The sequence below is a fragment of the Dendropsophus ebraccatus genome, chromosome 10 (genome assembly GCF_027789765.1).
Source record: "Dendropsophus ebraccatus isolate aDenEbr1 chromosome 10, aDenEbr1.pat, whole genome shotgun sequence".
In the NCBI taxonomy this organism is placed as follows: Eukaryota; Metazoa; Chordata; class Amphibia; order Anura; family Hylidae; genus Dendropsophus; species Dendropsophus ebraccatus.
Genome location: NC_091463.1, coordinates 11,218,947 through 11,271,004, shown reverse-complemented (window position 1 = coordinate 11,271,004; position 52,058 = coordinate 11,218,947). Strand labels below are relative to the sequence as shown.

The following is a 52,058-nucleotide window of genomic DNA, read 5'->3' as shown; positions in this document are numbered from 1 at the left end:
TTACTGCAGTATACTGTAATATACCATAAGGATTAGTATACACTACTTACATTATTACTGCAGTGTACTGTAATATATACCATAAGGATTAGTATACACTACTTACATTATTACTGCAGTGTAATAATACCATAAGGATTAGTATATACTACTTACATTATTACTGCAGTGTAATATATACCATAAGGATTAGTATACACTACTTACATTATTACTGCAGTGTACTGTAATACCATAAGGATTAGTATACACTACTTACATTATTACTGCACTGTAATATATACCATAAGGATTAGTATACACTACTTACATTATTACTGCAGTGTAATATATACCATAAGGATTAGTATACACTACTTACATTATTACTGCAGTGTAATATATACCATAGGGATTAGTATACACTACTTACATTATTACTGCAGTGTAATATATACCATAAGGATTAGTATATACTACTTACATTATTACTGCAGTGTAATATATACCATAAGGATTAGTATACACTACTTACATTATTACTGCAGTGTACTGTAATATATACCATAAGGATTAGTATACACTACTTACATTATTACTGCAGTGTACTGTAATATATACCATAAGGATCAGTATACACTACTTACATTATTACTGCAGTGTAATATATACCATAGGGATTAGTATATACTACTTACATTATTACTGCACTGTACTGTAATACCATAAGGATTAGTATACACTACTTACATTATTACTGCAGTGTAATATATACCATAAGGATTAGTATACACTACTTACATTATTACTGCAGTATACTGTAATATATACCATAAGGATTAGTATACACTACTTACATTATTACTGCAGTGTAATATATACCATAAGGATTAGTATACACTACTTACATTATTACTGCAGTGTAATATATACCATAAGGATTAGTATACACTACTTACATTATTACTGCAGTGTAATATATACCATAAGGATTAGTATACACTACTTACATTATTACTGCAGTGTAATATATACCATAAGGATTAGTATACACTACTTACATTATTACTGCAGTGTAATATATACCATAAGGATTAGTATACACTACTTACATTATTACTGCAGTGTAATATATACCATAAGGATTAGTATACACTACTTACATTATTACTGCAGTGTACTGTAATATATACCATAAGGATTAGTATACACTACTTACATTATTACTGCAGTGTACTGTAATATACCATAAGGATTAGTATACACTACTTACATTATTACTGCAGTGTACTGTAATATATACCATAAGGATTAGTATACACTACTTACATTATTACTGCAGTGTAATATATACCATAAGGATTAGTATACACTACTTACATTATTACTGCAGTGTAATATATACCATAAGGATTAGTATACACTACTTACATTATTACTGCAGTGTAATATATACCATAAGGATTAGTATACACTACTTACATTATTACTGCAGTGTAATATATACCATAAGGATTAGTATACACTACTTACATTATTACTGCAGTGTAATATATACCATAAGGATTAGTATACACTACTTACATTATTACTGCAGTGTAATATATACCATAAGGATTAGTATATACTACTTACATTATTACTGCAGTGTACTGTAATATATACCATAAGGATTAGTATACACTACTTACATTATTACTGCTGTGTAATATATACCATAAGGATTAGTATACACTACTTACATTATTACTGCAGTGTAATAATACCATAAGGATTAGTATATACTACTTACATTATTACTGCAGTGTAATATATACCATAAGGATTAGTATACACTACTTACATTATTACTGCAGTGTAATATATACCATAAGGATTAGTATACACTACTTACATTATTACTGCAGTGTAATATATACCATAGGGATTAGTATACACTACTGACATTATTACTGCAGTGTAATATATACCATAGGGATTAGTATACACTACTTACATTATTACTGCAGTGTAATATATACCATAGGGATTAGTATATACTACTTACATTATTACTGCAGTGTACTGTAATACCATAAGGATTAGTATACACTACTTACATTATTACTGCAGTGTACTGTAATATATACCATAAGGATTAGTATACACTACTTACATTATTACTGCAGTGTACTGTAATACCATAAGGATTAGTATATACACTACTTACATTATTAGTGCAGTGTAATATATACCATAAGGATTAGTATACACTACTTACATTATTACTGCAGTGTAATATATACCATAAGGATTAGTATACACTACTTACATTATTACTGCAGTGTACTGTAATATATACCATAAGGATTAGTATACACTACTTACATTATTACTGCTGTGTAATATATACCATAAGGATTAGTATACACTACTTACATTATTACTGCAGTGTACTGTAATACCATAAGGATTAGTATATACACTACTTACATTATTAGTGCAGTGTAATATATACCATAAGGATTAGTATATACTACTGACATTATTACTGCAGTGTAATATATACCATAAGGATTAGTATACACTACTTACATTATTACTGCAGTGTAATATATACCATAAGGATTAGTATACACTACTTACATTATTACTGCAGTGTAATATATACCATAAGGATTAGTATACACTACTTACATTATTACTGCAGTGTAATATATACCATAAGGATTAGTATACACTACTTACATTATTACTGCAGTGTAATATATACCATAAGGATTAGTATATACACTACTTACATTATTACTGCAGTGTACTGTAATATATACCATAAGGATTAGTATATACACTACTTACATTATTACTGCAGTGTAATATATACCATAAGGATTAGTATACACTACTTACATTATTACTGCAGTGTAATATATACCATAAGGATTAGTATACACTACTTACATTATTACTGCAGTGTAATATATACCATAAGGATTAGTATATACTACTTACATTATTACTGCAGTGTACTGTAATATATACCATAAGGATTAGTATACACTACTTACATTATTACTGCAGTGTACTGTAATATATACCATAAGGATTAGTATACACTACTTACATTATTACTGCTGTGTAATATATACCATAAGGATTAGTATACACTACTTACATTATTACTGCAGTGTACTGTAATATATACCATAAGGATTAGTATATACTACTTACATTATTACTGCAGTGTAATATATACCATAAGGATTAGTATACACTACTTACATTATTACTGCAGTGTAATATATACCATAAGGATTAGTATACACTACTTACATTATTACTGCAGTGTAATATATACCATAGGGATTAGTATACACTACTTACATTATTACTGCAGTGTACTGTAATATATACCATAAGGATTAGTATACACTACTTACATTATTACTGCAGTGTAATATATACCATAGGGATTAGTATATACTACTTACATTATTACTGCAGTGTACTGTAATACCATAAGGATTAGTATACACTACTTACATTATTAGTGCAGTGTAATATATACCATAAGGATTAGTATATACTACTGACATTATTACTGCAGTGTAATATATACCATAAGGATTAGTATACACTACTTACATTATTACTGCAGTGTACTGTAATATATACCATAAGGATTAGTATACACTACTTACATTATTACTGCAGTGTAATATATACCATAGGGATTAGTATACACTACTTACATTATTACTGCAGTGTACTGTAATACCATAAGGATTAGTATACACTACTTACATTATTACTGCAGTGTACTGTAATATATACCATAAGGATTAGTATACACTACTTACATTATTACTGCAGTGTACTGTAATACCATAAGGATTAGTATACACTACTTACATTATTACTGCAGTGTAATATATACCATAAGGATTAGTATATACTACTTACATTATTACTGCAGTGTAATATATACCATAGGGATTAGTATACACTACTTACATTATTAGTGCAGTGTAATATATACCATAAGGATTAGTATATACTACTGACATTATTACTGCAGTGTAATATATACCATAAGGATTAGTATACACTACTTACATTATTACTGCAGTGTACTGTAATATATACCATAAGGATTAGTATACACTACTTACATTATTACTGCAGTGTACTGTAATATATACCATAAGGATTAGTATACACTACTTACATTATTACTGCAGTGTAATATATACCATAAGGATTAGTATATACTACTTACATTATTACTGCAGTGTAATATATACCATAAGGATTAGTATACACTACTTACATTATTACTGCAGTGTACTGTAATATATACCATAAGGATTAGTATACACTACTTACCTTATTACTGCAGTGTAATATATACCATAAGGATTAGTATACACTACTTACATTATTACTGCAGTGTAATATATACCATAGGGATTAGTATACACTACTTACATTATTACTGCAGTGTACTGTAATACCATAAGGATTAGTATACACTACTTACGTTATTACTGCAGTGTAATAATACCATAAGGATTAGTATACACTACTTACATTATTACTGCAGTGTAATATATACCATAAGGATTAGTATACACTACTTACATTATTACTGCAGTGTACTGTAATACCATAAGGATTAGTATACACTACTTACATTATTACTGCAGTGTAATATATACCATAAGGATTAGTATACACTACTTACATTATTACTGCAGTGTAATATATACCATAGGGATTAGTATACACTACTTACATTATTACTGCAGTGTACTGTAATAATACCATAAGGATTAGTATACACTACTTACATTATTACTGCAGTGTACTGTAATACCATAAGGATTAGTATACACTACTTACATTATTACTGCAGTGTACTGTAATATATACCATAAGGATTAGTATACACTACTTACATTATTACTGCAGTGTAATATATACCATAAGGATTAGTATATACTACTTACATTATTACTGCAGTGTACTGTAAAAATAAAATGTCAAAAAAATTAAGAAATCCACTGTATAAAAAATGAAAATCACTACTTTTCCCTATTTAAAAAAAATAAAAAATAAATAAATAAATATATATATATATATATATATATATATATATATATATATATATATATATATAACTATGAGTGTATGTTCACACTATGGAATATGTTCGGAAACTTCACGCGGAAACTGTGCGGCAGACTCCATCTGTCCCATTGACTCAATGATATTCTCCAGCTTAATCCTTTGAGCTTGAGAATATCATTGAGTCAATGGGACAGGTGGAACTTCAGGCAGAGTCCGCCACACGGCCTCCACTTGAAATTTTTGAGCGTATTCCATAGTGTGAACATACCCTGAGACTATAGAAACTATATATATATCTATAGAAATATCTGAACTAAACAAAAACGGCATTACTTCTCTGCACGGTGAACGCCATAAAAAGAATATATCTGTGCAATGTATTCCTTATTAGTATATATGTGCTGTATATTGCTGCTAGTATATATCTATATATATATCTGTCAAACACAAGTTCCGCAGCACTCAATTGAAAGCTTTGCCCGGTGCCGTGGTTCACACCCCGATCCACAGGTGTCTATATAAATATCCAAAAAGTAACTGCAGCACACAGGACTTAGTGAAAAAAGTTCAATCTGTATTGGTGATTATTCCATACAAAACACACGGTAAATAGAAAGCGACGTTTCGACGTCTCAATGACGTCTTTCTCAAGCCAGTGAATACATTTCAAAGGAAACGTGATTTATATATCCTGTGCAAAGCAATTAATGACGTGTTCATTCCACACCTGATATCGCAATCAGCTAACGTGAGTATATACATGTGCAATAACATAAATAATCAGGGAGCTTCTAGCTCCGAAGTGACAGTGTAAGTCCATATTTTTCAATAATTCATGATGATCAGAAAAGATATATATACATATATACAAAATGGGAACATATCGGAGCAGTTGTGATTCACTCACACGCTGTGATCAGCAGCATCAACCAGGAAGTAGAGTCCTGGACCGCACGCCATCAGTGAAACGCACGGCCATCTTTGATTATACCACCGGAGATGTAGCGTCCTGTTGCTGTAGTAACCAGTGACGTCAGAGGTAAAGGTAAATAAGTCACTGTTCCACATATTTAGCACCGTGAGACCAACCTAGTAACACAGTCTTCCGTTCTCCCGTATTGTACGGCGGACAGAGCCCACTTGGACAGAATCCTCCATCCTTGATGACCCTCTTGCGGGATGTCCACGGTAGTCTGTGGGGGCTCAACGGTGTAGGTAGTTATTCAGATCATTGCGGTTTTGTGAATTACTTGCCAGGGTCTATGACATCCCAGGGTGTAGGTAAGTATCAGTTGGCGATGCTGCCATTTCACTGCTAGTGAGTTATCACTGATTCTGCTCCGAGAGATAGGCTTTTAAATAACGTTATCTGAAATATTAGAAAGAAATATCAGTATCATTGTAGGTATTAACAAAAACAATAGTAATTATATCAATTGTAATGTATTCACCATACTCGGCATAAACGCTATTGGACACAATAGCATAGTACACATAGCAAAGATCATTTAATGTAACAATATTTCGGTAGGATTTTGAACTCCACATTCAATCCATGGGGTTTTAAAGATTTAAGCCGGAAAATCCATTCCAGTTCTCTTCGTTTTAACATAGATACACGGTCCCCACCTCTCGATGGTGGGGAATGTGATCAATGTACATCAATTTCAAGTCACTTTCTTTATGTTGTGCATCAACAAAATGCTTGGAGACTGGGAGATCGTGTTTTCCTTTACGTATAGTGTATCTATGTTGTGTGATTCTGGTTTTGGCATCATAGGTAGTTTCACCCACGTATATCAAGTTGCATGGGCACCATAGGACATAGATGATATATTCTGTGTTGCAATTGATGAACTTATTGATTCTATATGTCTTTCCAGTGCCTGGATGTACGAACACTTGTCCTCTTTGAACATGTTTGCAGTTGACGCAATTACCACAAGGAAAACTGCCGACGGTGCGAGGACCGAAAAAGGTAAGTATAGAACTATTTATTGTCACATCAGTTTTGACAATTGTGTCTCTGATATTTCTGGCTCTCTTGTATGACATCAATGGTTTGTTTCTCAGAGTGGAAATGTGGGGATAGCTCTGTTCCATGATGTGCCAGTGTCTATTAGTGATTTGGGAAATCTGAGGACTTAGTGAATTATCGGTGGATACATAAGGAATGCGTTGATCATTTTGTCTTTGTCTCTGTGTGGTCAATAATCTGGTTCTGTCAATAGGTTTAACTGCATCGATATGTTGTTGTATTAAATTTTTAGGGTATCCCCTTTTCTGAAAGTTCCGGGCCAACATCTCTACTGCTCGATCCAACTTATTGTCATCTGATACTATGCGTTTTGCTCTTAAAAACTGACTCTTAGGTAGACCTCGAATCATCTTTGGTGGATGATTTGATTCATATCTCAACAATGTGTTTTTGTCTGTACTCTTTACAAATAAATCAGTCCCCAATCTATTCCCCATTTTGTAAACTCGTGTATCTAGAAAGGAGACTTCAGATGATGAGTGTGACATGGTGAATTGTATGTCTCTGTCAATGGTATTTAAATATTTCCAGAAATCTATCAGTTGTGATTCCGTGCCATTCCAGATGATGAAGACGTCATCTATAAATCTGAACCAGCAAATGCCGGGCATGGTCAGAGTCATAGATGCACGTCTCCTCTAGCTGAGCCACAAATAGATTAGCATAAGTTGGTGCTACTGGACTACCCATCGCGGTACCTCTTTGCTGTAAATAATATTGTTTGTTAAAAAGAAAAAAATTGTTGGTCAAAATCATGTGTAAAAGTTCCAGCAGAAAGTTTTGACAAGGATGTGTGAGTGTGGTTTTGTTCAATACATGTCTGATGGCATCTAGACCGTTTTCAGTAGAAATTGATGAGTATAAGCTTGCTATATCCAAGGATGCAAGTATAACACCTTCCCTGATTTCAATGTCCTTGATTTTGAGAATAAAATCTGAAGTGTCTCGTACATAAGATTTCATATCAACAACATGATTTTGTAAAATTTTTTCTAAGAAAATAGATGCTTTACTCAGTAAAGAACCCCTGCCTGAGACAATTGGTCTCCCTGGTGGATTAAGTAGATCTTTATGGATCTTCGGTAGAAGATACAATCTCGGGGTCTGAGGATATTCAACCCAGAGAAATTGGCTAAGTTTTTTATCAATGATGTTCTCCCTGAGTGCTTCATCAATTTTAATTCTCAGTCTTTGTTTTACAGAGTTTGTCGGATCTCCAGTCAGCGGTAAGTATGTATTTATGTCGGATAATTGTCGTTCAGCCTCAGTTATGTATGCTGTCGTGTCCATCACCACTATCCCTCCCCCCTTATCTGCGGGTTTGGGGACTGATTGTAAAGAGTACAGACAAAAACACATTGTTGAGATATGAATCAAATCATCCACCAAAGATGATTCGAGGTCTACCTAAGAGTCAGTTTTTAAGAGCAAAACGCATAGTATCAGATGACAATAAGTTGGATCGAGCAGTAGAGATGTTGGCCCGGAACGTTCAGAAAAGGGGATACCCTAAAAATTTAATACAACAACATATTGATGCAGTTAAACCTATTGACAGAACCAGATTATTGACCACACAGAGACAAAGACAAAATGATCAACGCATTCCTTATGTATCCACCGATAATTCACTAAGTCCTCAGGTTTCCCAAATCACTAATAGACACTGGCACATCATGGAACAGAGCTATCCCCACATTTCCACTCTGAGAAACAAACCATTGATGTCATACAAGAGAGCCAGAAATATCAGAGACACAGTGGTCAAAACTGATGTGACAATAAACAGTTCTATACTTACCTTTTTCGGTCCTCGCACCGTCGGCAGTTTTCCTTGTGGTAATTGCGTCAACTGCAAACATGTTCAAAGAGGACAAGTGTTCGTACATCCAGGCACTGGAAAGACATATAGAATCAATAAGTTCATCAATTGCAACACAGAATATATCATCTATGTCCTATGGTGCCCATGCAACTTGATATACGTGGGTGAAACTACCTATGATGCCAAAACCAGAATCACACAGCATAGATACACTATACGTAAAGGAAAACACGATCTCCCAGTCTCCAAGCATTTTGTTGATGCACAACATAAAGAAAGTGACTTGAAATTGATGTACATTGATCACATTCCCCACCATCGAGAGGTGGGGACCGTGTATCTATGTTAAAACGAAGAGAACTGGAATGGATTTTCCGGCTTAACTCTTTAAAACCCCATGGATTGAATGTGGAGTTCAAAATCCTACCGAAATATTGTTACATTAAATGATCTTTGCTATGTGTACTATGCTATTGTGTCCAATAGCGTTTATGCCGAGTATGGTGAATACATTACAATTGATATAATTACTATTGTTTTTGTTAATACCTACAATGATACTGATATTTCTTTCTAATATTTCAGATAACGTTATTTAAAAGCCTATCTCTCGGAGCAGAATCAGTGATAACTCACTAGCAGTGAAATGGCAGCATCGCCAACTGATACCTACCTACACCCTGGGATGTCATAGACCCTGGCAAGTAATTCACAAAACCGCAATGATCTGAATAACTACCTACACCGTTGAGCCCCCACAGACTACCGTGGACATCCCGCAAGAGGGTCATCAAGGATGGAGGATTCTGTCTAAGTGGGCTCTGTCCGCCGTACAATACGGGAGAACGGAAGACTGTGTTACTAGGTTGGTCTCACGGTGCTAAATATGTGGAACAGTGACTTATTTACCTTTACCTCTGACGTCACTGGTTACTACAGCAACAGGACGCTACATCTCTGGTGGTATAATCAAAGATGGCCGTGCGTTTCACTGATGGCGTGCGGTCCAAGACTCTACTTCCTGGTTGATGCTGCTGATCACAGCGTGTGAGTGAATCACAACTGCTCCGATATGTTCCCATTTTGTATATATGTATATATATCTTTTCTGATCATCATGAATTATTGAAAAATATGGACTTACACTGTCACTTCGGAGCTAGAAGCTCCCTGATTATTTATGTTATTGCACATGTATATACTCACGTTAGCTGATTGCGATATCAGGTGTGGAATGAACACGTCATTAATTGCTTTGCACATGATATATAAATCACGTTTCCTTTGAAATGTATTCACTGGCTTGAAAAAGACGTCATTGAGACGTCGAAACGTCGCTTTCTATTTACCGTGTGTTTTGTATGGAATAATCACCAATACAGATTGAACTTTTTTCACTAAGTCCTGTGTGCTGCAGTTACTTTTTGGATATTTATATATATATATATATATATATATATATATCTGTTTATGCAGTTGGCTACATAGATTTCTTCACTACAATTCGTTAATTGGGGGGGGGGGGCAGCAGAAAACCTAGAATCGGCCCTGACTAAATGCACTCCTCAAATAATCCTCTCCTATGAGGATCCCTTTGGATCTGACACTGGCCTCCTCTTGCATCGTCTTCTCCTTCACCTCCAACATGGTGCTGTGTCTATTTATCAGGTGTCGTAATTCTGCAATGGTGAAAGCCAACAACCGTAACCTCAGCTGTGTCCTCCTGCTGTCCTTGCTGTGCCGCTTTCTTTGCTCCTTGGTGTTCATCGGACTCCTGGGCAGGCAGGTTGGCATAATCAGAAAATCTCTCTTCGGAATTACATTCTCTCTATACGTCTCCTACATCCTGGCCAGAACCATCATACTGGTCATTGCCTTCAAAGCCACCAGACCTGGTGGTAACCTGAGGTTATGGGCTAGTTCCAGGACAACCATCTTAGTTGTTACCACCACCACCATCACCTCTGTTCTGGTGCGTATTATCTTGGTATGGCTCGTCACCTTTCCTCCTTCTCTTCTCTTCGTGATTACCAAGATATCGTTGGGAGAAGCATCCTGCAATGTGACCAAAGTCCAGTCTTTATGTTCTACTGCACCATAGGATACTTGGCTCTCTTAGCTTCACTAAGGGGCCTATTCCTCTGAGCAATTATCGCTCCATGGATTAGAGAGAACGATCAGCCGATGATCGTGTCATCAGATGATCGTTCATTTAGGTTCAAACTAAAATCATTGGTCGCCACCCGCGCATCGCTACGTGGAATAGCTGACAATACTGACAATTTAAAAATATCATACTTTACCTGTCCAGGCTGCACGGCTTCTCCTTCTCCCGCTCCCGGGTGCAGCATCAGCTTCGGAGCGGCCTGTCTGAGCTGACTGACCGCTCAGCCAATCACTGTCCGGGACCGCCGCGGCCAGTGATTGGCTGAGCGGTCTGTAAGTACAGACAGGCCGCTCCGAAGCTTCTGCGGGAGAAGGAGAAGACCTGCAGCCTGGACAGGTAATGTATGAAACAAGGGCTGCAAGGAAATCAGTAACGATGTTCCTGCAGCCCTCGCTAAACGATTGTTGGGCTGTGGAATAGGCCTAGTAAACGAGCGCCGATCTAGCAGATCTCGTTTACATCGTTGATCGGGCCCTGCCCGGCCCGTGGAATAGGACCCAAAGCTTCATTGTTGCCTTTTTGGCCAGGAACTTACCGGACAGCTTCAATGAGGCCAAGTACATTACCTTCAGCATGTTGACCTTCCTTAGTGTCTGGTCGACCTTCATCCCCGCCTATCTCAGTACTAAGGGCAAATACATTGTAGCTGTTGAGATTTTTGCTATATTATTGTCTAGTTTTGGGCTTTTGTGTTTTTTCTATTTGCCCATAATGTTATATAATACTTATGACACCATCAAAGAAGACAAAGGCACATTTCATGGTCAAGTTCAGCGGCTGTATGTCATGCAGGAAGTGGCGTACTATTTCTGGTCTGACACAGTGCTCTCTGCTGCCACCTCTGTCCATGTCAGGGACTGTCCAGAACAGCAACAAATCCCCATAGAAAACCCCTAAAAAATTAACAATTTATTTTAAACAAAGCTGACATTTTGCAGAGACTCCATTTAGCTTGTGCCCAGATGGTTCCCGGCAGTGGATCTGGCCCTGGTCTGATACTACACAGTATAGATTGGCATCGGGGAGATTCCATCTGTGTTTCTGTCCTATAGACATAATAATGAATCAGAACTTTTCTTCTACCCCCTGTTGTGCTTCCTTCCTATCGGACAAAGATAGAGTCAACCAGAATAAAAACACTGAAGTCTTATATAACTATCACAACCGATTGAATTAGTTTTGTGTTGAAAAAAAATATCTAATCAGGGAAAGCAAAACCATTATATATATACTATATATATATATATATATATATATATATATATGAATAAAGACATAACTGTAGAAAACCTTAGAGGGGTACTCTTTTAGGGGAATTTTTTTATTCAACTGTCAGAAAGTAATCAATATAGAAATCAATATAGATTTGTAATTGACTTCTGTTCAAATATATCAAATTTTCTAGTACTTATCAGCTGCTGTATGTCCCGCAGGAAGTGGTGTATTTGCAGTCTGGCACATTGCTCTCTTCTGCCACCTCTATCCATTTCAGGAACTGTCCAGAGCAGCAGCAAATACCCCCCAAAAACCTCTCCTGCTCTGGAATGAGGTGGCAGCAGAGAGCAGAGAGACTGGAAAGAATATATCACATCCTGCAGGACATACAGCAACTGATAAGAACTGGAAGGCTTGAGATTTTTCAATAGAAGTAAATTACAAGTCTATACAAGTAACTGACGCCAGTTCATTTGAAAGGTAAAAAGTTTCACTGGAGTTCCCCTCTAAAAAAAATATACATATAAGTCTATTCATATTGCTTCATTATTGGCCTTAGCGATAAACCATTTTATAGCAAATGAAAATGATACGGAACACATATATAAATATTTAGTTTGTTTTCTATTCATTAAAGGACAACTCCGGCCAAAAGCATTTTTTAATATGTTATTAGTTATGGAAAGTTAGACAAATTCCTAATATACATTAATTATGGGAAATGCACATTTACTGCTATTTCCCTTAATTTCGTAGATCATGGAGGCTTCAAATTCTCAGAAATTTGGTGACATCACGAATCAGGGTGTAATTCCAATGGAGTGTCCAGCAGGGGGCGCACTATATATAGAATTCAATGAGTACCATTGACTTCTATATATAGTGCTCCCCTGCTGGACACTCCATTGGAATCAATGGCTGTCTATGGAACAGGTCAGTTTGCACATATATACACTGTACTACTCCCCCATCATCTGCTCATAGTATGAGCAGATGATGGGGGAGTTGTACCAGAGCCATCCCCAATCCAGGGCCCCCCACTGACACCACATATGCCCTGGTACTACTTCCCCATCATCTGCTCATACTATGTCACTCGTAAGTCCGGCGAGTCCGCTGTTGTAATTAAGGCCCCGGTCTCAGGCCTATTTCCCCCCTGAGACCGGGGCCTTAATTACAGCAGGGGACCCAGGTGACAGCAAGGGCAGGCATCAGCGGCAGCGACAGGGGGTCCGGGCGGGTCCGCTGCTCTAATTGAGGCCCTGTTCTCAGGGGGAAGTAGGCCTGAGACTGGGGCCTACTTCCCCGCTGAGACCGGGGCCTCAATTACAGCAGCGGACCTGCCGGACGTACGAGTGAAAGCAGGGGCAGCATCGGCGGGGTGTTGTGGGGATAGTATGAGCAGATGATGGGGAAGTAGTACCAGGGCATATGTGGCATCAGCGGGGGGGCCGGATTGGGGATGGCTCTGGTACTACTTCCCCATCATCTGCTCATACTATGAGCAGATGATGGGTGAGTAGTACAGTGTATATATGTGCAGACTGACCTGTTCCATAGACAGCCATTGATTCCAATGGAGTGTCCAGCAGGGGCGCACTATATATAGAAGTCAATGGTACTCATTGAATTCTATATATAGTGCGCCCCCTGCTGGACACTCCATTGGAATTACACCCTGATTCGTGATGTCACCAAATTTCTGAGAATTTGAAGTCTCCATGATCTACTAAATTAAGGGAAATAGCAGTAAATGTGCATTTCCCTTAATTAATGTACATTACGAATTTGTCTTGCTTTCCATAAGTAATAACATATTAAAAAATCTTTTGGGCCGAACTTCTCCTTTAACTCTATAAATATAATATGACGGCCGTTATCAGAGCTGTCCAATCACACAATTAGTCCCATTATTGGCTATATACAGAGGCTCCTGATGATTGCAGGTACAAGAAACACATCGAGCCTAGACACTAGTGTGGGGATGAGCTGGTGAGGAGGAGAAATGGACAGAACAGAAACAGCACCAGATTTATTATACAATAACGGCTGTAATTTATTAAGAAAAAAAAAAGGAGCCATTTTTTAAAAACAACAGCCATTATTTAGCCTAAAAGATTAAAAGTTATAAAATCAGGTTTTCCTTCCAAGCTCAAGTGTCATACCGGCGGGGCTGAGCTGCATAAATGATACTAAACCATATTAAATTTTGATCAATTTTCTTTTATTGGTTACAAAGTAGCTGTTAAAAATAAGTTTTCAATTTTTGTTCAGATTTTTTTTGTGTGCTTTTTAATTATTTAAAAACATTAATTTGAAACAAAATAATAATAATAAATTCAGGCAATTTAATATGTCTCCAGGCAGCAGCTCAGCATCCGGGATAATTATATTTATTATGTGCATCAAGTTCTACACAATCACTCTGGATGAGATAATTATATGTTCCACATTATGATAAATATTAAGTATATGGTGGAAAATTCCTTGAGGACAAAGATTTTTCCCTATATAAATCCCATTGTAAGAGAAGCCGGGGACGCTTACATGGAGAGACAGCGCACGGCTGGTTATATAGGGTGAGTGCTGTCTGTCTGTCTGGGAGTTTCTGGGCTGGGAGAGACTCTGTGCCAATAAATCAATTTACACACAGACACACACTCATATATATGTTATTATTCATGTTTTATTAAGTATTATATTATTATTATTATTATTATTATTATTGTTTGTTTAATACTATATGTGTCCAGGAGAAATACCAGGGATAGTCGGGATATTGACAGGTTGTACTGAGAGGTTGATCCAGGCTGTGCCCCAATCCCAGGATCCAGGGCTCCTCCGCTACCCGGGGTCCGTGTCCTATAGGAAGAGTCAGAAATAATCTATGATGGGCACTCGCTTACTAACCCTTGGTAACACAGCTCGGTAATCCTATAGCCAGGGCTAGTTCATTGGCTGATCAATGGTCACTAAGGATGGTCCAAACCTGCCGAGGTCCAAACGCTCGGCATCAGATTCCCGCTGTCTGCCCGCTCCGTGCAGCGGGTGGATACAGCGGGAGGACCGCCTGGAAAACTGGGATACAGCCTATGGCTATGGTTGTATCCCAGTTTTCCAGGCGTTCCTCCTGCTGTATCCACCTTCTCCACGGAGCGGGCAGACAGCGGGAGTCATTACCGAGACTTCGGGTTCATACAAACCCGAACCTCGGCAGGTTTGGACCATCCCTAATGGTCACGTATAATACAACCTTAAAAAGACAGATGTTCTGTAGTTGGCAGATGGGCCTAAGGGGCCCCAATATAGTGTCGTGCTGGGAGCCTCAATCCACAATGAGGAAGAAGAGGTTAAAAAAGATACACAAGGGCTAAATGGACCCTGACACATACCTGTCTATTTTCTTATTTCTTTTAATTCCTTAACTAGACCCTAATCCGGCACAATGGAAAATTTGATAACCAAGTAATGTTGGTGGGCCTCTTCATAAACTAATTGACAATCCATGACGATAGGGTACGGGGATTGGAGGGTGTTGTCTACTAGTTGTCCAATTCAGCTGTGTTGGATTTTCAGCCATCTTTCTTCTCATATGTGGATTTTTAAGGGCGGAAAAACGACCGGTTGAGGGAACTGAGCATGACCATAAGGTTTAAGGAAGACTTAGCAAAACTGGTGGCCACAATAATTGTTACGAGCCATTGTTCCCCGTCAAAAGGTATAATGTGCAGTAGCCTTCATTTTCTTGATATCTGTGAATGTTGACCCTGTTTGTCTTGCCAGGTCCACAATGCGTCTCTGTTTTCACCTCTATGTTATGACTTTGACGTTCCGCTCTGTTGGGACATCCACGTCCGGCTGTTCTCTCTCCATCCGAGCTATGGCCGATTACACTGAGAACGGAGATATCACACTAGGATTCATCAACCCTATGAGTGCATCATTTACTCCACCCGTGGCCACTTTCATGAAACAGCCACCTCTGCGTCCATGTGACTGGTGAGTAAGATTCTGCCACTTAATGAATTGGGTAGACAGAAGAGAAAGGGTGCCGAAACAAATATCAGAATAGGCTGTGAGGCCCATTCACCTTTACCTGGTCTGCTATTCTTGTCCCTGCTTTTGCTCTGTGTTTATCTTAGCTCCATTTATATTTCTCCCGGAGGGTTTATCTTCTGTGCTCAACCAATCAGTGACTGCAGTGTTATCCCGTCCCAGTCATTGACTGGCTGAGCGGGCTGTCAATTGACCAGGCCATGACGTCCACTCCGCAGGAGATCCCGGAGCTAATGGGGGTCGCGGAGAAACAATCCAGCGTTGGAAAGGCACGGGTAAGGTGAGTTAAAATAGTGGGCTATGTTATCGCCGTCCCTACTGTTTGAAAAATTTTTCATAAGGCCAGCCCTCTCCTTTAAAGGGAACCTGTCACCCCCCATGCAGGGGTGACAGGCTTCCGACCCCCCGTCAGAGCCCCCTATACTCACCTAATCCCGCCGGGTCCCGCTTCTGGAGATGGTCGGGTGATGGAAATATCAGCCGCTGCAGCCCGGTGCGCGCTCCTCAGATGAGTCCAACACCCATAGAGAATGACGGAGCGCTGGACTCTCCTGTCATTCTCTATGGGTGTTGGACTCATCTCTCAGCGTGTGCGTCGGGCTGCAGTGGCTGATATTTCCATCACCCGACCATCTCCAGAAGCGGGACCCGGCGGGATTAGGTGAGTATAGGGGGCTCTAACGGGGGGTCGGGAGCCTGTCACCCCGGCACGGGAGGACAAGGTTATCCACCCTTTGGCCACAGTAGGATTCAGAGGCATAATTGTAGGACCAAGGGTCCCAGTGCAAGATCTTGGTTATACTGGCATCTTCTGTTTTGGAGACTGCACTATTGTGCTCAAACCCTGGGGCATGGATGCAGTTGATACCTTTACACAGGTAGGCAGTGTGCCTATATTATGCGGTGTGCCTATACTATGTGGTGGGTCTATAATGATTCCTACAGTAGATATATATTTGGTCTCACATACTTATTGTATATCCAGGAATATAATACATATGTGATAACCAAAAATGGATACTTTATTTAGGTTCAACTCTGCTTCATACAAGTCCATCCTAGGTTTAATTTTTGCTGTCAAAGAAGTGAATGAGAACCCAGATCTCCTACCCAACATAACGCTGGGGTTCCAGATGTTTGACTCTTGCTTCACCGAATCAGCTGCTCTTCAGGCAACTTTCCAGACTATGTCATTTGATGAAAACCAAACCCCAAATTACAAGTGTGGATCCGAGCCCATTGCACCCGCGATCATTGGAGACGTTTCATCAAGTTCATCAATGGCAATGGCGAGGTTGCTCGGTCTATGGAGGTTTCCTCAAGTAGGTGGACATTATTTTTTTTCCCCAAATGTTTTTATTTATTCAGTATAATATTCATACAACATAAGTAGTGTTCCACAGCAGCACAAGATAGCAGGTATGCCATCAGCTATAATCTACAAGTCATTTCTTTAAACTTAAATACGTCCATCCCAAAAACTAACAAAACACAATAAGCAGCTGCCCATGATAATTGACTATCCATAATCATGTGGTATCATCAACTAGGACATATGCCCAATGGGACTTCGACATAACAGTTTGGCCCAGTACATCACCATGTAGCTCTAAAACTACCTGATCAATATGAAGCTTATTATAAAGCTTGGTGCACGACCCATTGATCCATTCCTTTCATGTTACCATTAATAATGACTAATGGTATCATAAAGTCAGGACTTTGTTTAACACTGAAGGATTGGTAGGTGCAGAACATCTTTATCGGGATCAGCATAGATCATTTTACACGAATGGTCTCTGCCAATATTTAGGGTTGCCCAATGCTCACACCAACTTTCATGTCTCACCCACATCAGGGGTCGGACCGTCTCTGTCCATGGATCTATAAGTAACACACTATAATATTTTTTTCTTCCTACAAAAATTCTCAGGTCAGTTACGTGGCCGCTTTACCATCCTTAAGTAACAAATTTGAGTTCCCGTCATTTACACGGACTACTGTTAGTACCAGGAGCCAGCCTCAAGCTTTGATTGAACTGTGCAAGGAATTCAATTGGACGTGGATAGGAGTGATTGCGTCTTCAGCAGATTACTTTGTACAAGGAGTTGTGGAGTTCAGGAGAGAAGCCATCAAGAACGGAATCTGCTTTGCCTTTTTTGAAACAGTCAATTATAATCCCATCAACAACAGAATCCCAAAGATGCTAGAAATTGTCAGCCAATCGACGGCCAAAGTGGTCATCCTCTACTGTAGTAGTGCAGAAATTTTATTAATATTTAAAAAAATTCTTCAACAAAATCTCAACGGAAAAGTCTGGGTAGGCACAGAAGCTTGGTACACTACAAGTGCTACCGAGAAACAGTTTTGGACCATTCTTAATGGCACCATTGGAATAATAAGTAGTAGAAAGATTCCCCCAAATTTTTCCAATTTCTTGCAGACTTTCCACCCCAGTAAATACCCAAGGATGCCATTCATCAAAACTTTTTGGGAGGTGCTGTTTCCCTGCAGGTGGCCCGAGGCTGAGGTCAATATCCACGCCTTAAATTTAGGTCAAGTCAATGAGACCTGTACAGGACTGGAGAAGGTGGTGACCAATGACGAAGCCGAATTCAACGACCCAACAGCAACATGCGTGAATATGGCCCACAATGCTGTATACGCCATTGCTCACGCTCTCCACAGCTTACTGTACTGCAGGCCTGGTGAAGGACCCTTCCATGAAAGATCTTGCGCCAACAAACAGGATTTACAACCATGGCAGGTACATTTTCCTTCTAATATTATTTTATTTTTTCTCCTCATGTTGTCCTAGGTACTGAGAAAGAATGTGCCCAAATGTTAATTCCGACCCTACAAAAATAATTCAGAGGCCATACCCAAATACCCAGAGTAAATAGACTCTTGATGTAGACCTTTTTGTCAAATAAATATTAAAATCAGATCCCAGACACAGATGCTTAATGTAATGCAGACCCCCAATGTAATATAAACCCAATACAGACCCCTGTGACAGATGGCAGCATGGTGCCACGCCAGTAGCTGTATATGGGGGCCATACTGTACCTATCTATGCCACTATATCATGGTATCACAACCAAGCTTTACAAGTTTTTTTAGACTTTATAGTGACATTTGTTAAAACAAAAAAATATATCCATTTATTCCAATACCAGCTTCTTCATTACTTGAGAAGGGTTCACTTTGTGAATACGGCTGGAGAAGACGTGTCATTTGACAATAATGGAGACATTTACGCAGACTTTGACATAATGAATTGGCATTTTAGGGACAACAGGCTTCAATATTTGAAAGTTGGGATCTTTAATGATTACTTAGATAAAAAGCTCTCGATCAATGACAGCGCCATCTTCTGGGCTGGAGGACAGGTAACCTTAAATCTTCTAGAATTCTTCACACTGTAAAGTACTAAGAACATTTTTTAAAACCTTTAAAGATAACATAATATGTTATTCCAGTCACCAGTATCGGTCTGCAGTGACGTTTGTCCTCCAGGACACTGGAAAATGCCCCGGAGAGGTCAACCCGTCTGCTGTTATGACTGCGTTCTGTGCCCAGAGTCAATGATTTCCACTGAGACAAGTGAGTCCATTATTGTATGTTCGTAAGTTATCTGTGGGACGTGTCTATGGGGGAAAAACACGGAGTCAATGTAAAAATGGCTGTATGTTAACCCCATAAAGAAGACCTCTGCTTTAAACCACAGAGCTCTCCAAAAATAACCTGAATGCCCCTTTGTTTGGTACCATAGTGATCAGATTGCTTCCCAGCTCTTTCCACCCTGTTTGCCAGGAGGTGGCAGGAAATCTGAAAGCAGCCGAATCGGCTTGTTTCTTGCAGGACCCATAACACTTTGTATTGACTGCCGGCATCATACAATAATATGTGCTATGGGGAAAAAAATGTGGGCTTTGATTGGTTGTGGCGGCCCATGATCAGCACACTGCGGCTGAAATGGTTTGCAACTGCATTCAACCACCAAGATGTGTCAGTCACTAAAAACTCCATTTAGGGGGCTAAATGACCATCAAATATAAGCCCTATGCCGGTTAATAATGTGGAGTGTAGCAGCCAGTGCCTGCCATGTATGGTGCAAGCCTAGCTCCTGAACTTACTCCATACCTTGAGCATGTGTCCGCTGTACTCAAATGTCACCAAGGGGGTCAAGATTTATAGGCCCATGGTTGTCTTTTTCCAGTTGCTGACCACTATGGCTAGGAGATGAAGTAGTGATTGAGAAACTTCCCTCTATACATGCTATTTTTCCTTTCTATCAATTCTGAATGTTCCTAAATTATTTCTTATTTTTCAGATTCTGCTCGATGTTTCAGTTGTCCACAAGATTTCTGGCCAAACAGCAAAAGGACCAAATGTGTCCCGAAAGTTGTGGAGTTCCTCTCCTATGAGGAGCCTTTGGGACTAGTACTGGCATCATTATCCATAACGTTCTCCATCACCACCATGATGGTGCTTATTGTATTCATCAGGTTTCGGAATACCACAGTGGTGAAAGCCAACAACCGTAACCTCAGCTACGTCCTCCTGCTGTCCCTAATATTCTGCTTCCTCTGCTCCTTGGTATTCATTGGCTGCCCAGTCAAGCTGACCTGCTCAGTTAGACAATCTCTCTTTGGGATTATATTCTCTCTATGTATCTCCTGTATTTTAGCCAAAACCATCATAGTAGTCATTGCTTTCAAGGCCACCAAACCTGGTAGTAACCTGAGGATGTGGGTTGGGTCCAAGACGGCCATGCTCGTTGTGTCTATGTCCACCAGTGTCCAAGTGCTTATTATCCTGGTGTGGCAGATAGAGTTCCCTCCATTTCTGGAACAGAATTATGAAGTCCTTATTGGGGTTATCCTCTTAGAGTGCAATGAGGGATCAGTTGTCATGTTCTACTGCACTATAGGATACTTGGCCTTCTTGGCTACAATAAGTTTTGTTGTTGCCTTTTTGGCCAGGAACTTACCAGACAGCTTCAACGAGGCCAAGTACATTACCTTCAGCATGTTGACCTTCCTTAGTGTCTGGTCGACCTTCATCCCGGCCTATCTCAGTACTAAGGGCAAATATATTGTAGCTGTTGAGATTTTTGCTATTTTACTGTCTACTTTTGGACTTCTGTGCTGTATATTTGGCCCAAAATGTTATATAATCCTCCTGAGACCATCAATGAACACCAAACAGTATTTAAAATCATAAAACATAATGATGAATAATATAAAAAAGGCACAGATGAATATTTATTGTTGATGGAGAAATTGAACAATTGGGATAAGAACATTGTATGGTTGGGTGGCTCCCCCGGCTGTCCCTGAGTACACTGCAACGTCCTGCTACAAAGAGAAGATCAGCCCTTCCTAACCTCTATGTTTGTTAGGTCACATGTTATACAGTCACTAGTGGCTTGCCTACAGATTTATTAATCCCTGTACAGAGTTGTAGGTCCTCATATCCCCCTTACATGTCTCCAGTGTCTTTTGGAGGATGGCAGATATCTACACATGCTGGGGTCCTGTCATATTCTCTAATTCAAGAAGCCCTCAAATTTATTCAATGGATGTTGGACCTTCCTGTACGCTAAGGTACTTATACAGTAAAGCACGTGGCTGTCCAGAAAAGTGTGATAAAATTTGGAACCTTTGGGTAGTTAACCCTCATACATCTACTCGACCCTCCTCGATGTAACGGCCTTGACTCTTCTGCCCCCCTTCCCTTTCCCTCCCATATACTGTATGATTCCTTCCGCCGCTGTAGCACTTTGACACCATGATGTCTCATTTTATTTTAGTTATATTGGAAAATAACCACATCTGCCTGTTTTATCTGCTCGTCTTTTGTATAGTCTGTGCCGGATTAGAGAAAATGTTTCTTTAAAATAAAAAATAAAAATGTAATTGACCCACAGCATTCATTCAATTCACAAGGGGTTCTCCAGGTTGAATAATTCTATTTTCTTAGAAGGTTTCCTCTTATTGGGATGGAGGGATCAGTTCTTTGCTGCGTGGAAACATGGCCGCCAGTGCTCCCCAATAGGGTGTTTGATAACAGTCTTTGTAAACCTGACAACCCCTTTAAGCCTTTTGTTTTTGGCATGGTGTCTAAGGCCGGGTTCAATCTACGTATAACACCAGCCGCTCTGTGACCCGGCTGGGTCACTGAACGGCGGGTGTTACTGAAGATCATACCGGCTGGTACTGCAGTACCAGCCAGATGATCTTCATTTCTTGTGAATTCGGATGCGGGTGCACCCATGTGTGCTCACATCCCAATTCAACTCTCCACAAAGTGAAGCGTGCGGCCGGATATATACATTGTGTGAACATAGCCTAAAGGTGAGAGCTGAAATCTGATTGGTAGCTATAGGCAAGTACTCTGATTGTTCTTGCTCTAAAAAAGGCCAGTAGCTTCTGTAAAAAGGTTTTCTATGGGGATTTGCTGTCACTCTGGACAGTTCCTGTGACCTGAAGACATAGGCAGAAAGCCGATAGGGAGATAAAACCAAGGAAACTGGTCTATTTGTTAATGTATAAAATCAGGTTTTCTTTTGAAGCTGAAGTGTCATAGAGGCGGAGCTGAGCTGCATAAATGATACTATACCATCTTAAATTATTAAAGCAAGTTTCCTTGACTATGCCAAGAAGTATAAGGCAGGCATACAGGACTGCAGTACTAACATAGGTCCTGGCCCCTCCCTGGGTGGTCATTGGTTGTTCCTTTGTCAGGTGGGGCACATGACCTGTTCAGCCTATCAGGGGTGGTCTTTTAGGGCTTATAAGTAGAGATGAGCAAAGTGAATCTGGCAGTTCTCAATAAAACAAAATTGCAGCTGTGTGTGGAGGAAAGAGCAGGATGTCGGCAGGCAGTTAGAGCAGAGCAGGGAGAGACTAACAGAGTGATATAGGGACAATTTTTATAAATTGTGATCTTCAAATTTTTGACACTTTTACAACAACATACTTTAACAAATTTTCCCTTCTGTAATAGTCCCAGTACTGTAGCTACTATAGTTTTTGCTGTTTTATTGAAATTTCTTAAGATTCGATTTGCGAATCTTAAAGGGAATCTGACAGCTCCCGGGCCCTTACCTTACCTTACAGTGCTGTAGCTGGCAGTCCCCTAGTGAGAATGGTGCCTTTTGGTAATTTGTCCGTGCAGTAGATTATGCACAATCTCAGGTCTCCTAGAGTGATGAAGAGTCAAAGTGTTGTTTGTGCTGCACTCTGGCCACCTCACCCCTCCTTCCTCCTCCCTCCTCTTTATGATCAATCAATGCTGCCCGCCCTCCTGCTCGCTAAGCTGTCAGCTAGTGTCTCTGATTGCAGATCAGTCCTCTGAAGTCAGGTTATGTCTGAAAGAAACGATCAGATATAGTTGCATCTCTCAGGCCAAATGTGTTGGAGCTGTGGTCTCGGGTTAACTCACCTGTCTAGAGACCCGCCAGCAGTTGATTCTTTGGTTTAAATCCCTGTTGAAATTGAGTGGATAGCTGCCAATTAATTGTAAATAATTGCTGTTATTATAAAACAACAGCCGTTGTTTTGAAATAATGGCTGTTATTTGCCATTAAATGACGACCATCCACTCAATTTCAACAGTGTGTGAACATAGCCTTTCTGTGTTTTTGATCCACTTCTGGTTTGGGTTGCAAAATACTGAGCAAAAATACTGTGTGTGAACATAGCCTTAAAAATGATACAATAATGTGAAAAAATAAAATAAAATAAAGGCCTATACTTCATTTCCATCATTTCTGCAGGTGATAAAAGTACAATTTTTACTTGAACAAGCACCATGACGTATGATATGAAATTTACCCTTTACACCTGTGTAGAGATGTCTGAGTGCACAAAGGAGGTGACAGTGACACTTTAAGCACGGGTGGGTCACATGTAGAGGTCAGCACACAGCCGTGCGATGCCAGTGGGTCGGTAAGCTCCTTGCCAAGACCAACATCCACGGTCATGGAAAGGAAACTGCTCAGCATGGTCGAGATGTTGCCCTGGCTAAGCATGTATCCCAATAAACAGGCTGCCAGACAGTTACAAATGGGTTTTACTGATGGTTTCTTTATACCGTATGCTCTGTCCACCTCCCATCATGAACCGATAATCTCAAGTCTGCCAAGGATTTTCCGCAGGTGCTGCATGAAAAAATTGGCATTTTTCAGCTGGTAGCATAGTGGGCCCTTTCCGTAACCCCCCGTTTTATAGTCTGAGAATTTCTCCTAAAGGTGTTTTTCCCAAGAAGGATTAAGAAAAGTTTTGATTGATACACCATCTTTCCTACCCCAAAGGTGACTCAGGCATCGATGGTATCCCAAAGGAGGAAGCAGCGGTGTCATATGGGTTGTTTGATAGGGCGGTCATGCTGCTGCAGGCCTCCGGAGAAGGTGCCCTTATTGCCAAGGTTGATATTAAATCACCTTTTTGTCTCCACCCTGTCCATCCTGAGTGTTATCATTTGCTTTGTTTTCAGGTTAATGGTTGGTTGTACTACACATGTCTCTCCTCATGGGTTGCGCCATATCATGCCATTGCTTTAAGTTGTTTAGTTCTTTCTTCGAGTGGGTGGTATGTGATGAGACTGCTTACAATGCACTATACACTATCTTGGTGATTTTTTTATTCTTTTCTCCTGCGGGAATGGATAGGATATATGTCAGTTCCTGCTTTCCAAATTTAGATTCTTCATGCACTGTTTGTGGTCCCTACGGCTGAAGATAAGACAGAAGGTCCCAGCACTAAGTTGTCCTTTGACAAACTGGGTAGCTTGCCTGCATCACTGGACGCCACTGGCCTGGCCCCAACCAATGCCACCCAGTCCTCCCACACCTTCCTGTGCCCACTCCAAATAGCCACCAAGGACTGGATGAGATTCATGAGTCGCGGGTGGCCAGCTTCCAAAGGTAAGGGGGACATTCCAATCCCTGCACCGCTGCTTATGGGCACAACATTCGGAATCCCTGCAAACGAGAACACAAGAGAGCATCGGCAACTGTGTTACTCATCCCAGCAATGTGCTGAGCCCTAAAACTGATGTTGTGTTCTGGGCAGCAAAGAACCAGATGCCTAAGCAAAGCCACAACTAGAACAGAAGACAAAGTCAGTTTATTAATGCAATGAACAGCACCTGACACCAAAAACAAACCTGTTGACTGGCCAGGTTGGAATGACAAAGCTCCACGGAAACTATAATGTCAGATTGTGGCACAAACCCAATTCCCACCAGTCCGGGGGCCAAGATTGGGCACACCATTCGGTGCCCCAAATAGCTCCAAAGCTGCAGGAACCTGAAGTATCTGTGAACAGTGATATGTCTGAGTTAGTCACCTCACGGGAAGGCCAGTAAGTCAGCTAGAAGCTAGTAAGTATGGAACTAGAAAGGTCTTCCACACCATAAGGTCCAATCTCCAAGGTTATGTTAGCTGGATATAATGGTTGGACATGCAAGCCCCCCCTTTGTGGCCATGGAAAGCTGCCTGCAGAAAACTCAATCCATAGTCATGAGGTATGCAAACACAAGCAGGCCAAGCAAAGATTGGAGCTGCCATTAATGTGACTTTTTTGACAGAACAGAAACCATTTATCAAAGAAGTCAACCTAGCGGTGACTATCTCAGGCTAACTGGTCTCAGTTTCTATTTCAAGCTCAGGGGCTGGACCGACATCATTTCCAATTTTATGATTAGGCAAGCACTAAAGGGATGTAAAAAAGAGCATGTTAGAGGAGAGTGCAGGCGTCCTCTCTCCTACACATTGCTTAATAAAATAATCTTACAATTGGGTTCGGTGTGTAGTTCTAGTTATGAGTTTTCCCTGTTTTCTGTGGCTTTTTGGGTGCACTGCGGGTTGGAGAACTAGTTACCCCTCCTGTTGTGCGGCAGGGGGGCCTCTCGTATGAGAATGTTGTCCTTGCCTTGCTCAGAATCACCCAGTATGGCGCAATGTATCTTGAGGGCTCTCAATTTCTTCTTTACGATCTCTTCCCCCTGCCCCTGGCAGCTGCTGTTTTTTTTTTTTTTTTTTAAATGGCCGGACTTCTTAAAAGCTGTGTCCGACCTCCGCCCAACTCTGCCCAAAAGATACTGATGTTTCTGTGTCTTTATTGTCATACCTTTGTGGGCTTATTTGGTGGGGTTTGGGCGGCTCCCTGCAGTCTTTAGTGGCTGCTAAAGGTCAATTTAATTTTTTTTTTATTTATGGAGCATTTTTTTGTTATTTATTTATTTTTAAAACGAATTATAAAAAAATAATAAAAATAATAATAATAAATTCCGACAATGTAAATGTCTTTTCCTCCAGGCAGCAGCTCGGCATCGGCGATAATTATATTTATTATGTGCATCAAATTCTAGACCATTACTCTGGATGAGATAATTATATGTTGGACATTATGATAAATATTAAGTATATGGTGGAAAATTCCTTGAGGACAAAGATCTTTCCCTATATAAATCACATTGTAAGAGAAGCAGGGGACGCTTACATGGAGAGACAGCGCACGGCTGGTTATATAGGGTGAGTGCTGTCTGTCTGTCTGGGAATTTCTGGTCTGGGAGAGATTCTATGCCAATAAATCAATTTACACACACACACACACACACACACATATGTTATTATTCATGTTTTATTAAATATTTTATTATTATTATTATTATTACTACTTGTTTATTACTATATGTGTCCAGGAGAAATACCAGGAATAGTCGGGGATATTGGCAGATTGTACTGAGAGGTTTGTCCAGGCTGTGCCCCGATCCCGGCATCCAGGGCTCCTCCGATATCCCTGCCGGGGGTCTGTGTCTTATAGGAAGAGTCACAAATAATCAACTAAGAGGAAATATAGAAAAACAGAGACACCCAGGCGTGTGAACATACCTTTAATGGTGGAAAAAGTTCTATACCTGTTACAGGGTCAGCCCCTCAGCAGATAATAAAGAATATAGAATAATCAATATATTCCCAGCACAATATAATAGCTACAGTGTAGGTGTGAATATATATGAATACACACTGTGGCGTACAGATAACTATGCTTAGTATACAGGTTCTATGAGACAAAACTGAGTATGTAGGTGCACTGTATGGATGGATCCAACCCAGCGTATACAATAGTACAATATACCAGCACACTGTACTGCCTGCAATGTAGATATAATGATGCGGCTGAAGGACCCAAGGGATCATATGCTGCTGACTATGTCTAATATGAGAGATCTGTCCCTAGACGGGAATACTGGCTGACTGCGGGCAAGCTCCATAGGTCACTCCAGTCATTCACAGCGTAAGGACTGTGATTACCTGCTGCCGCCAGAGATCTCACTACGGGTCCATATGTTGATGCTGTCTGGATCCAAAGTTGATAAACAGATGTGTAGATATGTGTGTAAATCTTGAGTGGATCCATACATGTGACAGTATTTAGTATAGGTAATGGTGCGGCTCCCCTTCCATGTAAATAATTACGGTGATAATAAGGACAGCAGTCTGACGTCTGACTCTGGTAAAAGTGCACCTCTCATAATGGCTGAATATAGTAGATTGATGATGTGCAGCAGCCTTCATCTTCTTGACACCTGTGAATGTTGACCCTGTTTGTCTTGCCAGGTCCACAATGCGTCTCTATTTTCACCTCTATGTAATGACTCTGCCATTCCACTCTATGGGGACATCCACGTCCAGCTGTTCTCTCTCCATCCGAGCTATGGCCGATTACACTGAGAACGGAGATGTCATACTGGGATTCATTAACCCTATGAGTGCATCATTTGCTCCTCCGGTGGTCACCTTCACCAAACAGCCACCTCTGCGTCTATGTGACTGGTGGGTAAGATTTCACTCAATTGGGTACAAAGAAGAGAAATGGTGCTAAATAAAAAAAATATCGGAATGGGCCTCCCAATATGGCTCCTCCACCCAGGACACTATGGCCAGAGGACCATTCTCCTCCATCTGGTCTGCTATTCTTGCTCTGATTTCTCCTCCCATTGTGCCTCCATTTTCTTCCTGTGCTCAAAGTTCTTCATGCTGAGTGGCACTGTACATATGGGGGGGAGTTGATTAGTGAAATCAGAGAAATGTAACCCTTTAAAGCCTATTCATTCCTTGTCCACAGTGTAATACTGGCACCTTCTTTTGTGGGAAATGGACCACTGGGCTCAAACCCTAAGACATGGATGTAATTGATAACTCTGCATCCATAGTGGATCTCCATATACCTAGTTCTATTTGCTGTATGCAGTAGATAACATTTTTCAAGTAATAAAAGTGACAAATGAAAGGCGTTCCTTAGAAAACCCATGCCAAACTAGAAATAAGTTGTCTATATAACAGTGAATCAGGGGGATATTCCTACTCTACACAGAGCTTGTTGTAAACAATTCTCTCTGGAATTGCCCCAGAAATTTGCATAGCTTGGGGCAGGATAAGTGCCCATGACGGTACCTTAAGATAGGGGTGTGAATATGGAGAATGTTTTATAAGAAGAATTTATATTAAATGGGTTATCCAGCACTAGAAAAACATGGCTACTTTCTTCAAGAGACATCACCACTCTTGTCTGCAGTACTTAGTTCCATTGAAGTCAATGAATCTTAATGGCAAAACACACCTGACCTGGAGAAAAGAGTGGCAATACAGTAAATATAAATTTATTTGTACATGCTACCTGTATTTCCAGGAATAGGATGACTATATGATAACAATGCATTAATATTTTTCAGGTTTAACTCTGCTTCATACAAATCCATCCTTGGTTTAATTTTTGCTGTCAAAGAAGTGAATGAGAACCCAGATCTCCTACCCAACATCACGTTGGGTTTCAAGATGTTTGACTCTTGCTTTACCGAATCGGCTGCCCTTCAGGGAACTTTTCAGACTATGTCATTTAATGAAAACCAAACCCCAAATTACAAGTGTGGATCCGAGCCCATTGTACCTGCGATCATTGGAGACATTTCATCAAGTTCATCAATGGCAATGGCGAAGGTCCTCGGTCTATGGAGGTTTCCTCAAGTAGGTAGACAGATAGTGTAAAGATTTTTAGTAGAAACATCCCCGTGCATGACCCATTGGTCCATCCATGTACCCAATTAATTTACTGTGATTGGGGCAATTTTTTGACTATTGTATAATATCAACTGTGTTATTGCAGTATGAAGGGCTGCCTTATGAGCCAGAGTCATAGAGGAGATCCAACCAGTTTCATGTAACTAGAATTATTTAAGGTAGCTGCTGGGGTTTATCAGTTAGTTGGAGTTGAGAGCTGCTAAAAGAGCATCACCCTACTTCTAGATGACCAGGCATGTCCATGCATTATGTAGACAGCCCACTGATTTCAATAGGCTGCTTGAAATACTTAATTTGACCAATGGTGGCACTACAGGGAAGTGGGCCACTGGTGTTAGGTTCTTTCTCTTCATCTGTATCACTTCAAAGATATATCACATATCTACTTACAATCTTTATCCCTTTCATATTAACATAAAGTAAGACAGGGCTTTGGGTGACAGTAAAGGCCTGATAAGTGTAGAACATATTTACAGAATCAGCTTAGACCTCTGTACACTAGTGGTCTCTGGCATCATTAAGGATTGCCCAATGCTCACACCAACTTTCATGTCTTACAAACATCAGAGGTCGGGCTGTATCTGTCCATGGATCACACAATAATAGTTTCTTCCTTCCTACAAAAATTCTCAGGTCAGTTACGTGTCCGCTTTACCAGCCTTGAGCAACAAATATGATTTCCCGTCATTTACACGGACTACTGTAAGTACCAGGAGCCAACCTCAAGCTTTGATTGAACTGTGCAAGAAATTTGGGTGGACGTGGATAGGAGTTATTGCTTCCTCAGCAGATTACTTTGTACAAGGGAATGTTGAGTTCAGGAGAGAAGCCATCAAGAACGGAATCTGTATTGACTTTTTTGAAACAGTAACTTTTAGTCTCATCAACAACAGAATCCCAAAGATGCTAGATATTGTCAGCCGATCAACAGCCAGAGTGGTCATCCTCTACTGTAGTAATGCAGAAATTTTATTAATATTTCAAAAAGTTCTTCAACAAAATCTTAACAGAAAAGTCTGGATAGGTACAGAAGCTTGGTACACTACAAGTGCTACCGAGAAACAGTTTTGGACCATACTCAATGGGACCATTGGAATTATAAGTAGTAGAAAGATTCCCCCAAATTTCTCCAATTTCCTACAGACTTTCCATCCCGGTAAATACCCAAGGATGCCATTTATCAAAACTTTTTGGGAAGTGCTGTTTACCTGCAGGTGGCCCGAGGCTGAGGTCAATATCCATGCCTTAAATTTAGGTCAAGTCAATGAGACCTGTACAGGACTTGAGAAGGTGGAGACCAATGATGAAGCTGAATTCAATGATCCAACAGTACTTTGTGTGAACATGGCCCACAATGCTGTTTATGCCATTGCTCACGCTCTGCACAACTTACTGCATTGCAGGCCTGGTGAAGGACCCTTCCATGGAAGATCTTGTCCCAATAAACAGGACATACAACCATGGCAGGTACATTTTCTTTTTATTATTGTTTCTTTTTAACATCAGAGGGTCGTGCTTACTCCTCATGCTGTCTCAGGCACCAAGACTAGAATTTTCTAAATTAGCCTCAGCCCAGACCACCAGTATAACATAGACCCCAGTATTAGATCCTAATGTAATACAGACCCCTGTTTCAGATCCCGCGTGTATGGAAGAGCCCAGTACCACTTCCGGAGTACAAAGCAGGGTCTGGTGTAAAACCCCCTAATATTATTGATACCCTTAGTGTAATGCAGCCCCCAGTATCGGATGCTAGTAAAATGCAGACCCACATATCCACAGACCCTTACAATGTTATACAGACCTCAGACAGACCCCCATTATGTAATATAGACCCCTGTATCAGATTCCCAGCAGCAGGGATCCAGACTCCTCCATCCTGGAAGCGTCAGGGCCTGGAGTTGCTGGTTGTGGCGGAGGATGGCTCCACCTTCTCATCTCCAGAACAGGCAGGGGAGGGTGTATATATATATATATATATATATATATATATATATATATATATATATATACATACACATTTTTTTTTCTTTTTTTTCTTCACACTGGCTACACCCCCCCCCCCCCCAAGGTTCCACCCTAGGCATTGGACCACCAAATACTGAAGCCCTGATTTTATTAATCAGAAGGGACAGATAAGGCCTTAAAAATATGCTCACATGCCTATAGATGTCTATGTACCTCATGTGTTGAACTGTCCCCAAGATGGTATCTCTCAGGCGTGCCATAGGTTTTCAGCTCATAGGTTTTCTGTATTTTATCACGTTATGACCAGTACATACGAGCTTTTGTAGACTCCATTGTCACATTCTGTAACACCAAAATATGTAATAATTTATTCCAATAACAGCTTCTTCATTACCTGAGAAGGGTTTACTTTGTGAATACGGCCGGAGAAGACGTGTCCTTTGACAATAATGGAGACATTTACGGAGACTTTGACATAATGAATTGGTATTTCAAGGACAACAGGCGCCACTTTTTGAAAGTTGGGATCTTTAATGATTACTTAGATCAAAAGCTCTCGATCAATGACAGCGCCATCTTCTGGGCTGGAGGACAGGTAACCCTAAATTTTTCACATTTTAAAGTACTAAGAAAATGTAAAAAAAAATCCTCAAAGATAATATGATATATTATTCCAGTTACCAGTATCGGTCTGCAGTGACGTTTGTCCTCCAGGACACTGGAAAATGCCCCGAAGAGGTCAACCCGTCTGCTGTTATGACTGCGTTCTGTGCCCAGAGTCAATGATTTCCACTGAAACAAGTGAGTCCATTATCATATGTTCATGTGTGGGTTGCATATACAGCATAGCTCCTGATACTGCGCTGGTAATGCAACTTCCATAAAAGTCATTGGCAGTTAAACATTTTCGTTTTCTGGCTACCTCTGGTAGCAGCAAACAGGCAAGAGAGGACCAGGGCCCTTTAAGGAATCGACTAACTTTCATTTTTGTATTAATTTTTTTTCCTCCTTGTCTTCTAACAGCCGTAACCTCTTTTACTTTTCCATTGACAAGCTTCATTTTACAATAAAATGTACTGTAAAAACAATGGGGGGTTTGGAAAGACTGTGGTTGTGAGGGCCCCTGAACACCCCACTGCAGTTATGATAGTTTGTAATTGCATTTAACCACCTGTCAGGAACCGGACAGCAGGACAAGACAAGACAGTGAGCCCTAAGCTCAGCCCCTCCCACTGTACTCTACCTACTTGCCACAATCCGCCCTAAGATGGCGGCGAGCAACTTGGCGACGGTCCCTGCACTGACTAGGTAGAACACAAATACAAGACAGACAAACACAATGAAGAATAGTAAACAGTCCGGGTCACAACAATCGGGCAGCAAAAGTACAAAATCACAATCCAATAAACTTAGTCAAAGTCCAGGCAATATGGTCAAGGGCAGGCGGCAAGCAAGGGAGGTCAAGGAATAAGGCAAAGATCAGGGATAGCAAATACACAGAAGATACAAGCGGGCAGAGACAAGTCAATAACCAGCAATAAGTGCACAGACTGAGGTTTGTTATATAGGAGGCCAGGGCTCCGGTCCAGGACATAATTGGACCATCCCCTGATCTCCAAGCACAGACAGCTGAGAACAAAACAGATCCACTGGCAGGATGACCTGTCAGTCACAGCAGAACTAGAACACAGATTAACCCTGACATGGCCAGACAGAACTCAGCAGGTGAAGTCGGGTGTGTCTCCCAAAGAGAGCAAATAAACCAGTGTTCAGACACAGCAAAACAAAACACAGAACAGAATAAGAGAATATCAGCGCCTTCTCGGCCGCACAGCACGAGCAGAAGGACGCATAACGCTCCGCAAAGATACCATCCTGACAGTACCCCCCCTTTTATGAGGGGCCTCAGGACCCTCACAGGACTCAACTTCACTTAGGAGATTGCCATCTGACTCCCATTCATCAGAAGAAGAGTCCATGGCATGGAGAACAGGCTTACTGACAGGACGAGCAGAAGAACATGTTGAATTCACATCAGATATAGGCAAATCAGGTACAACAGAACTAGAAATATTAATTTCGTCGGAGGGTACCTGTGCGCCCAAGTGACTTTCCTGGGAGTCACCTGGACGCCGATGATCCGGGAGCAGGTTTTCTTGCCGCTTGGGACGCTTGTGGCAGAAACTGATGAAATGGCCACTGTCACCACAGTAGTAACATAGACCGTTGTGTCTCCGGTGTTCTCGTCTGGTCTTGGCGTCTAATAGTCCCAGCTGCATGGGCTCGTCCTCAGGAATAGTAGGGGTTACAAGAGGGTTTTTGACAGAATAGGAGACAGGGTGTTTAGAAGGGTCAGAGCCTACTCTCTCCCTATGTCTGTCACGGAGCCTGCGGTCTATACGAATAGCCAAATTCATGGCCTGCTTTACCCGGGTGGAAGGATCTGGGTGTCCTGTCCAGGCATCCTAAATGCCATCAGACAACCCCTGCTTAAACTTGCACCTAAGCGCAGGATCATTCCATCCGGATGGAACGCACCACTGGCGGAACTCGGCACAATACTTCTCCACCGGTCGCTTGCCCTGTCTCAAAACGGTCAACTGCCTCTCAGCTGCTGCTGCCCTGTCAGGGTCATCATACAGTAATTCCAATGCAGAGAAAAACTGATCCAAAGAAGATAACTCAGTGGCATCTGGAGGCAAAGAAAAGGCCCACTCCTGCGGAGGTCCTTGTAAGAGTGACATAATGATGCCCACTCTCTGGCTCTCATCCCCAGAGGACCGGGGACAAAGTCTGAAAAACAACTTACATCCCTCTCTGAAGATTCGAAAGGCCCTTCTCTCGCCTTTGAACCTATCAGGAAGCTGCACTGGAGGTTCTGGGGGAGCAGCAGCAGATAGCATGGCATTTTGGCCCAGGAAAGACTCTACCTGCTCCACCCGTTGCGCAAGCTCCAGAACGAGCTGGTTGAGACTTTGCATTTGCTCAACCAGAGCTATCATAGGGTCCATGGCCAGGTGTGGAGAGAGAAGAAAAAAAAAAAAAGTAAGGCTGGTTATTCTGTCAGGAATTGGACAGCAGGACAAGACAAGACAGTGAGCCCTAAGCTCAGCCCCGCCCACTGTACTCCACCTACTTGCCACAATCCGCCCTAAGATGGCGGCGAGCAACTTGGCGACGGTCCCTGCACTAACTAGGTGGAACACAAATACAAGACAGACAAACACAATGAAGAATAGTAAACAGTCCGGGTCACAACAATCGGGCAGCAAAAGTACAAAATCACAATCCAATAAACGTAGTCAAAGTCCAGGCAATATGGTCAAGGGCAGGCGGCAAGCAAGGGAGGTCAAGGAATAAGGCAAAAATCAGGGATAGCAAATACACAGAAGATACAAGCGGGCAGAGACAAGTCAATAACCAGCCATAAGTGCACAGACTGAGGTTTGTTATATAGGAGGCCAGGGCTCCAGTCCAGAACATAATTGGACCATCCCCCTGATCTCCAAGCACAGACACCTGAGAACAAGACAGATCCACTGGCAGGATGACCTGTCATTCACAGCAGAACCAAAACACACATTAACCCTGACATGGCCAGACAGAACTCAGCAGGTGAAGTCGGGTGTGTCTCCCAAAGAGAGCAAATAAACCAGTGTTCAGACACAGCAAAACAAAACACAGAACAGAATAAGAGAATATCAGCGCTTTCTCGGCCGCACAGCACGAGCAGAAGGACGCATAACGCTCCGCAAAGATACCATCCTGACACCACCTAGATGTGGCAGTAACTATCAACTCCATCTCAGGGGTTAAATATCCGGCATCAAATGTAAGTCCTTTGCCGGATACTGACAGTGAGTATCAGCTGGTGATAAAAAGCAGCGCCCACTGTGTATGGCTCCTGAACCTACTCTAAACCATGGGCATGTATCCACTGTACTCAAATTTCATCAGGGGGAGGGGGGATATATAGGCACAAGATTGTCCAGTTGCTGACCACTATGGTTAAGAGATGAGGTAGTGATTAGGGAACATCCATCTATACAATCTGCTTTTCTTAGTTCTCAATGACTAATGTTCTTATTTCTTATTTTTCAGATTCTGCTCGATGTTTCAGTTGTCCACAAGATTTCTGGCCAAACAGCAAAAGAACAAAATGTGTCCCTAAAATTGTGGAGTTCCTCTCCTATGAGGAGCCTTTGGGACTAGTACTGGCATCATTATCCATAGCGTTCTCCATCACCACTATGATGGTGCTTATTGTATTTTTCAGGTTTCGGAATACCACAGTGGTAAAAGCCAACAACCGTAACCTCAGCTACGTCCTCCTGCTGTCCCTAATATTCTGCTTCCTCTGCTCCTTGGTATTCATCGGTTACCCGGTCAAGCTGACCTGCTCAGTTAGACAATCTCTCTTTGGGATTATATTCTCTCTATGTGTCTCCTGTATTTTAGCCAAAACCATCATAGTAGTCATTGCTTTCAAAGCCACCAAACCTGGTAGTAACCTGAGGATGTGGGTTGGGTCCAAGACGGCCATCCTCGTTGTGTCTACATCCACCAGTGTCCAAGTACTGATTATTGTGGTGTGGCAGATAGAGTTCCCTCCATTTCAAGAGCGGAATTATGGAGCCCTTAATGGTGTTATCATCTTGGAGTGCAATGAGGGATGGGTTGTCATGTTCTACTGCACTATAGGATACTTGGCCTTCTTGGCTACAGTAAGTTTTGTTGTTGCCTTTTTGGCCAGGAACCTACCGGACAGCTTCAATGAGGCCAAGTACATTACCTTCAGCATGTTGACCTTTCTAAGTGTCTGGTCGACCTTCATCCCCGCCTATCTCAGTACTAAGGGCAAATACATTGTAGCTGTTGAGATTTTTGCTATTTTATTGTCTAGTTTTGGACTTCTGTGCTGTATATTTGGCCCAAAATGTTATATAATCCTCCTGAGGCCATCGATGAACACCAAACAGTATTTAATGTCAAAGACATAAAATATAATGGTTAATAAGATATATATAAAAAAGAACAGATGAGTATTTATAGTTCATGGATGATAGAATACTATAAAGTGCAAGGAAAAATTGAACGGATGAGATAAGGACAGCTCACGGGTGGGTGGCATCCCTGGGTACAATGAAAGTTCCTGCAACAGAGGAAGGATTGGCCCTTCCTAACGTCTATGTTTTTTATCTTACAAGTTACATGTACTGGTGGTTTAACCACAGACTTATTAATTAGAGATAAGCAAACCGGGCTTGGGTTCGATTCCATCCGAGCCTGAACGATCGGCATTTGATTAGCTGGGGCTGCTGAACTTGGATAAAGCTCTAAGGTTGTCTGGAAAACATGGATACAGCCAATGACTATATCCATGATTTCCACATAGCCTTAGGGCTTTATCCAAGTTCAGCAGCCACCGCTAATCAAATGCCAAAAGTTCGGGTTCGGATCGACTCAAGCATGCTCGAGGTTTGCTCATCTCTATTATTAATACATGTACAGAGTTGTAGGCCCTCCTATTGGCTTTGCATATTCAAGTCTATGAATGTTTGTCGCAGATCTCTAACACTCTTCTCTACTGCTGAACAGACATGGTCTCCTAATACTACCCTATGATACTCTCCTATAGTCCACTATGGTTCGGTTTTTCCACCAAATATATCACACCCCTACCCATTTGAGCTGACTCCCCTACATGTTTTCAGTGCCTTGGAGGATGGCACATGCTGGGGTCCTGTCCTCATATTCTCTACCTTAAGGCCTACCTTAGGCCTGCGTTTACCCTAAGGTTTGTTTACTGCCTATAGTAGATGACCAATCAGCCAAACCTAGGACCCTAATGTAGCTTCTAATTTTTTTCTTATTAATTTCTCATGAATTGGAAGAATTCAACCCTCTCCGTTTGGAAAGTCTTAAAAACTTTCTTCTTCTTCCCATGTTTAAATTCACTTAAGATTTACATGGCAGTCCAGGATGTTTCTTACTATCTTTCTATTTTAGTTATGTTTTGAAATATATATATACAGTACACATCTTTGTTCAATAAATGTTAAAAAAAAAATCAAAATGGAGCAATTGGCCCATAGCATTCATTCAAATGACAAGGGGTTCTCCAGTTTAAACAATTCTATTTTCTTAGAAGGTTTCCTGTTGTTGGGATCCAGGGATCAGTTTGCTGTGGCGAAACATGGCCGCCAGTGTAGCCCAATTGGGTGTTTGATAATAGACTTTTAAGCTTTTTTTCTTGACATGGTGTCTAAAAGTCAGAGCTTGTTTGCAGAGCATTTTCAAGGCTCAATCAATCATGTGGCCAGGCAGCACAATCGCTCCATTGTTCCTGTAATCTATTGACTTTATGATAGCTGCCCGCAAATTCCTGTTCACATGGGAAGAGACAGGTGGCTACCGATTATTTTAGCGCCCGCACATGAGACATGCTCGGCTGATGAATGAGATTTTACTTGTTTTATTGAGCTCAAGTGAGATCACATCTGGAATACTGTGTCCAGTTCTGGAGACCTTAGTTACAAAAAGATATAGATGAAATAAAACGGGTCCAAAGACGGCTACAAAAATGGAACAAAAACATATCAGGAAACGTCTGAAGGGAAAGGGGAGACAAAACCTTTAAATACACTAAGGACTAAATAGGGTTCAAGGGGGAAGTGTTTTTAATAAAAACTGAATACAAGAACAAGAGGCACAATCTGAGATAAGTTGTGGAAAAGATCAGAAACGACTTAAAAAAAATATTTCTGTCAGCTAGGCTGCCATGGAATGACCAGAAAAAGGACACAGACTCTGAACTTGCCCAACCTAAATGTCCCTACCTACTTGCCTCAGACGGCCCTAAGCGGCTGTGAGCAACTGGGTAACGTCCCCTAACCTGTGTCAAAGGTGTACACACAAAACAAAGAAAAGACGAGTAAAACACCAATGAATGGTCGTACGGGCCGGAGTCAAACCTAATGGACAATGTGATCAGTGTGGGACTGGGGTACCTTGGGCCTACCATTAAATGTAATTCTAGGGGCCCACCCTACGTACACCGGATATAGCCAGCAGCAAACCATTACTATAGGGACTCGATGCAAGTAGCATGCCACTTAATTTCATGGGTCTTTCATGGGATATTCCAAACTGCTGACACTGCTGTTAGATGCCGCCAGGTCAAGAAGACACATGGTGCCTTCAATATATTTGTCTGTGCTTCCAATGCATAGAATATGCTGTTATTTTTTTGTACAAAGAGTCTAAGAGGCTTCTCCAAGCTCCTGAATAGCTGCAAGCTGGAAAGTCTCATCTCCCCTCCCTCCCTGCTTGACTGACACCCCAGTCCACCGCAGATTTAGGTATGGGAGGGGGAGTTACAGATGAATATACATAACCTGTACATACAAATATGCACAATACATACACATACCATACACAGATATAAAGAAATGCACATTACCTATATACATACATTGTCCACACGTACGATACATACATAAACACATAATGTACAGATATAAACAAATGCACACTGCACATATGCATAGATAACAGACACATGTACCATGCACAAAGACTTACATACATATTTCATGTCCACACACAGATTTACCTCTGGTACAGGAAAGCACCAGGTACAGCTCTCATGCCTCTAGATGTGCAGCTCCAGGAGCTGCTCCAAGGTGCGGGCTGCAGCCTCTTCTCCCTCCTCTTCTCCTGTGTCCCCACCGCCAGCATAACATAGAGCAGATGGAGGCAGCTCGAGAGGAGGTGGGGGAGGGTCCCAGGGGAGAGGAGAGGGGCTCCCCGGATTCTGCACACTACATGCTGCTGCATGTCACCCCAGTTATTCCCTTCCTCTATATAATAAGATAAAACCATATAGAGGCAGTGAGTAACAGGTATGTGCAGCAGTGCTGGGGGGTTACATTTTGTCCTGGAGCTGCTAAGCAGGGAGGTCCACCTTCTGCTCAGGGGCCCACTACGGGGAAGGGCCCTCCGGGGTATTCCCCTGTGGGCCAATCCGAACCTCAGCTTCACTCTCTGTGAGCTCCTAACTAGACATAGTCAAGATGGAGTTACTTGAGAGGGAATTAAGAGAAGTCTTTTTGCATAAAGTCCCACAGAGGGGACCTGGCCTCAGCCAGGCCCTGGAAGAAAACCACAGCAGGAGCTCCCTCTGGTGTACACCTTCCTCACAGAAATCCTGACTGGAGCTCACTAAACTATGATTGGACAGACTCAAACTGGAAGGCTCTGGTCTGTGATTGGTTGAATAGTGTGACAGTTCTGCCATTGCTGTATAGAAAGTTTGGAGAATGTTGCCAAAACTGAAAAGTTCAACACTTCTGCTGTGTGTCGTGCCGGAAGTGGTGGATTCTTTGCAGCCTGACATATTGGGGCACACTCTTTGCGTCAATATTTTGGCTTATTTGGTGTTTTTGTGCACAACGTAAAAATTGCAAGCAACATTTATCAAGGCGTTTGTGCCATTTTTGAGCAGTTAACACCAGCTTGGAGTGTGTCTGTGTGTGTGTGTGAGTGTGTGTGTGTGTGTGTGGGGGGGGGGGGGGGGCTCCACTCCTACTCATGCATAGTTTTTTTAGCCAATTTTTTTATCTAAAAGATTGTTAAAAAAAAATGCGCTATCTGCTCTATCTTATGCTCAGAGCTACAGACAAGAGCCGATAGATAATAGGGAGATAAAACAAATGATACCAGTCTGTGAAGTTATAAAATCAGGTTTTCCGTCTAAGCTCAAGAGGTGGAGCTGAGCTGTCTTAATGATACTATACCACATTAAATTAGGAGCAGTTTTCCTTTAGTGATTGAAAAGCAGCTACTGAAAGTTTAAAAAAAAAAAATTATTTAAATTTTTTGGTGTTTTTTTATTTATTAACAATTAAAAAAAAATAATAAATGAATTATAAAAAAAACACAAATCTAAATAATTTTAGGAAATGTAAATGTCTTTCTCCAGGCAGCAGCTCAGCATCAGCGATAATTATATTTATTATGTGCATCAAGTTCTACACCATTACTCTGGATGAGATAATTATATGTTCCACATTATGATAAATATTAAGTATATGCTGGAAAATTCCTTGAGGACAAAGATCTTTCCCTATATAAATCACATTGTAAGAGAACCGGGGACGCTTACATGGAGAGACAGCGCACGGCTGGTTATATAGGGTGAGTGCTGTCTGTCTGGAGTTTTTCGGTTGAGAGACATACAGTATGTTATCATTGATGGGTTATTAAGTTATATATACATATACACTCACCGGCCACTTTATTAGGTACACCTGTCCAACTGCACGTTACCACTTAATTTCTAATCAGCCAATCACATGGCGGCAACTCAGTGCATTTAGGCATGTAGACATGGTCAAGACAATCTCCTGCAGTTCAAACCGAGCATCAGTATGGGGAAGAAAGGTGATTTGAGTGCCTTTGAACGTGGCATGGTTGTTGGTGCCAGAAGGGCTGGTCTGAGTATTTCAGAAACTGCTGATCTACTGGGATTTTCACGCACAACCATCTCTAGGGTTTACAGAGAATGGTCCGAAAAAGAAAAACCATCCAGTGAGCGGCAGTTCTGTGGGCGGAAATGCCTTGTTGATGCCAGAGGTCAGAGGAGAATGGGCAGACTGGTTCGAGCTGATAGAAAGGCAACAGTGACTCAAATAGCCAACCGTTACAACCAAGGTAGGCAGAAGAGCATCTCTGAACGCACAGTACGGCCAACTTTGAGGCAGATGGGCTACAGCAGCAGAAGACCATCCGTTACTAGCATGGTGTACCTAATAAAGTGGCCGGTGAGTGTGTAATATATATATATATATATATATATATATATATATATACATATATATTTTTTTTCTTTAATACTATGTGCGTACAGGAGGAATACCAGGAAAAGTCGGGGATATTGGCAGGCTGTACTGAGAGGTTTGTCCAGGCTGTGCCCCAATCCCGGCATCCAGGGCTCCTCTGGAGACAATCAGTCCTCCCTGCCGGGGGTCGGTGTCCTATAGGAAGAGTCACAAATTTCCCAGACAGAGCAGTACATAGGGAGACATGGATATGACTAGGCGAGCAATACTCTTATGTGTCTTCCTCACCTTTGTCAGCGGCGGCAGATATGTGGAGAGGGATATATAGCAGCCGCTTTTTATGTACAGAACTCAGGGGGGAGAGAAGCTCAATACAAGTAACCTATTAGACCTCACTGATCTGTCTGCTGTATACAATGTTAACAAAGATCACAGTCGTGTCAGAGCCGTATTCCACGTCCCGAGCTGCCGATGAGTTAGAATCGGCGTTCACTTACTAACCCTATTACACAGCTCAGTCATCCTATGGCCAGGACTGCACAAATAATCGTTTGCTCATTGATCAGCTGATCCATAGTCCTATTACTTGGGGTAATATTGACCTGTTTTTGCAGATAATTATCCAACTTTCAAGCGACTCTGAACCCACAATCTGACCCCCCCCAAACCACTTGTACCTTCAGATAGCTGCTTTTAATCCAAGATCTGTCCTGTGGTCCATTCGGGAGGTGATGCAGTTATTGTCCTAAAAAAGCAACTTTTAAACTGGCAGTCCTGTGCCCAACGGCCGTGACCAGGATTGTGTATGCATTAGGCTGGCACACCCTCTCTGTCCCTCCTCCCCGCCCTCCTCATCATTAGGAATGCTCCAGGCAGATTGTCTGCTATTTCCCACTTGTCTCAGCACGGCACATGGGCTGGATCGTTAAGGCACCTGTGCAATGTTCTAGGGGCATTTCTAATGATGAAGAGGGTAGGGAGGAGGGACGAAGGGGTGGTGCAAAGTTAAGGCACAGATTCTGTAGGCCACGGTCGTTGGGCACAGGGCTGCAAGTTAAAAAGTTGTTTTTTAGGACAATAACTGCATCACCTGCCGAACGGACCCCAGGACAGATCTTGGATTAAAAGCAGCTATGCGAAGGTACAAGTGGTTTGGGGGGGGTCAGATTGTGGGTACAGGGTCACTTTAAAAAATATCAGGTGGCAACTGAGAAGAACAGAGTAACCATAACCATGTAGATCTGACACTCCAGCCGTTGTAAATGTGCAGTTTCTTCCATCTTCTTGATATCTGTGAATGTTGAGCCCCATTTGTTTCGCCAGGTCCACAATGCATCTCTATTTTCACCTCTATGTTATGACTTTGACGATCCGCTCTTTTGGGACATCCACGTCCAGCTGTTCTCTCTCCATCCGAGCTATGGCCGATTACACTGAGAACGGAGATATCATACTGGGATTCATCAACCCTATTAGTGCATCATTTACTAAGCCCGTGGCCACTTTCACTACACAGCCACCTCCGCGTCCCTGTGACTGGTGAGTAGGATTTTGTCCACCTAATAAATTTGGTACATAGAAGAGAAAGGGTGCCGAAGGAAATATCTAGACTCCCATTATGGCGTCTCCACCCAGAACACAATGGCCCACAGGTCACTACCATCTGGTCTACTCTTCTTGTCTCTGCTTTTGCTCTTGATTCTATTCCCATTGTGCCTCAAGTTCTCTTTACCCATGAATGACTAGGAGTAACCCTTTGAATCCCATTCATCCTTTGGCCACAGTAGGGCCCCTAGGCATAACTTTAGGCTACAGGGCCCCTAGTACAAGACCTGTGTAATACTGACATCTTCATCTGTAAAGAAAGAACCAATGGGCTGTAACCCTAGGGCATGGATTCCATTGATACCTCTACACCCATAGGGGGTGTGCCTAGGATACACCTATATACTTCTGTGGATGACGGAATAATGCTCTGTGCAACTTGGACGGCATACATAGCTATAATACAGATGTGTGCATGAGCTGTCAGCTTCACAAAACCAGGTTAGATATCGCTGCATGTTATAATACTGCACCCTAGGGGTCTGAAACAATGACAGATGGAAGAATCACTGATACAGAAGCACTACCACACATAAAAACTTTTAGGATATGGGTCTAGTAGAATAGGCCAATATTTTTGTAAAATTCTAATTTACTAATAAAGTTGAACTTAGCTATTTGTTGTATCAGACCCTGGTTCTCTTTTTTGACTGATACCTAGACAATCTTTGTAGTAGTAGCCAGTGCTTTCTTGTATGCATCCTTCAAGATTTTCTGTAAGTATCCAATGTCTATGAACCAGGCTTGAAATACATTGCTTATTTTTTTAATACCTTTGTCTTGATGCATTCTCCTTTGACACTTCGGTACTGAGACGTTTCAGAAACACTGACCTGTTTTTCATTTTTTTTTTTAATCTCTCGCTGTATGGCTATATATAAATACAAATATGTGGCTAATATAAGTGACAAATGAAAGGCGTTCCTTAGAAGAACCATACCAAATAAAAAATAAGTCGTCTATATATCTGTGTGATATTTGTACTGTACACAGGGCTTTTAGTAAACTATTCTCTCTGGAATTGGTCCATCAATATATATGCATAGCTTGGGGCAAAATAAGTGCCCATGACTGTACCTTTAGATAGGGTTGTGAGCATGGAGACTTTTTAAAAATGAATTTATATTAAGATTCCTACAGTAGAATATAATAAATACATGGTAACAAGAAATGTATATTTTCAGGTTCAACTCCGATTCATACAAGTCCATCCTGGCTTTAATTTTTGCTGTTAAAGAAGTAAATGAGAACCCAGATCTCCTACCCAACATCACGCTGGGGTTTCAGATGTTTGACTCTTGCTTCTCTGAATCAGTTGCCCTTCAGGCCGTTTTCCAGACTCTGTCAAATGGGAGCCAAACCCCAAATTACAAGTGTGGATCCAAGCCCATTGTACCCGCCATTATTGGAGACGTTTCAAGTTCATCAATAGCAATAGCGAGAGTGCTTGGTCTATGGATGTTTCCTCAAGTAGGTGGACAGACAGTATCAACTTTCTGCAATTTTTTTTCTTTTTTTCCCCCCAAAATGTTTTTATTAAACATTTTGAGTGATAACAGACAAGCAGATTGGGGTCATTCTGTCCTGTTTGGACATCAGATTCATAAAACATGAATAGCGTTCAACAACAGGAAGCGTAGCGTATGTATCAATGAGACACGCTATAATCCACAAGTTACATCTGTTTAATTTCCTAGAATTAAAAGATTTCAACCCTAAAAACTAACAAAACACAATAGGAAGCTGTCCATGATAGCTAGCTGCCCAACTGACTATCTGTCACCCCATGGCATCACCAGCTTGGACCTAAGGCCAATGGGACTTTCACACAACAGTTTGGCCAAGTAAATCTCCATGTGGCTCCAAAACTACTTAATCAATATGAAGCCCTAATTGTGGAGTCTCATCATTGCAGTGCACAACCCATTGGTTCATCCATGTACTCAAATAATTGACTGGGATCAGGGGCAATTTCTTAACCATTGTATAATATCAAGTATGGTATTGCAGTATCAAGGGCTGCTTTATGAGCCAGGGTCATGGTGCAGATGCAACCTAGACTTATTTTAGGTAGCTGCTGGGTTTTAATAATTAACTGGAGTAGAGAGCTGATAAAAAGAGCATCACCCTACCTCTAGATCAGTGATTTTCAACCTTTTTTGAGCCGCGGCACACTTTTTATACTTAAAAAATCCCGGGGCACACCACCAACCAAAATGGCACAAAATGACACTAAAACAGTACATATTATACATATAGTTCACGGAGTTCACTCTTGGGGGTTTTAAATCAGCTTCTTATCACCACAAGAGCTGCTTTTTAAGCCCTCAAGAGTGACATATGCCGGGCAGAGATCCTTTCAATAAATTATTCATTTTAAAAAAGTGAAATAAAAAAGGATAACCCCCTCATATATACAATCCCATGTAACCTCATACATACAGTCCCATGTATTCCCATATATATATATATATATATATATATATATATATATATATATATAAACAGTCCCATGAAAACTCATACATACAGTCCCACGTATATGAGCACATAATTATCAGCACCATATACTGTGGTGATGTGCACTGTATAGCCACAGTATATGGTGCTGATAATTATGTGGCTCATATAACTGCAGTATAAAGGGGTACAATGAGACGTACTATGGCCATGAGGCCAGAGTACAAGTGCCCCCTGCTTTGCCCTCATACAGTAATAATGCCCCCTGCAGTATGCCCCATATAATAATAATGCCCCCTGCAGTATGCCCCCATATAATAATAATAATAATGCCCCCTGCAGTATGCCCCCATATATTAATAATAATAATGCCCTCTGCAGTATGCCCCCATATATTAATAATGCCCTCTGCAGTATGCCCCCATATATTAATAATGCCCTCTGCAGTATGCCCCCATATATTAATAATGCCCTCTGCAGTATGCCCCCATATATTAATAATGCCCTCTGCAGTATGCCCCCATATATTAATGCCCCCTGCAGTATGCCCCATATAATGCCCCCTGCAGTATGCCCCCATATATTAATGCCCCCTGCAGTATGCCCCATATAATGCCCTCTGCAGTATGCCCCCATATAATGCCCCCTGCAGTATGCCCCCATATAATGCCCCCTGCAGTATGCCCCCATATATTAATGCCCCCTGCAGTATGCCCCCATATAATGCCCCCTGCAGTATGCCCCCATATAATGCCCCCTGCAGTATGCCCCCATATAATGCCCCCTGCAGTATGCCCCCATATAATGCCCCCTGCAGTATTCCCCCATATATTAATGCCCCCTGCAGTATGCCCCCATATATTAATGCCCCCTGCAGTATGCCCCCATATAATGCCCCCTGCAGTATGCCCCCATATAATGCCCCCTGCAGTATGCCCCCATATATTAATGCCCCCTGCAGTATGCCCCCATATAATGCCCCCTGCAGTATGCCCCCATATAATGCCCCCTGCAGTATGCCCCAATATAATGCCCCCTGCAGTATGCCAATATGCACCAATAGTTTTAAAAAAAACAAAACAACAAACCATCATACTCACCTAATCGGCGCTGTGTGTTCTCCCTCCTCTTCAGGCTCCGTCCTGTGAGCCGCGGCGACTGAACCTCCGGCAGGCGTGATGACGTCACATCATCACGCCTGCCGGAGAGGTCACGTCCCGGCCTCCCATAGGCTGCTGGCATGAAGTGCCGCGGCCTATGGGAGTCAATGTCAGAGCAGGACGCTGACAGGTCCTGCTCTGACATTGTGCGCGATTGAATGTTTCGCCCGCTCACTGTGTGAGCGGGCGGAACATCAATCCATCGGCATATCCCTAGAAGCTGCGCGGCCGCAGCTTCTAGGGATATTAAAGGGACAGTTTCTAATTTCCGACCGGGATCCCGCGGCACAGCTGGCGGGTTCTCACGGCACACCAGTGTGCCGCGGCACCCCGGTTGGGAAACGCTGCTCTAGATGACCAGGCATTATGTAGAAAGCCCACTGATTTAAACAGGATTCTTGAAATACTTCATTTGACCTATGGTGGTACTGCAGGGAAGCAGAACAATGGTGTTAGGGTCTCCCTTTTCATCTGTATCGCTTCACAAATATATTCCATATCTAGTTGACTACTTACATTCTTTATCCCTTTCATGTTACCAGTAATAATGACTCCCATAGAGTAGATCAGCTTAGACCTCTTGAAACTCGTGGTCTCTGGCATCATTAAGAGTTGACCAATGCCTACATCAACTTTAATTTCTTGCTCACATCAGAGGTCGGGTTGTCTTCGCCCATGTATCTATAAGTAACATACAATAATACACAATTTTTTCTTTCTACAAAAATTCTCAGGTCAGTTATGTGGCCGCTTTACCAGCCTTGAGCAACAAATTTGAGTTCCCGTCATTTACACGGACTACTGTAAGTACCAGGAGCCAGCCTCAAGCTTTGATTGAACTGTGTAAGAAATTCGGGTGGACTTGGATAGGGGTTATTGCCTCGTCAGCAGATTTATTTGTACAACCAGTTGTGGAGTTCAGGAGGGAAGCCATCAAGAACGAAATCTGCATTGACTTTTTTGAAACAGTCAGTTATAATCTAATCAACAACAGAATCCCAAAGACTCTAGAAATTGTCAGCCGATCGACGGCCAAAGTGGTCATCCTCTACTGTAGTAATGCAGAAATTTTATTAATATTTCAAGAAGTTCTTCAACAAAATCTCAATGGAAAAGTCTGGATAGGTACAGAAGGTTGGTACACTACATGTGCTATCGAGAAACAGTTTTGGACCATACTTAATGGCACCATTGGAATAATAAGGAGTAGAAAAATTCCCCCAAATTTTTCCAATTTCTTACAGACTTTCCATCCCAGTAAATACCCAAGGATGCCACTTATCAAAACTTTTTGGGAAGTGATGTTTACCTGCAAGTGGCCGGAGACTGAGGTCAATATCCACTCCTTAAATTTAGGTCAAGTCAATGAGACCTGTACAGGACTGGAGAAGGTGGTGACCAATGATGAAGCCGAATTCAATGACCCAACAACACAATCTGTGAACATGGCTCACAATGCTGTTTATGCCATTGCTCATGCTCTCCACAACTTACTGCACTGCAGTCCTGGTGAAGGACCCTTCCATGGAAGTTTGTGTGCCAATAAACATGACCTACAACCATGGCAGGTAAATTTTCTAATATTGTTTTATTTTAGCATCATAGAATTGTATTTACTCCTCACGCTGTCCTTGGTACCAAGACTGAATTTGCACATCAAAAATGGGCCCTATATCAGTCCCCAGTGTAATATATACCCCAGTATCAGACCATCAAATGTAATACAGACCCCTGTATTAGATCCCCAGTATAGTGCTCCATTGAGTATAGAAGCAGGTGGCAGTGACTCTATACTCAATGGAGTGGACAGCAGAGCACGCAAAGCTCCTGACAGAAAAGTGGAGAGGGAGGGGCAATATTCCGGTCCCTTCCTTCCCATTCCATTTTCAAAAGCCGGTGTGGCCTATAAGTGACCGTCACTGCCTCGCATCCACTAGAAGATATGAGGCTGTAAGACAGCACCAGTAGCTGTATATTAGGTCATGCTGTACCTACCTATGCCACCATACAGGTTCTGTGCACACGACCTATGAGGCAAATGTCTGAGTGAGTTCATTGTCCTTCCCTTTTATAAATCAGAAGGAGCAGATAAGGCCTTAAAGGAGAAGTACCACAAAAATAAAAAAAAAACATTCCCATGATCCCATAGTGCTGATTTCACTGTTTTTGGAAAGCCAATGGATGTCATTTTTGTCCGGCTTTCTGGTAAGTCACTGCCCCGACTCCTGTTGCTGCAATGTCATGGTCCTGCTGATGGATTTCCCGCTCAGTCAGTCAGTGACCTCAGCGGAGTCCCACCTCACTCACTGATTGGCTGAGCAGGCAAATCCATCGATCAGGTTTGTGATGTTGCAGGAGCTGCAGGAGGCCAACGGCTGTCAGAGAAAGTTAAGGCACAGGGGTGGGTAGGCATACTTTCTTTATTATGTTCTTGTTTCCTGCCTGTGACTTTTTTTTCTTGGAATTTTTCTTTAAAGATAGGTTGCGGTGTCTATCTATGATATCTATGTACATCGTGCATTGAATAACCTCTTACAAGATAATACCTCAAAAAAGGTTTTCTGCCTACAGTATTTATCATGGTATGACCAGTGCATTTAATGGCTTTTGTAAGCTTTTGTAGACTCTATTGTAACATTCTGTAACACAAAAAATATATGCATTTATCCAATAACAGCTCCTTCATTACCTGAGAAGGGTTCACTTTGTAAATACAGCCGGAGAAGACGTGTCCTTCGACACCAATGGAGACATTTATGGAGACTTTGACATAATGAATTGGCATTTCAAGGACAACAGGCGGCAATTTTTGAAAGTTGGGATCTTTAATGATCTCGCTGATCAAAAGCTCTCGATCAATGACAGCGCCATCTTCTGGGCCGGAGGACTGGTAACCCTAAATCTTCTAAAAAATTTAGCATTATAAAGAACTAGAATTTTTTTTTTTAAAAAACAAACCTTAAAGATTCTGTAATATATTATTCCAGTTACCAGTATCAGTCTGCAGTGACGTTTGTCCTCCAGGACACTGGAAAATGCCCCGGAGAGGTCAACCCGTCTGCTGTTATGACTGCGTTCTGTGCCCAGAGTCAATGATTTCCACTGAAACAAGTGAGTCCATTATTGTATGTTCATGCGTTATCTGTCTGTTCTCTAACTCCACCAACCCATTATATAGGGTTATGTCTAATGTATAGGCACATGCAAAAATGGCTGTATGTTAACACTATAAAGTTGACATCTGCTTTGAAAAATATATTTTTTTAAAGAAAAGATTTCCAACCTCATGTCCCCCTGTTTGGAACCCTAGTGATCAGATGTTTTCCCAGACCCCTTCAGGCTCTTTACAACTGTAAGAGGGAAAACTAATAGCAGCTGAATGAGCCATCTTGTGCAATTTGTATGACTCCCTTTGAAATTATTGGAGCTTGCATGAACTAAGTAGGCGTTACGTATACAGCATGACTCCCAGCGCTATGCCAAGTCATTGGAGTTACACAAATTCTATAATACAGCTGACACTTTTTTTTTTTTACTGGATCTGATAGCAGCAAACATCTTTTATGGAGAGATGGGAAAACCCTTTTAAGAGCAATTTTTTTTTTTACTTTTCCATCGACATTTCCTACTAAAGACCCATTATACTTTTTAATAATAGCCTTCATTATACAATAATATGTGCTGGGAACAAAAATGTGGGCTGCAGAAAGACTGTGGTTTTGAGGGCCCCTGAGCATGTTTCCAGCAATTTGTAACAATTAATAAGCACAAGATTGTCTCTTTCTAGTTTTTGACCACTATGGCTAATAGATGAGACAGTGATTGAGGAACTTCCCTCTATATAACCTATGTTTACTTGTTTTTAATGACTAATGCTCTTGATTTTTTTTTATGTTTCAGATTCTGCTCGCTGTTTTAGTTGTCCAAAAGAGTTTTGGCCAAACAAAGAAAGGACTAAATGTGTCCCGAAAGCTGTGGAGTTCCTCTCCTATGAGGAGCCTTTGGGACTAGTACTGGCATCATTATCCATAGCATTCTCCATCACCACCATTATGGTGTTTACTGTATACATCAGGTTTCGGAATACCCCGGTGGTGAAAGCCAACAACCGTAACCTCAGCTACGTCCTCCTGCTGTCCCTAATATTCTGCTTCCTCTGCTCCTTGGTATTCACCGGCTGCCCGGTCAAGCTGACCTGCTCAGTTAGACAATCTCTCTTTGGGATTATATTCTCTCTATGCATCTCCTGTATTTTAGCCAAAACCATCATAGTAGTCATTGCTTTTAAAGCCACCAAACCTGGTAGTAACCTGAGGATGTGGGTTGGATCCAAGACGACCATCCTCGTTGTGTCTATGTCCACCAGTGTCCAAGTGCTTATTATCCTGGTGTGGCAGATAGAGTTCCCTCCATATCTAGAACGGAATTATGACATCCTTAATGGTGTTATCCTCTTAGAGTGCAATGAGGGATCAGTTGTCATGTTCTACTGCACCATAGGATACTTGGCCTTCTTGGCTACAATAAGTTTTGTTGTTGCCTTTTTGGCCAGGAACCTACCGGACAGCTTCAACGAGGCCAAGTACATTACCTTCAGCATGTTGACCTTCCTTAGTGTCTGGTCGACCTTCATCCCGGCCTATCTCAGTACTAAGGGCAAATACATTGTAGCTGTTGAGATTTTTGCTATATTATTGTCTAGTCTTGGACTTCTGTGCTGTATATTTGGCCCAAAATCTTATATAATCCTGCTGAGGCCGTCGATAAACACAAAACAGTATTTAATGTCAAAGACATAAAACATGATGCCAAATAATATTTAAAAAAAAGGAACAGATGGGTATTTATAGCTCCCCCCATCTGTCCCCAACTATACTGCAACTTCCTGCTACAAAAGTAAGATTGGCCATTTCTAACCTCTATGTTTATTATCTCGCAAGTCAACTGGAATACATTCACTGGTGGTTTACCCACAGACTTATTCATTCATATGTACAGAGTTGTAGGCCCCCATATTGAGCTTCATATTTGAGTGCTCCATCACAGAGGGCGAAACAGAGGAAAGAAAAACAGAACAACCTCATCCAGAGAATAGCCCAAGTGGTCTCTCACCACTGTTGATATTCTGTATGAGAGACTGGGTATAACTCACAGGATAGCTTCACTAGGCCTAAGTCCATTACCTTCAGTATGATGGCCTATGGGCCGTATTACACAGCCTGATCAGTAATGAAAAGAAGCATTGATCTGCTAGATCGGCTTTCGTTTATCGAGCCTATTTCACAGCTCGACAATCATGCAGCAAGGGCTATATATATATATATATATCTTAAGCAATGTCCGTGCAGCCCTTGCTTTTCAAGTGTAAAATTGTAACGTGTATCCATACCTCTTCACGCTCCCCGGTGTTTTCCTGGCTTCTTGATGTCCGTGGAACTTCATAGCCGGTCTTTGAAGTAACTGGCTGCTCAGCCAATCACTGCCCACGGCGCTGTCTGGTCTTAGCCAGTGATTGGCTGAGCAGCCTGTCACTTCAGA

The 52,058-nt window shown here is 41.4% G+C and overlaps 3 protein-coding genes across 3 annotated transcripts; all 3 read left to right on the top strand.

Annotated features, from left to right (window-relative positions):
• The first annotated feature begins 16,589 nt into the window (after positions 1 to 16,589).
• On the top strand, positions 16,590 to 21,618 carry LOC138766362 (extracellular calcium-sensing receptor-like). The gene is made up of 6 exons (XM_069943939.1): positions 16,590 to 16,669; positions 17,420 to 17,711; positions 18,323 to 19,156; positions 19,569 to 19,769; positions 19,872 to 19,995; positions 20,726 to 21,618. The coding sequence occupies exons 1-6, from the start codon at positions 16,590 to 16,592 to the stop codon at positions 21,616 to 21,618; spliced, it is 2,424 nt and encodes an 807-aa protein (XP_069800040.1).
• Positions 21,619 to 24,380: 2,762 nt separating this feature from the next.
• LOC138766361 (vomeronasal type-2 receptor 1-like) lies at positions 24,381 to 36,453 on the top strand. Its single transcript, XM_069943938.1, has 10 exons — positions 24,381 to 24,534; positions 24,713 to 24,825; positions 25,102 to 25,324; positions 25,691 to 25,763; positions 28,025 to 28,240; positions 29,140 to 29,431; positions 30,119 to 30,952; positions 31,836 to 32,048; positions 32,131 to 32,254; positions 35,555 to 36,453. The coding sequence occupies exons 1-10, from the start codon at positions 24,381 to 24,383 to the stop codon at positions 36,451 to 36,453; spliced, it is 3,141 nt and encodes a 1,046-aa protein (XP_069800039.1).
• Positions 36,454 to 42,715: 6,262 nt separating this feature from the next.
• Positions 42,716 to 51,319, top strand: LOC138766360 (extracellular calcium-sensing receptor-like). The gene is made up of 6 exons (XM_069943937.1): positions 42,716 to 42,834; positions 44,085 to 44,370; positions 47,255 to 48,088; positions 49,198 to 49,410; positions 49,508 to 49,631; positions 50,421 to 51,319. Exons 1-6 carry the CDS (start codon positions 42,716 to 42,718, stop codon positions 51,317 to 51,319), a joined length of 2,475 nt encoding a protein of 824 aa, XP_069800038.1.
• The last annotated feature ends 739 nt before the right edge of the window (positions 51,320 to 52,058 follow it).

Coding starts and splice junctions, on each gene's coding strand:
- LOC138766362 (XM_069943939.1), top strand. CDS start 16,590: ATGACGTCCACTCCGCAGGAGATCCCGGAGCTAATGGGGGTCGCGGAG. Junction 16,670..17,419: donor GTTGGAAAGGCACGGGTAAG/GTGAGTTAAAAT, acceptor TACTTTATTTAG/GTTCAACTCTGCTTCATACA. Junction 17,712..18,322: donor GTCTATGGAGGTTTCCTCAA/GTAGGTGGACAT, acceptor AAAAATTCTCAG/GTCAGTTACGTGGCCGCTTT.
- LOC138766361 (XM_069943938.1), top strand. CDS start 24,381: ATGGAAAGGAAACTGCTCAGCATGGTCGAGATGTTGCCCTGGCTAAGC. Junction 24,826..25,101: donor AAGGTGCCCTTATTGCCAAG/GTTGATATTAAA, acceptor TTCCAAATTTAG/ATTCTTCATGCACTGTTTGT. Junction 25,325..25,690: donor CGGGTGGCCAGCTTCCAAAG/GTAAGGGGGACA, acceptor TGCCCCAAATAG/CTCCAAAGCTGCAGGAACCT.
- LOC138766360 (XM_069943937.1), top strand. CDS start 42,716: ATGGCCGATTACACTGAGAACGGAGATATCATACTGGGATTCATCAAC. Junction 42,835..44,084: donor CCTCCGCGTCCCTGTGACTG/GTGAGTAGGATT, acceptor GTATATTTTCAG/GTTCAACTCCGATTCATACA. Junction 49,411..49,507: donor TCTTCTGGGCCGGAGGACTG/GTAACCCTAAAT, acceptor ATATTATTCCAG/TTACCAGTATCAGTCTGCAG.